The sequence below is a fragment of the Pteronotus mesoamericanus genome, unplaced genomic scaffold (genome assembly GCF_021234165.1).
Source record: "Pteronotus mesoamericanus isolate MK-2021 breed Mesoamerican mustached bat unplaced genomic scaffold, CSHL_Meso_final contig_238, whole genome shotgun sequence".
In the NCBI taxonomy this organism is placed as follows: domain Eukaryota; kingdom Metazoa; phylum Chordata; class Mammalia; order Chiroptera; family Mormoopidae; genus Pteronotus; species Pteronotus mesoamericanus.
In genome coordinates, this window is record NW_026555099.1 from 173169 (window position 1) to 245257 (window position 72089).

Consider the following 72089-nt stretch of genomic DNA (forward strand, 5'->3'; position numbering starts at 1 on the left):
ACCGGCATTTCTGAGTCTGTGTGCTGAGTCGCACTGTCCTCCTCACACAGCACAGAGCATCCTACATGAGAGTGATCAGCCCCATCCTCTCTCCCCTGGGAGGGTCTCTGTCCTCTTTGGGGACAGTGAGCCACTTGCCCCACCTTGAAAGTCTGGATACTGAGTTTCAGGTTTCAACCCCTTCTGTTATTTCCATCAATGTCCTGGACTGAGAAGGACTGAGTCTGCAGATAGAACAGCTCTCAGTGTGTCCCCCAGACTGAGGCAGAAGGCCAGGAGTGAGATGGAGCCCTGTTACAGGACTGGTGGGCAGTGCTGTGAGGGAGTCTCTGAATATGTGTCTCAGGTTAACATGCAGAAATCATATGGATCATGAGACCAACTAGACATGGAACTAACCCCCACTCACATTTTGCTGTTCATCCAGGTCCCCCATTACCTACCCCAACATCACCCTCTGTCTTCTATTCTCCAAATTCTCACTACATATATTCAAGATGAGAAGCTCCACGTGGTGAGGGCTCTTCTATCTCCTTTCCAACGCTGGTACATTTTGCTTTAAATACAGCCACACTCATCAAGTCCTATTCATTTTCTGTGTCAGTCCCTCCATGAGAATCCAAGGCCAGTTACACTCAGGTGACCCGAAGTTTGCCTCAGCCACACTCTGATCTGATGTGTCATGCACACATGTGATTTCAGGCCACACAGAATCTCCTGCAAGGCAGGCTTGTGTCAGGGGGAGATACAGCTGATGAGTGACCTCAGAACACCTGAAACAGCTCACACATGTGATGAGGACACCTCCAGGTGGCCCATGAGCTAAAGAACATCATGGTGGACAAAGCCATGGGAAGATGGGGTCAGACAGCAGTCAGAGAAGGGCTGGGTGGTCTGGTCACTGGCAATGTTGCCAATGTCCTTAGTGACCACAGCCCAGATGTAGAGGGAGATAGCTGTTAATTCTAAAATTGCAGGAACAAGGCTTGAAGCAGGAGTAAGAGAGGAATCCACAGCTTAAAACCACTTAGGAGGCACTTCATAAGGAACAAATGAAATTACCTAAGTATCCTTTCTAAAAAGTTTCCCAGAAGGCAAAGAGTGTGAATTAAGTGAGTATAAGGCTTACCACACACATATAAAAAAGTTGTATTCCCTCTCTTTTTACCATTCTCTTGAAGTATCAATAAAATTTATTGTACAATTACAGTGTCTAGCACACAAAAAAACTGCATATACTACATCCCCTAGATTTGTTCATTCTAGTGTTTGGTCTCATCAATCAACTCTAGCACAAACTCCTCATTGTATAACATGTTATGATGTCAAATTCAACTGGCATTCTCTTTCATCTCATTCTACAACTCGCCTTTCTTTTCTTCATCCTTACTGGTCACATTCACATTTTTGAAACATTTCTTGGATTTGGTTCTTTAGGAATCTCTATTTCACATTTCCATCATACTCTGGTATTTGTACCAAGCTCATGTGACACATGTGTCCATGGTCAGAATGGAGCATAGTTTATTATCCATCTGCCTCCTGCGGTATATATTGGTTGTTTCCAAGTTTTAGCAAATATGAATGAGTCTGCAGATTTCTGTGTGGACATAGTTGTTATTCTCCTTTGGTACATACCAAGGAGTATGACTGTTGGATCTTGTGGTGAGAGTATGTTCAGCTTTGTAAGAAACCACCAAGCTGTCAGCCAGCATGGCTGTGGCACTCTGCACTCCCATCCATGTTGACCGAGGGTACAAGTTGCTCAGTACCTACTGCACCCTAAGTCTTTTCATAAAGGAGATAACAGTATTTGCAGGGCTCCACCCTGTGTCCTGTTTGCCTCCTGTACCTGTTCCCAGCCAACACTGTAGTTTTAGTCATCATAGGTTTCAGTGAACCTTTGTCACCAAAAGTGACAAAGATTGCTACATCACTGCAAATGTGCTCTTCGAAATGCTTGGCTATTCCAGATTATTTGCATTTTCACAAAACTCTTAGAGGCAGATTGTTTATTTCAAGAACCTGATGGGCTTTGACTGGGATTGAATTGAAACCATAAATGTTATTTAGGAACAATTGACATCTTAACTACATTGAATTTTTTATCCACAATCACAGTGTATGGTCTATTTCTTCCTTTATTTGTATTTTCTGAGCAATGTTTATAACTTTGAGTGTATAGATCTTGTGCATCAATTTTAGATTTATCCTAAGGTGTTTTCTCCTTCATTTTATAATTGCAGTTTTTTTTTTCTTTCAAAATTGATTTTCCTGTTGCTTGGTGCTTGTATACTAATTACATTGAGTATATATTTCAGATTCTTTAAGGATTTCTATGTAAATAACTGCATAATTTCTGAATAGAACAGTGTGCCTTTTCCCAGAGTCCCCTGGGCACTTGTGAGGCAGGCTATGGTCATATGTGAGCACCACCATGACCCTCGCAGACGAGCTTGGGATGCAGTGCAGCTGAATCCCGATGATGACAAATCTTGTAGCACTACCTCCAGCCAGGACTCCTGTTCAGCATCCAAAGCTGCTCCGTGGGCCTGGCCACACCAGGGCAGGTCTTCAGTCTCACAGTGCATGGACTAGGAAGAGTCACTGCTTCTGCCGCAGTCTTTTTTAACCTCCTCTTCCACCCCACATCAGAATTACTCAGAACCATGTGCAGGATTAGGTTTTCAGGAGGAAGCTGGCTGGGCATTTGAGATCCTGAAGGGTGTGGTTTGCATCAACAAGGCACTCTTACCCCAGCAATGCCCTGTCACCCGCCAGCAATCCTGGGCCACCCTGTGGGCATGGAACTTGTAGCAAAGGAAACAGGGTCACTGGGGATGAGGAGAGCATGTGGGACAATGTCTCTTCCTACTGGGCCTCAGTCAGACATTAATGTGGGTCAGGAAAAACTTTCACGAAGGTTTGGATCAGGGCATTGGACCTTCCATTTCTAGACCCAGCTTTCTGCAATGCAGGTGGCACCTCTGTGTCCAGCCTCCTGGATTTCACTGCCCCCCCCACACATGGTGGGAAAGGTGGAGGTCACAGTCTGACCAGTCACCAGAGGTGACATGAGGGCCCACCTTCCCACCCACAGCCATTCCAGGCTCAGCTGGAAGCTCCCAGGTGGGGCTGATGGGCTGCTGTGTGAGCTTCCAGGCCATGCTGCTCCATTTCCTCCTGTGGGTTCCAATGGGGTTGGTTCAGGTTTGAGGCCTTGCTTACAGGAAGATGCCCCACAGCTGTTACCACAGAGGTTCTTTCAGGGGTGCACCAAGACCTGAAAGGGCCTGGCCTTGCCATGGACACATCTAGGGATGCTGCTCTGCTTTCTTCTCTGTGCTACCCTCAGCCAATGAACTGTAGCAGTCTTGGAGACTGCCGTCCCATGGTCCTCCTCTCGGTGGTACCCAGCATGGCCCAGGGCCAGACTGTGGACAGTGGTCCCATATCAATTAGTTGACCTGCAGGGACTCTTGGATTTGCTGAGAAGTGGTGACATGCCCTGCCCTAGCCATGGATACATCCGATTAGGGGACAGTCTGCATGTGCTCAATCCCAGTATGCTCAAGGACATACTGGCTGAGGATGTGTTTATCTGGGGGCTGCAGAAGAGACAAAGGTCCATACCATGCATGGAGTAGTGTCACCAAGCAAAAACTGTCCCTTAGGATTCCCTATGTGCAGGGGTCATGTGTTTTGAGTCACCCCTGTCTGCTGAGTAACAACTGTGGTCTTTCTAGGAGGAAGAGCTTCCATCCACCCACCTGGGCCACTGGGTGTTGAGTGGCTCCTGCCTCTCTCCCTGCAGAGTTTCTCCCTCACCTCCCTGTGCTCATCTTCAAGGCACCCACACTTCCAAGCAAAACACAAACCCAGGCCTCTTTCCTTTCCACAGGGGTGCCCCATGCAGAGGAGACTCACTTGCATCCCTGTTGCTTTCAGGCTCATCCAGTGGCCTGGGGCTGTGGGCCGGGTGATGTGTTTCTGACTCATAAGGACTTCCTATGGGATCCTAGGAACACAGGGACTGCTGCTGTCCTTGTTGTATAGAGGGGATGCTGGTGTATAACTGACCCTCAATGTTGGCTGATGTAATTACCTAATTAAATCCAGTAAATTAATATGAGCTTACATACTCTGGGATTGATGTAAGATCCACAATGCCCACAGCGAGGGGTCTAAGACTGAGCACACTTTTCTCTGCCTTCACCTTGGGTTCAGCTTGCTGAAGGACATGGTTCTGGAGGAATCTGTATGCAGAACCAGGTCTGTGCTTTAGTAGGGTATGTGCATCCATGGCCTCATATCAGTGAGTGATGCTCAGGAAATGCTAGGTGTGGCTTTCTGTTTGAATGCAACCACATACTGGGGGATGTAGAACCTGCTGAGTCTGGCTAATGCAGGGAAATGCCTGTCTCCTTCGTCCTTTTTGTTCCCAAGCTCAGTCTCCCATGGGGTCAGTGTCTGAGACACCTGAAGGCACAAAGCGGTATTCACAGAGATAAGGAGTCGTTAACCTGGTTACTTTATTTTTCTGTCTTCAGGTGTCCTATCCCAGATGAGCTGCATCAACCGTGCTCCAAGGAGGTGCAGCCCTGGTATTCCCTCTTTTCTCTGTCATCACAGAAGACAGTGTTCCCAGCAACAGTGCTGCTTGCAACTGGCTCAGGAAGCCCCCAGGGAGAGGGCTCCTGTGGCTGGGAAGGACATGCTACATGTCCAAGTGGTAAAGTGATTACATACATCTCTTAAAGGTTAGTCAGTCATCACCCCAGTCATATCCAGGGACCAGTTCTCCCTGCAGCTGACCTCTGTGAACACTGAGGACACAAGCATGAGTTACTGTGCTAGAGACAGAGTAAGAGAACAACAGTGTGGCCTCCCTCCAGGAAACACAAGGACTAGGCTGCAGGGAGAATCCTGGACACCAGGGGGCGGCATGACCCAGTGATCAGAGCACCCACCACAGAGGCAGGAGGACATGGAGGCTAATCCACATGTAGTCTCGGGTTCCCTCTTCATATGACACTTGCTCCTCATCTTTGTCAGAGCCACGATTGGAACACCAACAGAACAGACAAATCAGCAGCAAACAGTAGCTCCCAGGGCTCACCTTTAATCAGATGGCAGAGCAGTGGTCATTCTTGTTGGGGAAGAATGGCTCAATGATGAGGATTGTCATTGTCCCATCTCCCTGCACACATGGTACAGGTGGTTGTGACCTCTGTTCAAACCTGCAGGAGCTCCCACACTAGGTAGCTTCACATGTGCAGTCTGAGGATGCCCACACACCAGGGGATCAAATGGATCTCAGTTATGTCATGATTGAGGTCTCAAGACAGCCTAGTAGGCACCTGAGCAGGGGAGAACTGGATGCTGAGATCCAGGCCATACATCTCACTCAGGGTTTGTTGTGGTCAGAGGGTGAGGACCAGTGAGCATTTTAATGTTGGGTAGGGACTTGGGTAGATTGATTGTCCCACCAGAGGCAGAGAATTGATCACCTAGGCTTTTTTTTATCAGCATCTCCAGATGAGGACAGAAATGGGTAAAGAGGGTAAGATTTGAAACCTCCCAGACATTCAGCATCAAAATCTGTGTTCTGACTCCTAAGTCTACCAAACAAGTGCTATAGTAAAGGAAATGTAGTCATGTCCTGGGGTGCCCAGCAATCCAGGATTGTGAGCAAGCAGATAAAAGCCAACGGGGGATCACACAGGGGTTTTGGTGGGACAACTTGAGTGACAGTTTCCACTGTCTGAAGTGCTTCTCTTTGCACCAAAGTTGGTGGGTCAGCTGTCTCCTGCCAAGGATTGCAGCTTCTGGAAGATCTGAGTCCTGAATTAGATACCTTGCACTGGAGCCATTCTCAAATTTGTGGGGTTCACATTTGCTCTGTAAGCTGCAAGGTGTGAACCCAGGGGCTTCTCTGGAGTTTTCCTGTGACATCTGTTGTTTACACACATGCTAAGGTCTCATACATGAAATTCATTAGTCATTTCTCCTCCCTCATTCAGCATATGAACTCCCATTTGTAGATCATGAAGACACTACTGAAAATGAAGTGGGGGAAAGAGCATCTGTGTCTGCTGAGCAGGTGGAATACATGGGCCATGTGAAAGTTAATTTAGGGGTCTACTTCATAGGAAATATGTTTCTCTATATTATCTGGTGGTGTCTATGATGATATTAAACATCAGTGGACTGCGTGAATCAGAATGTCCTCCACAGTATGATGGGGGTGCTCTCTGACCATTGCTGGCCTGCAGGAGATTGATGGGAACCTCCTGCATAATGGATTTGGGACTGAAACATCCACATGAACTTTGCTCCTGCCTCCAGCACCCAGGGCAAGCCGGCCCCTCCAGCATCTCAGGGCTGATACTTTGGACTAGAATTGAACTTAACACACCTCTTTGACCCTCACATCAGCCTTTCTCCTCCATTTCCCCTGAACATCTTTTCTGTCACCGTGTTTTATTTCCTCAGAGCCACAGTGCAGGGGCAGGATGTGAATCTCTGTCCCAGGAACACCATGATGAGACAGGTATGACCTGGAGTTGGACCTGGCTGCCATGAGACTCAGGGACTCATCAGTTCTACCCCAGTCACACAGGCTGTTCCCACATCGGCATTTCTCTTCATCCCACTGCCTCCAGGATGGACAGAGGTCCAAGAGAGACAACCATGAACACATTATGAAAATTATTACTGTTTATTCTAACTCATCACAGCCTCTGGTCACAGGTGCTTCCTGTTAATTTCATGTGATCACATCTTGACTTCTTTCACTTGAGTTTCTTGTTCACCTTCCCTGTGCTGTGCCCCTCCTTTCTGACCAGGAAAACAGCAAAAATATCTGTATAAAGCAACTGAATTCCTATGAAAATGAGAGATGAAATAAGAAACTCAATAAGCAAGATGTTCCCCATCCTCATCTCAAAATGCCATTGTCCCTTAAAAGGAAGAAAAGGTGGAAAGATGAAAGGCAGGGTGAGCTTTGGAGACAAAACACCCTTAGAAATAGGCCACACTCAGCATCACAATGCCTGTGAGCTTCCATGTCCGTGAGAGACAGAGTGGTCATGAGCTTGGAGAGAGGGCACAGAAAGGGGTGGCCAGGATGGGGGCAGAAAGCAGAGAGTTATTAAATACTGACTGAGACAGTTTTGAAAAGTGAGAATGTCTGGATTTTGGTGGTAACAACTGTTGCATGACGGTGTGAATAAAGTTAACCTCACAGTGTCCATTGGAACTTGATTATCCTCGTGAATGTTAGTTACTGTATGTTTTACTGCAAATATCACACCAGCTCTATTGGAACCGTGAATGGTCAGGAGTGTTGGTGCCTCCTGACCATTCAGAGCTGGAATGGAGTCAACACTGCAGGCAGGGGCTGGTGTGGAAGATCTTTCTGTGGACTTTTGGGCAAGAATCTTAAAAGAGATGTGAGTGTCCCGTGGGTGTTTCCAGGAAAATGGAATCTGGGAAAAGAGACTAGATCAGGATTCCCGGGAGCAACACTGACAGAGCTAACAGAGTGTGAGGTGGATGTGTGGGGACAAAGAGAGTGGGAAGTAAGTCCTGAGAGGGTGCTGGTCATTACAAGGAAACTGCCCCTTTTAGGGAAATGTGATGCGGGTGGTGTGTTATTGTAGCCAGCACTCTGTGACGCATAGTGTCTACAGGATGATGGCTAGGCATGCATCACAGTCCAGGATTCTCACTGCACAATGGGCCATGCTGTTCATATTGGACTCTTCCTTCTTGGAAGAAACTATGTCTGCATGAACTTTCACTTTGCAGTGTCCTCTGAGCAGGTAAACAACAGTTCCTGCTGCTCTCACCTGGAATGTGAGTGAGAAAAATGACAAGACTTTCAACAGGGTCACTTACCTGGCTCTCATTATCTCTAAAGCTCCTTGAAAACTGGGATAAAGAGGCACCTAGGTGCTCCTCTGAAATGAGTCTCTCCTGTGCAGCCCCTGGTTTCACCTTCTGTAGTTACAGAATGAACTATTTCCACCAGGATACTGGGAGGGGCCTGGAATGGTTGACAGTCAAATTGTATGATGTAAGTCAGAAATATGCAAACTTTATGAAATACCAATTCACTATGTCCAGAGACAAAGCCAAGAACATGCTGTACCTGCAAATGAGCAGCTTGAGAGCCAAGGACATGGATGTCTATTACAGTGTGAAATATAATGAGGGGAAGTCTGGGTGAGCATTGACACAAACCTCCCTGTGGGTGACAAGGGCTGGGCTGCAGACAGAACCAAAGACGTGACTGGGCACTCAGGGCACACAATTTTTGATCTAAGCAAAAGATTTCTCTTTATCATAATCTTGGGCATTAAACAATATTAATTTGTTTTCATGGATGAATATTTGTTGTATTCATTTCCTGAAACGATGGAGATTTATGATTCATCAGATATCTGTGCATGTCTGTTCAAAGGATGCTTGCTTTATTCAGGTTTCAATTGGTCTAACGCGTTATATGAGAAGATCAACATAGAAGAAATATATTCGATGACTTAAATGAAGCAGTGGCACACCTACATGATGCATGCTTTATAAATCCAGCACAGACAAAAGGCCCTGGAGAAACGGGGACTTTATCAGTGCTCTGCTAGGTAGAGCAACCTATGACATTCACAAAATGGCAAAATCAATCAGATGCTCTTGTTTGCCACTGGAACTAAGCAAGAACTCAGTGCCTGCCTGGCTGCTGGATGTGGAAGACACAGAGTCCACAGGTGGAACATCACCACAGCTCCTCCAAGAACAACCCTACAGACCACATTTGAAAGGGAGTTGCAGCAATGGCAGCAGTTTTTGAGTTCTCACCTCTGATGCTTTTATCAGTGTGTTTAGCCACTAATATTCACACTCAGACATGACTGAATGTGTAACTTTTACTTGTACTGATGCAGACTGGAGTGTATGAGGTTGTGCTGTGATTTTAAAACAGAAATTGACTATTGTGGGTGTGCAGGAATGCCTGTTGGAGACTATTTGCTGACTCTTTTTTTTTTTTAATTTTTTTTAATTAATTTATTTACTTTTTAAATACATTTGTCTCTGCCTTCCCCCCCCTCTTTCCCTTGCCCCCTCCGACCTTCCCTCCCTCAGCTCTTCCCCTTTGGTTTTGTCCATGAGTCCTTGCTATATGTTCCTTGACTTTCCCCTTCCCTTCCCTTTCCCTGCCCCCCCCTTCGCTCTTGTCTCTGTTGATTTCTTTTCCTCTCAGTGTTGCTGGTCATATTTGCCTTGCATCTTTGCATTGTTGGTTAGGTTCCGCTTATAGGTTAGATCATATGGTATTTGTCTTTCGCCCCCTGGCTTATTTCGCTTAGCATGATGCTCTCCAGTTCCATCCATGCTGTTGCGAAGTTTAGTACTTCTTTTTTTCTTTCTGCTGCGTAGTATTCCATTGTGTATATGTACCATAATTTTTTTTGATCCAATCATCTACTGATGGGCATTTAGGTTGCTTCCAACACTTGGCTATTGTAAATTGTGCTGCTATGAACATTGGGGTGCATAGGTTCTTTTGTATTGGCATTTTGGTGTTCTCAGGGTATAGTCCCAGCAGGGGAATCGCTGGATCAAAAGGCAGTCCCATTTTCAGCTTTATGAGGAAATTCCACACTGCTTTCCATAGTGGCTGCACCAGTCTGCATCCCCACCAACAGTGGACTAGGGTTCCCTTTTCTCCACAGCCTCGCCAGCACCTGTTTGTGGATCTGTTTATGATGGCCATTCTGACCGGTGTGAGGTGGTACCTCATGGTGGTTTTGATCTGCATTTCTCTAATGGCTAGTGATGCAGAGCATCCTTTCAAATGCCTCTGGGCCCTCTGTCTCTCCTCCTTAGAAAAGCATCTGCCCAGGTCCTTTGCACATTTTTTGATTGGATCGTTTGTCTTCTTGGAGTCAAGTCGAGTGAGTTCTTTGTATATCTTGGAGATCAAACCTCTATCTGATGTATCATTAGCAAATATATTTTGCCAAATGGTTGGCTCCCTTTTCATTTTGCTGATATTTTCTTTAGCCATGCAGAAGCTTCTTATTTTGATGAGGTCCCACTTGCTTATTCTTTCCTTTATGTCCCTTGCTTTAGGAGACATATCAGTGAAAAAATTGCTGCGTGGGATATCTGAGAGTTTCCTGCCAATGTTCTCCTCTAGGACTTTGATGGTGTTGCGACTTATATTTAAGTCTTTTATCCATCTTGAGTTTATTTTTGTGTATGGTGTCAGCTGATGATCCAATTTCAATTTTTTTGCATGTAGCTATCCAGCTCTCCCAACACCATTTGTTGAAGAGGCTGTTATTGCTCCATTTTATGCTTCTGCCCCCTTTGTCAAATATTAGATGTCCATAGAGACCTGGGCTTATTTCTGGGCTTTCTATTCTGTTCCACTGGTCTATGGGTCTGTTCTTGTGCCAGTACCAGATTGTTTTGAGTATAGTGGCTTTGTAGTAGAGTTTGATGTCCGGTATTGTGATCCCTCCTACTTTGTGTTTCTTTCTCAAAATTGCTGCGGCTATTCGAGGTCGTTTATGGTTCCATATAAATTTTTGAAATGTCTGTTCTATTTCTGTGAAATACGTCATTGGTATCTTAATAGGGATTGCGTTGAATCTATAAATTGCTTTTGGTAGTATGGACATTTTAAGGATATTAATTCTTCCAATCCATGTGCACGGTATATGCTTCCATTTATTTGTGTCTTCCTTAATTTCTTTTTTCAATGTTGCATAGTTTTCTGCATACAGGTCTTTTGTGTCTTTGGTTAAATTTATCCCTAGGTACTTTATCTTTTTTCGTGCTATATCGAATGGTATATTTTTCCTGATTTCTTCTTCTTCTATTGCATTGCTGGTGTACAAAAACGCCTTTGATTTCTGAATGTTGACTTTGTATCCTGCTGTTTTGCCAAATTCACTTATTAGGTTGAGGAGTTTTTTGGTAGAGTCTACAGGGTTCTCTATGTACACTATCATGTCATCTGCAAACAATGATAGTTTTACTTCCTCCTTTCCTATTTGGATGCCTTTTATCTCTTTCTCTTGTCTGACCGCTGTGGCTAGGACTTCCAGTACGATGTTGAAAAGAAGCGGTGAGAGCGGACATCCTTGTCGTGTTCCCGATCTTAGTGGGAAAGCTTTCAGTTTTTGCCCGTTGAGTATGATATTGGCTATAGGTTTTTCATATATGGCCTTTATTACGTTGAGGAATGCCCCATTGATTCCCATTTTGCTGAGTGTTTTGATCATAAATGGGTGCTGTACCTTGTCAAATGCTTTTTCTGCATCTATCGAGATGATCATGTGGTTTTTGTCTTTTCTTTGATTTATGTGGTGTATAACGTTTACTGATTTGCGTATATTGAACCATCCCTGCATCCCTGGAATGAATCCCACTTGATCGTGATGGATAATCTTTTGAATGTATTGCTGGATGCGGTTTGCCAATATTTTGTTGAGGATTTTAGCATCTATGTTCATCAGCGAAATTGGCCTGTAGTTTTCTTTCTTTGTAGGGTCTTTATCTGGTTTTGGGATCAGGGTGATGCTGGCCTCATAGAAGGAGTCTGGCAGTCTTCCCTCCTCTTGGATTTTTTGGAATAGTCTGAGAAGGACAGGGGTTAGCTCTTCCTTAAATGTTTTGTAAAATTCTCCTGGGAAACCGTCTGGCCCTGGACTTTTGTGTGCTGGGAGTTTCTTGATGACTGCTTCAATTTCCCCAACTGTTATCGGTCTGTTCAAGCTTTCTGTTTCTTCCTCCTTCAGTGTTGGAAGATTATACTTTTCTAAAAATTTGTCCATTTCATCAAGATTTTCAAATTTCTTGGCATATAATTGTTCATAATAGTTTCTGATGATCATTTGTATTTCTGTGGTATCAGTTGTTATTTCTCCTCTTTCATTTCTGATATTATTAATTTGGGTCCTCTCCCTTTTTTTCTTGATGAGTCTGCTTAAAGTTTTGTCCACTTTATGAATCTTTTCAAAGAACCAGCTTCTGGATTGGGTGATCCTCTGAATTGTTCTTTTTGTCTCTATGTCATTCAGTTCTGCTCTAATCGTGACTATTTCCTTTCTTCTCCTTGCTCTGGGATTTATTTGTTGTTGTTTCTCCAGTTCTTCAAGTTGTAGTGTTAGGTCTTTTATTTGAAATGTTTCTATCTTTTTAAGGTAAGCCTGTATTGCTATGAACTTCCCTCTCAGGACCGCCTTTGCTGTGTCCCATAGGTTTTGGACAGTTGTCTGTTCATTTTCATTTGTTTCCAGAAATTTTTTGATTTCTTCTCTTATCTCATTATTGACCCATTCATTGTTTAATAGTGTCCTGTTCAGTCTCCATGAGTTTCCAAGCTTTTGAAGTTTCTCTTTGAGTTTGATTTCGAGTTTCAAGGCCTTGTGGTCTGAGAAAAAGTTTGGTATTATTTCAATTTTCCTGAATTTACTGAGGCTTGCTTTGTGTCCTATCATGTGGTCTATCTTTGAAAAACTGCCATGAGCATTTGAAAATAATGTGTATTTTTCTTCTTTGGGATGTAAGATTCTATATATGTCAGTTAAGTCTCTTTGATTCAGTGTTTCATTCAGCGCCACGATATGTTTATTAATGTTTTGTTTGGAAGATCTGTCCATTTTGGACAGTGGGGTGTTGACATCCCCTACTATCAGTGTGTTGCTATCTATATCTTTTTTGAAGTAATCCAACAATTTCCTTATAAACTTGGGGGCTCCTATATTGGGAGCATATAAGTTTACAATGTTGATGTTTTCTTGATAGATTCTTCCTTTAAGTATGATAAAGTGCCCCTCTGGGTCTCTCTTTATGGCCTTTGCTTTGAAATCGACTTTGTCTGATACAAGTATGGCAACACCAGCCTTTTTCTCATGTCCATTTGATTGGAATATTATTTTCCATCCCTTTACTTTCAATCTGTGTAGGTCTTTTGCTCTGAGGTGGGTCTCTTGTAGGCAGCATATGTGTGGGTCATGTTTTCTTATCCACTCAGCTACCCTGTGTCTTTTGATTGCGGCATTTAGTCCATTCACATTGAGAGATATTACTGAGAGAAACTTACTCATCTTTTCTCTTTGTACTTGTGTTCCTCTCTGTCTCATTCTTGTCCTTCATCTGCTTAAACCAGTCCCCTTAGCAGATCTTGGAGTGCTGGTTTGGTAGAGATGTATTCTTTTAGCTTTCTTTTGTCTGGGAAACTCCGTATTTCTCCTTCTATTTTAATGGAGAGCCTAGCTGGGTAGAGCAGCCTTGGCTGTAGGCCCTTGCTTTTCATGGCTTGGAATATTTGTTGCCATTCCCTTCTGGCTTGTAGTGTTTCTGTTGAGAAGTCAGCTCCTAGGCGTATCGGGGCCCCCTTGTATGTTACTTTCTCCTTCTCCCTTGCTGCCTTGAGGATTCTCTCTTTGTCTTTGACATTTGCCATTTTAATGATGATGTGTCTTGGAGTGGACCTCCTTGGGTCCTTCTTGAGTGGGGTCCTCTGTGCCTCCTGGATCCATGAGAGCCTTTCTCTCCTCAAATTAGGGAAATTTTCCATCATTACTTTTTCGAGGAGGTTCTCTATTCCTTGCTCCTCTTCTTCTCCTTCTGGGATCCCTATTATATGGATATTATTGCGTTTCAGGTTGTCCTGCATTTCCCTAAATGCTTCTTCATTCTTTTTGAGCCGTTTTTCCATTTCTTGCTCTTTCTGGGAGCTTTTTTCTACCTTATCCTCCATCTCACTGATTCGATCCTCAGCTTCATCCAGCCTGCTTTGGATTCCTTCTACTGTGTTCTTCAATTCAGAAATGGTATTCTTCATATCCTCTTGTGTCTTCTTGATAGTTTCTATGTCCTTTTCCAGGCTGATATAGTTTGCTGTAAGATCCTGATAGTTTCTCTGCAGTTTCTCATAGTTCTCTTTGAGCTGGCTGAGCTCATTGAGCTTCCTTAGAACCATTGTTTTAAATTCCATATCTGATAGTTCCCTTGCCTCTATTTCATTGAGCTCTCTCTGTGGGGAGTCCCTTTTTCCACTCATTTGGGGAGAACTTCTTTTTCTTCCCATTTTTGTGAGAGTCTGTTAAGTATTTTTGTCCTTTACTTTTCTTTCTGGGCTTGCCTCTGATGATGTCAGTTGTTGACCCTATAGGGCCTTGGGTTGTTTGTTTGAGCCTTTCAGGAGTCTAATGCCTGTGTCTGACTCCTGCTTGGAGCAGCTCTGTGACCCCTTCGGTCAGGGCTGGGCTATTTTTTGGGATCTCTCTGCGCTCTCACGAGAGCTCCTTGAGCGCGTTCCCAGAGTGGCAGGGTCCCCCACCTGCCTGGGCTCGCATGTGTTTGCCCCAGACCAGGGGGCTTATTCGCGACCTCCCGTGCTCATCTGACCTCCCTGGCACGCGAGCTTTGCGGCACTGGTCAGTTTAGAGTCTTCTATTGTGTGTTTTCCCCGCTTTTAGCTCTTTGGGTGCGTTGCTTGCCCTTGCCAAATGGGGACTACGGAAATGGGAGGAAATCAGCTCTCCGGTTAATCCTGTTTCTGCTCTCTCCTCCAGGGACTCTGGGCAGCTCTACTTATTTTGTGGGCTGCTCCACAATCGCGGCGGGTAGGTCAATTTATGCCTGCCCTTGCCCCTCTGTGCAATCCCTTGCAGGCCCTATGGGTGCCAGTCTGTGTGAGGCCTTGCCAGCAGGTGCAAGCGTTCGCCAGCCCGCGTGGGTCACACACACGCTCGCCAACCCTCGCCAGTCACTCGGCGCAAGTGTGCACGCCTGCTCTGGGTGTTTTGGGGGTGTCTATGTTTGCTTTTCGGCTTTTGGCTCTTTGGGGGTGTGGCCTCTTCCCGCGCAATGGAGACTTCGGCAAGGAGAAGGAGTCGGGACTCCCCGGTTCCTCCTCTCGTTCTTTCCCCAATGCCTCCATTTCTAGTCTCCCCTCAGGGGCCTCTGGGCAGTTCTGTGACCCCTTCGGCTGAGGATCCAACCCCTGTGCGGACTGCGTTTCAATCGCAGGCAGTCTGGTTCATGCGCGCCCCGCTTCTGCCTCTTTGGGGTCGCGCCTTTCCAGCCCACAATGGAGACTACCGAACGGGGAGGGAGTCGGGACTCCCCGGTTCCTCCTCCCGTTCTTTCCCCAATGCCACTGTCTCCAGTCTCTCCTCAAGGCTCTCCCAGCCAGTCTGCACTCAGCCCCGTAGCTCACACGCGTACAAGCTGTGTGCGGAGCGCACAAAAGGCAGGTTAATTGATTCCCTTATGCCTGAGCGAGATGGTAGCTGCAGAGTGGGAAGTGCGTTATCACCCGGGCTCCACCGGCCGCAGAGTCAGTTCTCTTCACAAAGTTTTCCTCACCAGTCTTTTCCCAGGCACCAGCCCACCCTGGTGCCGCCTGTACCCAGGGATCAAGGAGGGTGGCTGCCGCTGCAACTTTTGCGTTTGCCCTTTAAATGTCTTTTTGCATCCCCAGCCACTTGTCTCTGGCAGAGAGTGCCCCTAAGCTTTTTGGGGTTGCGTTTTGTCTGTATTTTCTCGGCTTTAGCTGCTGTAGTTTAGGGGTTCCTGTTTATGATTCAGACCCCGTTCTTCTCGGGGGGACGATAACTGGCCGTTTCAATGTCCCTCTGGTGCCAGTGCCCGTGCGCACCCAGCCCACCCTCTCGAGCCTCCACCGCAATTCTCACCCGTTGGGATGTGTGAGAGTCGAATCCACTGTCCGCGGCACCAAGGCTCCTCTCCCACTATCGCTCCACTGCTTTCCAGGTGATTACTCCATTATTTAGTTGCAATTCCAGTTTGGTTTTGGGAGGAGGTCAGCGTGACTCCCTTTCACTCCTCCGCCATCTTTTTCTCTCCTATTTGCTGACTCTTAATATCTGAAGAACATGAAATAATTTGGAACCTAAAATATACATAAAGTATTGGTCATAAACACAGGCACTTCCTTTAGGACAGCTGTGCCCAGAACAGCTTTGTATTTAAATGGAAATAATCTACACAGGAGCATGCCACCTGACAAATTCTAAGAGCTGGTGGTCATGTTCTTGATCAGAGAGTCTCTAATTCTCTGTTGCTGACCCTTGAGGACATCAAGTTCTGTTGGTTCTTGTTCTCACATGGCTACTGGTTCTTAAACATCACTCAAATGAACATTAACTTACTGCTTGGCTTACAGGTGACATTTTTATGTGGATATATAGGTTCTTGTCTTAGAGGCCACCACACTGTGAAAGCTGGAAAATCCTGGGGCACAAAGTAAGAAGGAAACAACTCAGGCAGCCAAATCATGGGCTCTTTTTCCTGATGAGCAGAAACAGCCCCAGTACTTGGGTGTGAGTGACACCTGGGTGTTGCCCAGTGCCCTTACCATAGGTCAGGAAGACAGCTGTGGAAACCTGGTTATTATAGAGATGGCCATATTGAGCCTGAGGATACAGAAATTGCTAGGGATGTAAAGGGCACAGGGAATAAGTCCTGTCAAGGCCCATTAGGAGAAACTCCCAGGACACAAGACCATCAGGTGGACTTCCTGTTGCCCTGTTGACAAAGACACATGAGACCCCATTGTGAAGGGACATGAGGAACTTTTTCAAGGCAGTGATGGGCTCAATGTCCATATATTCCCCTAGTACCCACTGAGGAGCCAAGTGTGGGCAAACACTGTCTTATCTGCCAGTCAGAGAAACCACTGTTGGCCATGGGATTAATGTCTTTGGGGAATGGCCCACATGATTCACCGTGCACTTATCAGGTCATGAAGAGTGGCCCAAGGTGTCTGTGAATGGGTCCTGATAGGAATGGGCACTCCTTTTCTTTTTTCTGCCTTTCACAGACCCCATGGGATGTGCTGTTTCTCAATGGCTGTGAAAGGAACTCAATGCAGATATCACATCATTAAGGACAGCTGCATTACATGTTCACATGTTGAGGGAGACACTTTTTATTCCATAGCATGTAGCAAAGAGAAGAAAGGCACCATATCCGATGGACTTACAGTGTTCCATACCATCTTCATAGTCTTAGTTTGAAGGGAATTGAAATGCTTTATTGAAACACATGTTGCATGCACACAAGGAGATAAAGACATGAAGGCTGCTTTACAGGATTTATGAGCATGTGCTCATACTCACCATGAAGGGTGCAAGGATGCTTCCAATTCAGAGACTCTGCCACTTACCTGAAGTTTGGGATGGAGGTGTGGATGAGAGTGCAGGTGTGACCACACAACTCTCAGCATATCATCTCATAGTATCTTCTCTTTTCCTTCAGAATACAGTGGGCCTTTTCCTGCAGGGGTATGAAACAGGTTTCCCCAAGCAGTTATGGTTCAGTGGAGTATGTATCTCAGCATTTATATTAGAATTCATCCCAGACTGCCAGTCTGGTGTGGTGCATTGTGCCTTCACCACATGCAGCACAGTAAGGTACACAGAAGAGCCCAGAGCAAGATTACTTAACAATATATTATTTTTGGAATAAGAATAAGATGAAAGGTGTTTTTCACAGGCTAGATAAGTAAAAGTGGGTGGAATCCTTCACGTTATATAAAGGTTTGTTCTTCATTTGCATGTTCTAGTGTCATGCAGCTGCTACACAGTGAACATGAGCTCTGTCCCCTTGTGCTCACACAAGTCACATTTGCTGTGCTCTCCTCAGCCTCAGGGCCATATTTCACCAAGACAGAGAAGAGGCTGCACTCAGTCAGGGCCGTGTGGTTGACTCTGGACTCATCCTGAACCAGAGACCATGGACAAGGTCAGGCCCATCTTGGGGTGGCTCAGCTGCTCTCCATTCCATGGTGCCCTTGTCTAGTGGTCATTCCATCCTGGCACTGGGGATCCCTATGGATGATGGGATTTCACAAAGTGAGCATGAAGCACAGGTCAGCAAGGTAAGCTTGACCTCAACCCAAGGTCCACAACATCTCTGAACACTGTGGTTCTATGACCTGCTTTGTGTTTTCATTGGAAACAAGAGACAGAGAGGATTAGCCTTTTAAACCAGTGAGAGTATGTCTGGAACTTATGGTGATGACTCAAAAAAGATGCAGATTCTGTATGAGGCTCTCTTCTAGGTCCTCTAGAAACCCAGCTGATCACTCCTTTTAGTATTTTCAGGTACAATTGAGGACACTGTATACGTTGGAGGAGATGTGGCAACACCCATAATGAACAAGATTAAGCAGTTTTACTGGAGGGATGTACACAGAGCAGGGGAACAGGGTATATGAGGTCTTGGAGGAGGCCAGTGTGAACTAGGCCTGACCCAGAAAGCACAAGCAGAGAAAATCAATTCAATAGTTTCAACACAAATTTTAAATAATTTCAGATTTGAACATTTCATTTTAGAAACTTTTTGAAAAGTACAACATGTAGGAGTATAATTAAAACATGTATTTTAAAAGAAGAAGAAACAGAAGATACCACAAATATTTTCTATACAATAGTAATGAGACTGCCAGAATTATGTAGTTTTCAACATCAATAATCAGGGTCTTTGTGCCTCCCTGTAATTTAGAGACATGTGCTCAGGTAAAAAGAATATGATAATAATTTAAAGCAAAAAAAATGAGAGTTCATAAAGGACTGGATGTTATATTGAGTTAAATTTACAGTAATGTTGACGTCTCACATTGTGTTACACTCAGGGAAGCTAAGGATGGAATAGGGCTTGAAAACGCATTGCTCAGCAATGTTGTCTTATGAGAAAGTCACAGTGTAATTTCACACCTAGAGTGTTCAGCCACCACAGTGACTTTAGGAGCTATGCTTTTACATGGCTGACAGTGAAGAAGGTTGTTTCACACAACTATCAATGCACATATGTGTGCGCCAATGAAGAGCTGTGACATCACAACACAAATGAGGTAGTACCCAAATAAGAAGGATATATGAGCCCTATTAACAACTCATTGGAACACTGTCGGATGGGTTGTCTGTTTTTGACCACAAAGCTGTGTAGACACATGACTGTACATGAAACAATGGTCATAGAATTTGACAATGGTGAATGTGTTTAATGTGATGCTCCAGATTTAGAACCATTGTGCAGAAAATGTTAATCCTGAATAGTATGACATAGCCCATACTATGCTTAATGGTGACTTGAAAGATCCATGCAACTGGAATAATAATGACTGGCCAATCCTCTGTGGCATTGATTCTTATGATTACACATCCAAGCACCCCATCTAGAGTCTCAGTCTGGATGTTTACCTGTCTGGTCTCTGCGGGACATCTGTCACCAGGAAGTTTGTACTGTGCACAGGTTCTCACTGTTTATGAACCAGTACTGCTACTCCTTTCCACAAACACAGGGCCACAGCCTTCTTCATCAAAATGTTAGGGTACTACAGGATATAGTCCCTGTGAGAGGAAGCTTCCTAGTGAACTTTGAGATGAAATATTAAGATAAAATATTGATGAATCATATTTGCTATTATTAAAATCCTTTGTCACACCTTGGTACTGATAAGGGAATGAAAGGAGAAGCCTATACTGCAGAGCCTATTTTCACAGGTCATGTCTGAAAAATATTGTATTCTGACTTTTAAGGAATTCTATGTCATGCAGGAGCCCAGGACCCTCTGATCACAGGGTCCAGCCCTCCTAGGAGGCCTGGAGATGGAGAGGATTCCTTTGAGGGTCATGGTGGTCTTCCCTCTGAGCAAAGCTTTGTACAGGCCCTACCGCACTCTGCTGCCTCTGGGCACATTGAACCTTCAGTAGCAGAATCTGACAACGTGGGCCAGTCATGACTCTGCCCACATAATCTATGCAATATTTGGAGGACGCTACTTCATAGAGAAATGTAGTGACTGATTGGTTTGTCCTCTTCTGCATATAAAATTATGCTTCTGTCTGATGGGATATGTGAGGGTTCTCTGCTGTATGCCCTGGTTCTTTAAGGGATAGTTAACACAGAAACACATGGGCACAAACACAAGTCTCACACAGCAAAGATGAAGGGGCTCCAGCCTGCCCACGCTTTGCAGTTACTCTTATAAAGGTGGTCATGTGTGTTTAAGGTAAAAAAAAACGGGGCCTTGGGAAACTGGCCACATATGTTTAGATCATAATTTATAACTAATTGGAAAGCAACATATTACTAAACATAAAATTATGATTGAAAACTCATGTCCTTCCTGGGAGGTGGTGAAGAGGTAGAAATGCCCATTCAGTTATCAGCATTCAAACATAAAATAAAATAGACTGACAACCTGTTCCACTTACCCCAAAAATTAGCAAAAAGGAGAAAAAAAAAGAGATAAAATCATTATGTGTGGATACCGACCATGGCTAGAGTGAATATGAATGATTATAAGTAAGCAAGTAACTATGAAGATGATGATTTTAGTTATGACATTTATGGTTGATGAAGATGATGATGAATATGAAGATGATGAAGATGGACTTAGAGAAAGGTCTTGATGCAGTAAAGTTTTGGCTCCTCACACAGGTACAACATAACCACGGTTCCTGCAGTCAGGGGTGTCCTCTCTTTCCTGTAGTCTTCATAAATGTCATCATTGAAGCCTCAATGAATCACGTAGCTTTGATGACTCACAGCAGTACCAGAGAAGCAATGAATTTCATGGAGTACAACTCCTGAACCCATGGACATGTGACCTTGTTACCAAATGCAACAGAAACACTGTAAAAATGTGGTTGTGATCATGAGGAATACAATCTCCACCCTTTTATAATGATGTGTTCTTTATTTCCTTTCTTTCTACCTGAAGAAACATAAAAATTAACATTTCTAACAAATATCCTTCCATAAATGTTTAGGTACCTCCTAAGAAAATATAATGTGTCTCTATCATGCTCTGTACTTCCTTCTGGGTCCTCACTTGAGATTCTTTAAATCAAGAGTACCCACCAGAGTGGCTACTCCTTGTACCAGAGCTTGATCTATGGCTGCTGTACCCTATCAGAATGGACAATGAAAGCTGACCAATTTCTGGGAAGTTTTTAGGGGAAAAAATGCCCAATAAAAAGATCAACTAAAATATCAATATATTAGATTTGATAAAATCAAATAAATTTGTAGCAAGATAGTTCCACTGAACCAAAAAAAGGACAAATGTGAACATGAAGAATATATTTCCAAATCATAAGTCTAAAGGAAGAAAATGTTTGTTATATGAAAAGAAAGTCATCTGTTGTCTTTGGGAGGCCACAGCCCTCTGACCACAGTGACTATCTCCATAAACAGGGGCAGTGTGGCTGGGAGTGAGGGTTTCCTGTCAGGGTTGAAGTTTTCTTTCTGGTAAGAAAATCTGTGCTAGGGACTCTCCTCCTTTCCCTCCATCTGAACCCCAACATCACTGACAACACTAGACTGAGAAAGCAGATCAGCTATCTTGCTGTCATAATCTTTCATGATATTAAAGATTCTGCATTGTACACTGGAATACATTCTCCTTTTATTTTCAATCATGTCCCCATGTTAAAATGTGACCATTACTCATGTGATATGTTTGGAGTCTCTGCAATCTGCCCTGGGGTTTGCATAAGGGAACAGTTTGCACAGAGAGCTGTGAACAGAATCACAGAACTCCCAACATCAAGAATAAAATATATGCAACCTGCCTGTGCATATCAGGAAGTTTCTATAATCAATATGACATAATAAATTAAGAGAGAAGATGTAAAAAATGACTATAATTCATTTTTTAATTACTTTACTAATATATATATTATTTATATAATATTATAACATAACATGTTGGAATTATGTATACAGCAGAACTTTGAGATCAGAAACTGTCTGAACCAGTGTTAATCCTTTTTAAATCTGTTCCAAAGATGCATGAGATTTTAAAAGTAACCTACTCATCTAGTCAAACATTGCATAGCCTATGTGTCTCATAAACCAATGGATCTCTCATCTCTGACTTACATTTTCATCAAGTTCCAAGGCAGAGAGGACCCGAAAGAGGTCCTGGAATAACCAGGCTGACTGATCTCAGTATCTATTTATACAGGAAAGGCCACATGCAAATTTCTCTCCCAGCTCCAGTGTAAAACCTCCCTGGGCCATGGGGGCTCACAGGTCTCCCCCCACACAGTGTGATTTCTCTGGGGAAGGCAGAGCTGTTCTGTAGAAGACTATGAGACTGCTGGGTCTCCTCCTGTTGCTGGGGACAGCCTCCCAGGGTGAGTGTCTCCAGTGTCAAGCATGGGTCTATGGTGTGGTGGTGACTGCATATGACTAACATGGACTGATTATCCCTGTCTCCAGGTGTCCTGTCTCAGGTGCAGCTGCAGGAATAGGGCCCAGGACTGGTGAAGCCCTCACAGACCCTCTCCCTCACCTGTACTGTCTCTGGGTTCTCTTTAACAAGCTATGATGTGCACTGGGCCCTCCAGGCTCCAGGGAAGAGGCTGTAGTGGGTTGGTGTAATATGGAGTGGTGGAAGTACAAACTACAACCCAGCGTTAAAATCACAACTCAGCATCACCAGGTATACGTCCAAGAGCCAAGTCTATTTGACACTGAACAGCCTGAGAGCAGATGACATGGCCATGTATTATTGTGTGAGAGACACTGTGAGGGGAAGTCAGTGTGAGCCTAGACACAAACCTCTTGCAGGGGACAGGAGGGCTGTGTTGCCAGAAGTGCTCAGGACATCGGGGGGAGCTCAAGTCCCACAGAAGAGAGACTCAACCACAGGGGCAGATGTGCGCCTAGGTGGGGAAGGAAGTGGATTCCGATTAGGAGTAGGTACTTCTTTTAGAAGCTCTCAGATGCATCCAGAACAATTCTTAACTCATCTCTGTGAGTCTAATTTCTCAGATTCTCACTGCAGAAAATAAATGAAGAAATTACCGTATGTGTTTGTGATGACATATCAGCAGTGAGACCTTCCCTTCTCCATGCCACTCTGTGTCCTGTTTCTTCTCCTTAACTAAGTGCATCACGGTTTCTTATCAAATTATACCTAACATGTGACCTTCAATTTTCTCTAGGAGTGTTTGCTCAAAGAAACATTTCTATGTACATATAAATATATATGTACATATATAAACTTCTTGATTTGTCTTAGAAGTTAGATACCACACAGATGTTCTTCTAGTTTTAAAATAAGCAAAAGACAGTGACTGGCTGGGCTCTCCCTCCATTTCTTTCTGTTCCCAGATGGGAAGCTACATTCTGTGAAGTGTAAGTGGTCCCTCACTCTCTGCAGGACCCTGAAGGACAAATATACCAACACCTGAAGCAAACTTCTCCACGCCCATGTGAATGCCCAATGTTACCACTAGGTCTGATGTTGTCTTGAGAAGTGCCTTCTCCTCCAGGTGCCTAGGTTGAGGGTCTCTCCCAGAGGAACTGGCCTCCAGGGCAGCTGACATAACACTGATTTCCCATCTCCTGCAATTTCCTTTTACCACAGGCAGGCCCCCAGCACCTCCATATGTTGATGGAAATGACAGCATCTCCATGGGAATACATCCGGAACTCTACCTGATGGATGATTTCCAGTCATTTTCCTGACAGAACTCTGAGGCAGGTTATTCAGCATCCAATTAAGACAAAGATAGCTTCACACCTCACTCAGTAAGGAGCTGAGTGCACAAAACTGGGTGCATGGCAGCTTTTATTACCATGGCCCACCTATCCTGGTGTGTGTACCCTGTCAAGCATATCAGGGTGAGGCTGTCAGGAACCCAGGGACAAAAGGTGCTGTCCCCAGGACAGGACTTACATCGCAGAGGTTTGTTGGGATGGGCAAAGCAGGTACTGTCTTCTGGTGGCACCTGCCTGGAGCTCAACTTCTGCAGCCAACAGCTGGGGGCTGAATGAGAAATCATGTCATTGACCCATCTGGAAAGATAGTCCTGTAATCAGGAGCAGGCATCATGAAATTTGTGCTCTTGAGAGCACTGTTTTGAATGAATTTGCTACAATAGGTCAGGAAACAGAGTGTATGTACCTTTGTTTAAGATGTCCAGCTGTTCCCACTCTTAGTATCTTTTCTGGAGAAAATGCTGTACATTGATGGTGTTCCAATAGGAACATCTCTGGTCATGGTAGGGCTTTGGAAACAATTTCTGCATTCTGACTAGGAATGAAGACCTAGTAGCTCCTCTGCCCTCATGCTGGAGTTGAAGCCCTGTTCAGTCTTTTGTGTTGTGGTGAGGATGCCAAGTAAGACCTACCCTTCATACAAATGAAAAACACATGCTACTTGCTAACCCCAGGTGCTCTGATGGACAGCTGACCTCTAGAACCTAACCAATCTGCATAGCAGGATGTTTCTTCCCTGGGAAGGCAGCTACACTGTGCCCCTCCCACCAGCTCTGGCAACCACCACACTGTCCTCTCCTTCTGCACCTGGACTGAGAGACCTGGTTTAACCAGGGCCACTTGGTGTTTGCTGCACCTGCACCACATCTCTCAGCATGATATCCTCCAGGTTTATTCATGCCTTGGATTACAGCAAGATTCCTTTTAATTATCATAATGATACTTTAAAAATAAAAAAAAACCCAACAATATGAGTGGCATCCAATGTTTATCTGATATCAAAAAAAATGGCTCATTGTTAACCATGGGTTCAGGCAGAAACACTAATATTGCTCTGTCTAGAGGTGAAGGCAAGGGGTATTTATGAGAAAGGGAGAAACGCGGGTGCAGGACTAGAGTGGAGAAAATTTTATCATTTCACACAAGCTAAGGTATTCTTTAGGTTCTTGTGAAGGTATGAATTCAAAAAGTTGCTAGTAATTTTCAATCTTGTATTCAGGATACATATTCTCTGTTAGCTGTGCAAACAGTTGTTGAAATACAGCATTAAGGGAACAGTATGAGGTGACTCTGTTGAGTCCAAACCTCTCAGAGGTTGGGCAAGAAGATGTGTCAGGTGGTTTGTCTGGAATGGCTTCCTGCACTGTATTTGAACAGGACTCCTCTCCTCTCACCTTCTCACAGGAAGAACTCTTCATATACGATGAGTTTGTAACAAATCTTTTAATGTACAACACATTGTGAGTCATTCAGGCTCAAGTCTACAGCAGAGCCTCAACCATGACTGTGACTAAAGGTGGGCACTTACAACCAAGGAACACAAGCTTCCCAAATTCTACCTCCCATGCCACAAGAACCATCCTGGTACCTGTGTCCATGGGTTTCCCTGACTCAGAGATCTCACATTTGTGGGGTCACAAAGTGATGGTCCTTCCTGATGACATAGTACACATATTCATGACATGCATTTACTGAAATGATAAAAATTTATTTGGTTAATCATGTATACTATGAATAGTTCCTTAGAAGGATCTTTACCTGATACACTTTTTAAGAGAGATTATGCATTATGACATCTACATGGAGGAGAATTATGTAGTGTCTGCAGTGACTTAGTAGCACATATAACTGACACATGCCTGAGAATCCCAGCACAGGTCTAACATATTGGTAAATGGGAACTTTCTCGGTGCTCTCCCAGGTAAGATCCACCTGTACTTTCCCCCAGACAGTGACTGCTGAATGGGATCCTCTCATCTGTTTCTGGAAGTGAGAAACACCTCAGTGGCTGATGAGCTGCTGAGTTTAAAGGACATCACAGTCCACATGGGAAATATCACCACAACCTCTCCTGACCAAACCAAGAGAAGACCACTTTGAAAGGGAGGCTGGGTTGTGAGCAGTGGTGTTTGTATTTTCACCTTTGACACTTTCATCAGTGCTGGAAGGTCCATGAGGATGCAGCAGAGGCACAGATACAGGAGGAGGTGGTAGGTCCTGCAGCAACTGACAGGTGCCATTATACACCACTGAGAAGTGGGCCTGTCTTCTTGTGGGATACACGGTCTGAGGTGCAAGATCAGGAGGTAGAAGGGAAGATAACCATCAAAATGGAGAATCAAGAAAGGATGTAAAACCAGGGTACCCCTTATAGAGCTGAACTTATTCATCTTTGAAATCACATGCAGGCCATGAATCCATGTGATAACACTGCCCTAGTGCTAGAAACAGGAGACAATGAAGACCTGGAGTTCATGACCTTGAAAAAATCTTGACTCTGCACATTGTGTGGGGTGTGTGTATTTGTGATTTATTAAACAGTGGAAGTGCACTGGGAATAGGGCCACATGCAGGGGTATTCAGCTTGGACCTTCCACCAGAGGAACCTGAGCACATCAGAGGATTCTCAACCCAAGACCTTCTGGATTCATAAGTGCAGTCTGTGTAAGTGCATCTGACACCTCCAGGGAAGGATCTTCTTTCTCATTCAAACAGCCTTGGTTTTGAGACTCCCTCCAGGGTCACTGGGGTTTAGTAAGGCTAATTCTCCATGTCTAGAGTTGTTAAAGCATGGGGTGCCCTTGAGTGACCATACTGAATTCAGGACTCAGCCTTTACACTGGGCCCAAACTGTGGAGATGTCCATGCCCTGCGACTCCAGAAAAAGAGCTCTCCACTGCAGGGAGCAAGCTGGGGAGCAGGGGGCACATGGGGCCCATGAGCTCTGGGCTCTTGCCCAGGGAGCAGGTGCAGAGGGTGCTGGGGAAGGATTTCCTGTGTGGGCCTCTGTCTTCCTTTTTCTTGTAAACATCTAAAATAAGAATTGGACAAGAGGTGACTTTTTACCATTCCATCACAGTATTTGCCAAGCTCATTAATACATGAGAACCATAGGTAATAAGTGTGTTTCTGTATCTTATTTATATCTGAATTGTAAGGAGCCGAACACAGGGATGGTTTTATTCACACACCAGGTGCAGCATTTTGGATTCACACTGATCCAATAATATGACATGTCGGTATCAAGGGCAGGCTTCTAAAGCTGGGCCTTGTGTCACTGAAAGGTGGCTTCAGGAAGAGGAGCATGTGCTATATGGGCTTGTTTTCAGTGAGAGGAGCTCTGTGTGCATGGAGCTCAGGGACCTGATAGGGGACAAATGCCATGCAGCATAGATTCCCACTGAGAGTCATACTGGTGTGCTCTATCTTCTTTAAAGTGGGGGTCAAGACTTCAGCTATGAACCTCTCTGCCTCAGGCATATGCAAATGAGAGGAGGTAGAGGAGATTAAACATGTGTCTGTCTGTGTCCTGAAAGAATCATCCACAATAACACATTCCCACATAGAAGTCCTGGTGGCACTGTCCCTCACCATGGACTGGAATTGGAGAGCCTTGTTCCTGCTGGCAGTGGTCACAAGTAGGGTCTCAATGCACCTGAGCAATGTGGGAACAGAAGACACCAGCATGCACTTCTGTGCATGTGATACTGAGACTGGAAGTCAGTGTGAGCCCAGACACAAACCTCAGTGCAGAAGGCATGAAGACTGGGCTAGTTGGGGGTATCAGAAGCCCAAGGTGTGGTCAGTACACCAGGAGGAACTCAGGATACCCAGTACTGTTCTGCACACCAGGTGGTGTCCAGAACCCTGACCACAGTGACCAACCCTGGGCACAGGCGTGGGCCTGGGTGAAGTAGGAAGGAGCTTTCTTTTGGGAGCAGGGATTTCTTCTCAAAACTATCAGTTGGATCCAGGGACACTTCTTCCATCTTGGTGGCATGATGTCCCACCTTCTCAGTTCAGGAAGCAGGGAAGAAGTGATATTTTCTGTTTGCAGAAGAGATTCCACTCTGTGCCTGGCAATGTTTCCTTCATCAGACTCCCATGACCTTTTTCTATTCCTTGACAATGATGCACTCTGAGTTCTGTTGTCATCCCTGTGGTTGAAAACAATTCCTGAAAAGAGGGACTTAGCCTATCCATGCCTATTTATGTTGTGCTCACTCTCTCTCCCCACAAAATGCACAAGTTTCCTCCTTCTGAAAAACATACCTCACCCCACAAATATTGTGATCAGGACCTCCATCCTGCAGGGTACTGATGTAACTGTCTCATGTCACTTTTTTGCTCCTCCTCTCCCTGTGTATGTGGAAACACCCTATAACTTGGCTTCCATATAGTCACAGTAATTTTACTGTTTTTTTCCTTTTGAAAGGGACACATGATTTTTTTGTGTGCCAACTGTGGAATTCAGGACAATCTTCACACATCCTGCAAGAAGCAGTATGAACACCACAGTAGAATCATGTGACTCTGAGACTGGGATGTGCAGTATCAAACTAATTCAGGACTTCCTTCTCCATCAAAGGGTTTCAAGCTTCACTGCAAGTGGTATTTGCATCTGGAGCATGCTGGATCCTAGGACCAATCATGGGGACCCCTGATTCTCTGGCTCTAATGTTCAATAGGCCCCATTCATGATCACAATGGTCAGAAAGGGCATATGTATAATCAAAAAAACCTTTATAAAGATACAGACATCTTTTTTACAGTTCAAATACATTTTGTGTTGAAGTGTTCAGCACATAACAAAATGTGCACAGAGTAAGTATATCTGTTATCATGAAAATCGATAAGCATTCATCAGGTTCTCTTAGTACTTGACCAGAACAAACACAGTCACAGTAAGTCAGCAAACAGTCACATACACACACAGTCACACACAACAAGACACATTGAAATGCACACAAATTTACACAATGGAACCGAAGGTCACACACAGCAACACATAAACAGCTACACACATTCACATAGCCATGCAATCATACACAGTCACACATGCTCTCACATACATGTACAGTCTCTAAGGCAGTCATACAATTAGATGCAGTCACATACAGATTATCCCAGTCAGTTATAGCACAGTCAAGGAGTCACAAATACAGCCACATATAGGATCAAGCAATCACACATACAGTCAAACAGAGTTGCACTGTCACACAGTTACATGCACACAGACACACACAGTCACATGCTTGTTATTTAAAAAGACATGTATTCACATGGGCTCTGATACAAAACTGTTCATTTCATTGCACATCATGTATTCTAAAAATTTTCAGGGTGTTTTGCACATGCTAATGCTGAATTCAAAAGATATATTGGGCAGAAGTTTCTCCAACTATATTTGTTACAACATGTATTTAATAGATGACCTTAACTAGCATTTGTTTTGTTTTTACCCCTTATGTTAGCAATCATTATAAATAAAATTATGTTCTCAGGTTTGATGCAATCCTGAGAATAAATAAGTAGATACATAATTGCAAAAATATAATATAAACAATTTTTCACTTACTGTCTCAATGCTTTCTGGATCCTATTCAAATAAGGTATATCAACTCATGTTTAATAACCAGGTAATACCAGAGCAAACATCACCACCAGCTCCTATGTAAAAATACAAATGTATAATTTCTTTATTTCCATAATCATATTTCAGAATATTGCATTTGCATTTTCATGCATACCACTGTGTTTCTTAATAAATTTTATACAGTTAGGAAAGTGTTCAACTATATAATTGTTACATAATAGGGGAAACATCAGTAAGAACAGTTCAGTAGATTTTACAGGTGGGAAATGAGGGAGAACCCCATGCTCTGCCCAGTTAACCCATGCCTCCCTCCCTCCCTGCTGCATTCTATTCTTTTCTTAGCAAAGGAGAGAAGGTAAATGAGGAAAGAAACAGATAATTCACCACAAGGCATTGCAAATGCAACGTGCTGGTTCTGTTTGAGGTTGGACTAACCTGTTACAGAACATGGCCAGGTCTCACAAATTAGGTGTAATGAGAACAACATAATTGTAAATCTAGTTTTATATATTATTGAAAGTGTTAATTGTGGTACAAAATAAATCACCTTAGCTATCTGAAGTACACACTTCAATAATATTAACTATATTCAAAATGACATAGACCAGGCTGCAGAACTTTCATCTTGCAAAGTCTGACACTTTATACACATAAATCAAATTCCCCTCCTCCCAGCTTTGGTACTTACCATTTTACCTTGTTTTCATACATTTTCCTACTCTAGATGGACAGATTGCAGAGTGGAATCATACAAGGTGGTCTTTTCATGACTGTCTTATTTCTCTCATAAATTCCTCAAGGTCCATCCAGACTGAAATTCTGAGAGGATTTCCCAGTTTTAAAAATGTTGTGAAATATTCCAGTATAGGTACATAGCACCTTTTGTTTATCCCTTCATCCATCATGGGATATATAGGTTGTTTCCACCTATTGTTTGTTCTGAATTTGCTACCATGGTCATGGACATCTAACCATCTCTCTGAGATTACTTTTGATATAGTCCCAGAAATCAAATAGCTCCACCATATGACCCTTCTGTTTTCAATTCTTGAAAAATCTCTGTACTATTCTCCTTAGTAGATACACAAGGGCTTCTATTATCCATATTCTTAAAACTCTTGTTATCTCTTTTCCTTTTGCTTTTAATATTGGCTTCCTAAAGGATGTAAGGTGATATCTCACTTTGGTTTTGACTTACATTACTCTATTACTCATGTTGACCATCTTTTCAGATGTGTGTTGGCAGGTCATAAATATTCAGCATGAAAATGTCAGTTACATAAGACAGAAGTGTTACCCACAGGATATCATTTATTGCATGGGCCCCTGTCCTTTCAAATGGCAGAGCACAAATTAACACAATGTCCATCTTTGATCAAAGATTGGATTTTATGGTAGAGAAGCATTGGCCAATAAGGAAGTCTGAAGCTCCCTCCACTTTATAAACAGGAGCAAGGAAGAAGATGAGAGGGGAGAAAGAGAAGGTGAGCCCCCTGCCTCAGGTGAAGCAGCTAAGAAATTCAAAAGGTATTGCAGCATGGAGCTCCTCCCCCAGAAGCGTGAGGTCTCACCATGCACTGGTCCCCCATTGACAGCAATGGCGATGAAAATAGGAACCCACTTAGCAACTTGTGCTGGGAATTTGTGAGGATAGTGTCAACCTGGGAGACTCTGAGTACAGCATCCCAGGGAGGGAGTGGCCCCAGTGTTACAAGACCAGGATCTGTGACTGACTGAGGGGCCATGAGGCAGTTACAGCTCAGAGGAGTGGTCTGCTTGGCATACCAGGTATGATTTTGACCAGCCCTCTATTCTCCAGAAGGACTGAGGGCAGAGAACCACTGAAAGTCAGCACTGTGTGGCTTGATAAAGAGAACCAGTGTTGCCCACCTTGTGCATTTAGGCAGCGCCCCACCCGCATTTGCTGAATTGTGAGTCAGCCGTCTTAGTCCTGCACTTGGCCAAGTCACTAAGGTACTGGTTATATTTTTGTCCCATGGCTCCTGCTAGGTAGCAGAGGGGTGAGGGGATCATTTGGCCCTTTGGATAGTGGGATTGGCTGGGAAGATGAAAGTATACAGTGTCCCTGTTTTGTTTTGTTTTTTTTGTGATCCTCTTCAGCCCAGTTGGGTGACCTGAAAATAGCAGCAGGCCACACAGAGCTGGCTTTCCACTGTCACCCATGTGGGCTTCCAACCTGGAATCAGATGGACATTTCTGGGCTCTGTGGCTGCATTAAGGGGAAGCACAGCTGGGTCCCTAGAGAGTTGAGCCCCTGCAGCAACAGGAAAGAGATGAGTGCCCTTGATAACAAAAGGGACAAATAAAGGTTATGTTGACCCTGGACCCAGCAGAGACTTTAGCAGCATGTGTCTGTGATGCTTCAAATTGAACCTGATTCACTTCAGCTGATGCAGGACTGTGTCATAGGTGATGCCCCAGCTTCCCCATTCTACTGAGGACTGAGTTCCCAAGTGTATAAAGCCCTGGAGTGTGGATACTAGATAAAGATATGTGTTCATGCTCCCCTTACAGAAAATGGGTCCTACAACTTGGCTGAGTGTGTCTCTCTCTCTGTGCCCTGGATTAGAATGAGGGGAGGATGAAGGACCTGTTCAGAAGGATCTGGCCCAGGTGCTCACTGTTACCAGATGAGGCCTCTTGGACATGTCCAACACTGTGACCACTTGGGGGCATCAGGGTCCCTGAACACAAGGACGATCAAAGGAGCAAAGGCAGTTGGAGGTGCGGTCTGGGTCCCTGTTTGATTTCCTTTTCCTGTAACAGTTTCTCTCAAGGAACCTCTCTGGGTTTCCGATTCTCTGCTCATCATTGACATCTCTGAGTTAGAAAGGTCTGTTGTAAAGGGAGAAAATATTCTCATGTGGACAAAAAGCAGAATCTTTTTTAGACACTCTTTTGTTCAATCCCAGTGAGTCATGAAACCTCAGACCCACAATGACTGAATCTGTGAGGGATGAAAAGCTCATGTAGGACAATGTCTACTCCTACTGGGCCTCAGTGAGACCTTAAAGTGAGTCAGGAGAAACCCTCATAACATTGTGTATGAGGACATTAGATTTTCAATTTCTAGACCTAGCTTTTGGCAATGCAGGTGACAGCTCTGTGCCGAGCTCCCTGGATATCATTGTCCCCTCATATATGGGGGAATGTCCGAGGTCACAGTATGACCACTCACCAGTGGTGACTTGAGGGGCCACCTTCTCTTCCACAGCCATCCTTGGCTCAGATGGAAGCCCCCATGTGGGGCTGTGGGGCTGCCATGAGGGCCTCCAGGCCATGATGTTCTGTCTCCTTCTGTAGATTCCAATGGGGCAGTTTAGGCTTGAGGCCTTGCCTGCAGGCAGAGAGGCCACAGGTGTTCCCATGGGGGCTCTGTTGGGAGTGCACCAGGGCCTGAAGTGGCCTGGCCCCACCGTGGGCACAGTTGGGGATGCTGCTCTGTCCTCCTCCATGTGCCACCCTCAGCCCACGGACTGGAGCAGCCAGTGAGACAGTCTAGGGCCCTTCTCACAGTGACACCCAGCTATGTGCAGGGACCAGCAGTGGCCAATGGTCCCACACTAGTTAGCTGACCTACAGGGGCTCTTGGTTTTGTTGAGAAGCAGTGATGTGCCCTGCCTCAGCCATGGATGCCTCCAATTGGCCACTGCTGCACAACATACATGTACTCAAGCCAAGAGGGTAAGATCAGAGGTCTGACATTCTGGCCTAGAATGTGTTTAGCTGGGGGCTGCACCAGAAAGAGCCAGAAGAGACACGCATCCATACCATGCATAGAGTACTGTCATCAAGCAGAAACTCTCCCCTAGGGCTCCCTGTGTCCAGGGGTCATGTGTTATGAGTCACTTTTCTATGCTGTGTAACACCTGGGGACTTTCAAAAAGGAAGAGCTTCCATTTACTCACCTGGGCCACTGAGTGTTGAGCGGCTCCCACCCCTCCCCCTGTAAAGACGTTCCTTAACCTTTCTGCACTCAGCTTCAAGGCGCTCTCATCTACAAGCAAAATAGAAACCCAGGCCTGTTTCCTTCCCACAGGGGGTACCCAATGCAAAGGAGACTCATTTGCACCCCTGTTGCTTTCAGACTCATCTTGCAGCCTGGGGCTGAGGGCTGGGTGATATCTGTCTGACTAATAAGCACCTGCCACGGGACCCCAGGAACAGGGGGACTGCTTCTGTTCTTGTTGTCTAGAGGGATGCTGTATCTGGCCATCAGTGCTGGCTGTTGTAATTATTTAATTAAATCCAATCAATTAATATGGACTTTCAGACTCTGGGATTGATGTAAGACCCACAATGCCCACAGCGATGAGCCTACCAATGAGCACGCTTGTGCCTACCCTCTCCTTGTGTCCAACTTCACCAAGGATATGGCTCTGAAGGAATCTGTATGAAGTGTTTGTATGGACATTGTGGTTTAGTGAGTTATGATCATTCTGGGCTTCACATCAGTGAGTGATGCTCAGGCAATGCCAGGAGTGGCTTCCTGTTTTAATGCAACCACACACTGGGGGCTGCAGAGCCTGCTGAGTCCAGCTAATCCAGGGAAATGCCGGTCTCTTTTCTTCTCTTCTTTCCTGTTCTGGGCTCCCATGAGATCAGTGTCTGGGAGACCTGAAGGTGCACAGCAGTATTCATAGAAACTTGGAGTAATTAATTTGGTGTTTTGTTTGTTTGCTTGTTTGTTTGTTTACTCTGGTGTCCTGCCCCAGATGAGCTGCAGGACTCCAGCTCTAAGGGGGTGCAGCCCTGGCAGACCTGCACCCTCCCCTGTGCCATCTCAGGGGATATTGTCCCCAGCAACAGTGATGCTTAGATCTGGCTCAGGCAGCACCCAGGGAGAGGGCTCTCATGACTGGGAGGGGCATGCTACAGGTTCAAATGGAAAAGTGCTTACATGCATCTTTTAAATGTTGGTCAGTGATTGCCCCAGACACTTCCAGGAACCAGTTCTCCTGGCAGCTGAGCTCCATAAGATCTGAGGGCACAGCAGTTTGTTACTGTACTAGAGACACAGTGAGGGGGCACTAGTATGAGTCAAGACAACAGCCTCCCTCCAGAAGGCAGGAGAGCTGGGCTGCAGGGGGCATCCTGGACACAAGAGGACAGCATGGTCTTGTTATCAGAGCAGGGGCAGGTGGCCATGAAGAGTAACCCATGGGTTACCATGTGGTCTTGGATTTCCCCTTCACATGACACTTGCTCCTTCATCTTCACCAGAATCAGGATTGGGACACCCGCAGAACAGACAACTCAGCAGCAAAAAGCAGCTCCCAGGGCTCACCTTTCATCAGCTGGCAGAGCAGTGGTCATACATGTTGGGGAAGAAAGGCCCAATGATGAGGTGGTCATTGTCCCATCACTCTGCATCCTGTACAGGTGGCTGTGGCTCCAGCGTAAACCGGGATGTGCTTCTGCCCTAAGCAGCTTCACATGAGGAGTCTGAGCATACCCACAAAACAGGGTATCCATGCAACTCCTATCACCTTGGCCCATCTGTCTTGGTGAATGGACCTTGCAGACATATCAGGGTGAGGCTGCCAGGGACCCACGGACCCAGGGGTGCTGTCCCCAGGGCAGGACTTACATCCCAAGAGTTAAGTAGGTTGGTAGAGTGAGTGTTGCCTTTCTGTGGCAACCATCTGGAGCTCAGCTTCAGCAGTCAGCTCTTGTTCCTCTGAATGAAGAACAGTGATGTCTTCCCCTCTAGAAAGATGGCTGTGTGACCAGGGGCTGGCAGCAGGGAGTCTGTGCTCTTGAGCGCACTGTCTTGAATATATTTGCTGCACTAGGACATGGAAGGGAGGGTGCGTGCCTCTGTTTAAGGTGTCTAGCTGTTCCCACTGTGACCATCTTTTCTGGAACAAGTGCTATTCATTGATAGTATTCCAATAGAACTGTCTCCAGTCACAGTAGAACTTTTAAAATAATTTCTGCATCCTGACTCTGAATGAAGACTATGCAGCACTTATGCACACACACTGGAAGTGATGCCCCGTTCCCTCTTTTTGTGTTGTGAGAATTCCAAGTAAGATCTGCCCTTGGAATAAACCAAAAGCACATGCTCACTGTCTGCTGCAGGTACATTGATGGGAAGCCCACCTCTGGAACCTAACCACCCTGTATCGCAGGATGTTTCTTCCCTGGGAAGGCAGCTCCAGCATGCCGCTCCCATCTGCTCTGCACAACCACTACCCTGCCCTCACATTCTTCACCCAGACTGTCGGAGAGACTTGACATAAGAAGGGACATTTGGTGTTTGCTCTGCTGTGCCTGCATCACGTCACTCAGCATGATAGGCTCAAGGTTCATTCATGCAGTGGCTTAGAGAAGGATGCCTTTTCATTTTTTTTTAATGATATTGTAAAAACAAAAAAAAACAATGTGAGTAGCAACAAAATTTTATCTGAAATCAAAATGAAGAGCATGGACTCAGGGAGAAGCCCTGATAGGGCTCTGACTAGAAGTGAATGTGGGGGGTGTTTGTGGGAAAGAGAGGGATGCAGGTACAGGATTAGAAGGGAGTAACTTCAATCATTGCACAAAAGAGAAGGTATCTTTTAGCTGCTTGTGGTGGTATGAATTCTAAAGACTGTCTGCAATTTTCATCCTGTATTCAGGATACATATTATCTGATAGCTGTGCAAACTATTGTTTGAAATGCAGTGTTAAGGATGCAGTTTACAGGTGACTGTGCTGATTTCAGCCCTATCAGAGGTTGGGAAAGAATATTTGCCAGGTGGTTTCTCTGGAGTGGCTGCCTGCACCATATTTCAACACATCCCCTCTCCTCTCACCTTCTCATAGTACGAAGTCTTCACATGTGGTGTGTCTGCCACAAATCCTTACATTTACAACACATCGCAAGTCATTCAGGCTCAGGTTCTATATCAGAACCTCAGCACTGTCTCTGCTGAAGGTGGACACTTACAGCCAAGGAACATCAGCGTTTCAAGTCCTTCCTCCAATGCTGCAAGAACCGTCCTGCTTCCTGTGTCCATGGGCTACACTGACTCAGAGATATCACTTTTGTGGAGTCACAAAGCACTGGTCCTTCCTGATGACATAGTGCATATATTTGTGATATATATTTACTGAAATGATAAAGATTTATTTGATTTTTCATATTACTATTAAGAGATCCTTAGAAAGGTGCATTACATGGTGCAGTTTCCAAATGTGATAATGCATTATGACAACATCTACATAGAGGAAAAATATGCAGTGCCAGCAGTGACTTAGTGGCACACATAACTGACACATGCCTGAGAATCCCAGTACAGGTCTACGTTTCTGTTTAAATGCAACCTTTCTCATTGTTCTCTGAGAAAAAATCCACCTGTGACCTTCCCCAGACAGTGAAAACCGAAACAGACCTCATTTGTTTCTGGAACTAAGGAAGACCTCAGTGGCTGCTGAGCTGCTGAGTTTCAATGAAATGAAGTCCACATGGGAAACATCACCACGGCTCCTCCATGACAAAACCTAAAGAAGATCATTTTTGAAAGAGAGCCTGGTAATGTGCAGTGGTGTTTGTATTTTCACCTGTGATGTCTTGGTCAGTGCTGGAAGGTCCTTGAGGGTGGATCTAGAGATGCAGATGCAGGGGGAGGTTTTGTTCCCTGCAGCCACTGAGAGGAGCAGTTGTGGGTCACTGAGCAGTGGGTAAGTCTCCACATGGGATGCAGGGTCTGAGGTCTACATGTCACGTGTGAGAAGGGGTGGTAAAAATCAAAATGAAGAATTAAGAAAGGGTGAAAAACCAGAAAACTCCTCACAGAGATGACTGTACTCACCTAGGAAGTCACTCTCAGGACATGTATCTCTGTGACAGCACTGCCCATATGGTAGGAACAGGGGAGAAAGGAGAACTGGAGTTCATTACCTAGGAAAAAAGAATCACTCAGTGTGTGTGAGTGTGAGTGTGAGTATGAGTGAGTGTGTGTGTGTGTGTGTGTGTGTGTGTGTGTGTGTGTGTGTGTGTGTTATTGAACAGCAGAAGTGCAGAGGGATTAGGGCCACATGCAGGGATACTCAGGTTAGAACTTCTACCAGAGGAACCTGAGCAAATCAGAGGCCGCTAAACCTGCCAAGAGCTATTGGGCTCAGAAGTGTTGGCTGTGTCAGTGCATCTGGAAGCACTAGGGAAGGGGACCACTGCTGGCTTATAGAGCCCTGGTTTTAGAGTTATGTGCAGAGTCAGCAGTATTTATGAAAGCCAGTTCTTTTTGTCTAGAGTTGTCAAAATACACAGCGTCCCTGAGAGACCTTAATAAAGTTAGGACATAATCTTTAATACTGGACTAGAGTTGTGAAGATATCCATGCCCTGCAATTCCAGACAAAACCCTCCCCTGCAGGTACCAGCATGGGGGGAACTCAGGAGTTTAGGGTGCCAGACAGCCATGCTTTTTTGTGATCCCTTTAGACTTGATTAGGGGGTGTTAAGGTGCAGCAACCCATGCACAACAGGATTTTTGGAACTGTGTCACCCAAACAGGCTTCTGTGCTGGAGTCAGGTGGACATGTTATGGACTCTGTTCATCCATTATGGGGAGGCTTATCTGGGTCCCCTGTGAATTTAGGAACCACAGCCCCATGGAAACAGAGAAAGTGCCCCCTCTCCTACAACATCACCCCTGAGACAATTTGAATCACCCCTTCCAGGTCATGGATACCACTGCTGAAGCCAGTTCTATGGGGGAAGAAGAGGGGCTCCTAGGGTAAGACTTAGCCAGACCTGAGCTCTGGGCTGGAGAGACCCCATCTGCTGGTTGACCGGAAGCATGGCCCCATCAGCTTGCACAGGCCTTGGCTAAGGCAGCTTCCAATGTTGGCTTGCAAAAGAAACTCTCAGGAGTCCCAAGAGTGGACACCAAGCAGTCAGCTTTGGATAACACCCAAGAAAGATCCATGCACTTCACAAAGAGCTTATCCAGAGGGTGAACACATCAGAGAGCAGTCTGCAGAGATGAGCCACATTTTATTTAAAAAATATTTTAAAATATTTTTTTATTATTTCATTTTACATTTTTCTCTTTTTAAATTTTTTTCTCTTATTCTCTCTTTCCTGGTCCTACTGTTTTTCCTCTTCCCTTTTTTATTCTTATTTTCCATTTTCTGTTTCTACTGTTTATTTTATTGTTTTTATAATTTATATATAAAATTTTATATCTCTATATATTCATATGTCTTTTCACTTCCTTCTTGTTTTTCATATTCTCTTTTGTTTCTTTGTCCTTCTGTGATTTTTTTTTCAATCCCATAATTTGTTTTCTTTTTTTAATGTTTAGAGTTTGGTCCTTAATGCTTTTATTCTTCTTTCATTGTGATTGCTATTGTTATTGTTGGTGGTGGTTTGTTGAATTTTTTAAAATTTTGATTTGTTTTCTTCTGTTAACATCTTACAGAGGTTGTATAAGGAAATGATTTTATGAAGCTGGTAACATTTCATTCTCTTTCCCTCAGTGGACAATGTAGCAGCTCCCAACAGTTACAGCATGGGAAGTCTGGCTGAGGTAGAGTCTACTTCTCTCTCTAATCACATCCAACAGGAGGAATAAAACTCACATCATTCAAGTGCTTTTTAAAGGTCAGGTGATCAAGGCCCACAGACTGTGCCTGACCTTGGTTTCAGTCTCCCCATATAACAAGCCTCACACAGAGACCTAGTACCCACATGTGGGGGACCACCCTGCCTGGTATTGGGGACTGTAGCCCTGCATGTGCAGGGGCTGACCTGTTGGTCTCAACTTGAAAACCAGGAATACTGACCGGCAGACATGAACCAATATATGGGCACAGTTGGCCCCCCAGGGAAATCAGGCATGAAGGAAAATAATGCATTATTTCCTTTGAAGCCTGTCCTGCTAAGAATGTCTTCTAGTTAATCAAGTTAATATACACTGGATGTTTAGGTTCCAAGCACAAGGTTGTCCTGACCACCTAGAATCATGTTGTCTAACAGACCCTGACTTAAGGAGACCCCAATGTCCTTGCAGTTGTTACTTCTGGACAATATCTATTCACCTTTGATCAACACTATGTGACATTGGTTGATGATGCATGTGTGCATTCTGAGTGCTCTCTTACCTGCTGAACTAAAAAAAAAAAAGTGCATGGGAGGGGAAAATGTTGGATCTAAGTCTGAACACAAGGCCAGCCACAGCAGTGACACTTACACTGGACCTTCTGACACTCCCATTATAATAACTATTTACATGAAGGTCTAAAATTTTCTCAGGCCCGTGATAGGAGAGAGAAAATAACAAGGACTATGTGGGTCAATGATAGTGCTCTTGGACCCCACAGAGACTGTATCATCACTTGTTTTTGAATGTTGTACATGACCCTTATTTAACTCAGCTGATGTAGAAATATATGACAGGTGATGCACAAGCTTCTTCATTGTATTGAGGACTTAGTCCACAGGTGCACACAGTCCCAGAATGTACCACACACCAACACACATTCATGTTATTATAGAAAAGTGGTGTTACAAAATCACTAAGCATGTTTCACTCTGCCCTGGATTAGAGACAGGAGAGTAGCAGGGGACAGCGGAGAGGGTACAGACTTAGAATCTAGGCCCACTGTTACCAGATGTGGCCCCATGGACATGACCAAGGCTGTGGTCACTAGGAAGCACATGAGGTCCGTGAACACAAGGACCATCCAAGGAGCAGGAACAGATGTACATTTAGGGTGTGTCCTGTCTGGATTCCTCTTCATAAATAGTTTCTCTCAGGGAACCTCTCTGAATTCATGATTCTTTATTCACCCCTGAAGTCCCTGAGTTAGAAAAGTCTTTGTAATGTAGAAAATATTCTTATATGGAGTAAAGTCACAGTCTTCTTCAGACTTACTTGTGCTCAATTCCAATGAATCATCAGACCTTTCGTCCCAGATGCCTAAATCTACCCACAGGCTCTGCTGGGCTCAACAGTCAGCCTTATCTGACACAGTTCAGTGTCCAAGCCAACCAACAGCAGACCAGGTGCTTGCAGGGCAGCAGGCACCAGAGACCTATGAACCCAATTCTGGAGACAAAGTTCACCAGTGACGATGGTCAGTGGCTTGGCATCATGCTGTGGAAAGGAGCTTAGTCCCAAACCTACTGCTCTAGGACTGGAGCCCAGCCCATGATTCCCAGATGTCCCTAGTCCCTCCTCAGGGCAGAACACAGATGGCTAACCATGGACTTTGGCCTTAGCTGGGTTTCCTTTGTGTTATTTTAAGAGGAAATTTATGGAGAGTAAGAGATACTGTGGATGTGGGTGGATATGTCTGAGAGGTACAGTGGAAGGGTTATTATTTTCTAACCAGGATGTCCAGGGTGAGGTACAGCTTGTATTTGCTAGTGTCCAGTGCCAGGTGCAGGTGATAGAGTCTTGAGGAGGATTGGTGCAGCCTGGGAGGGTGTGAGACTCTCCAGCAGCCTCTGGATTCACCTTCAATAGCTCCTGGATGTGCTGGGTCCTCTAGACTCCTGAGATAGGCTTGGAGTGGGTTTCAGACATTAATGTAGATAAAAGTATCACATATTGTGCCCCTCTGTGAAGGCCCAAATTTACCATCTGCTGTGTCAATGCCAGGAGCATGCTAAAACTGCACATGAACAGCACGTGAGCTGAGGAAATGGTTGTGCACGATTATGCAAGAGGCAGAGTGAGGACAAGTCAACCTACAGCCAGACACAAACCTCAGAACAGGTGGAGCCATGACCACTACGGGGTACATGGGATCCTGAAAACAAAGACCTTCCCTGGAGAAGATGCACTTGGAAGTTTGGGCTGGTTTCTTGTGCAGTTTTTCTGCTTGTAACAATCTTTCACAGGCAACATGTCTGCATTCCCGATTTTGTACTCACTTATGAAATGTAGGAGTTAGAAAATTCTGTTGTAACAGAATAATCCCCAAGTGTAGAAAAGATGCTGTCTCTTTCAGAAAATATAGTGTTCAAATCCAATGAAACATTAATATCTTCAGACTTAGGTCAACTCAGATTAACCTGAGGTTCTGCTGGACCCAGCAGTGCAGCCCAGGTACACACAGCTCAGTGTCTAAGCCAGCCAGCAGCAGAACATGTGCACGTTGGACAACTAGCACCAGAGGCATTTGAATCCAACAGCAGAGGAGAAAGCCCCTATGTAGTGACAGTCACTGCCTTGGCATCATGCTCACACACCTAGAGTAGTTTTCATGACTCTGCCTTTAATGACTCAGAGGCAGAAGGATGCATGACAGCTTGGTGCGGGTTTCCAGGCTGATGACAAGCCCACATACCAAGGGAATTTGGAGTGATCACTGTGCACAGAGTTGAAATCTCTGGGAGAAACAGGAGAAGCTCTTCAGCAAGTCAGACATGCTTTGGCAGAGCCAGGAAATGATATTGGCTTAGGACTTTTATTTTGTTGAAGTGTTGTCAGAGGGTATATGAGTTACAGGGACCTTTGTGGTTTCACTCTCCCAATGACATCTAAAAGCAGATCCAGGCTTTCTTATCTTATCAGGATTTCTGTGTGGTGCAGATGGAGAAGAGACAGAGATGCCATATCAGTGGTCAGTTATCAAATAAAATAAACATTTCTGACTATCTATTCCACATAAGGACCAGAAACTGAGCAAAAGGGTGCAAAAAATAAGGCAAAATCATTATGCGTGCATAACAGCTATGACTAGAGAATATAAGAATGATCATAAGCAAGTAATGATGAAGATGATGATGATGTTAATGATGATCTTTATGATGATGATGATTATGGTGATGAAATGAAAACAGTGGTGTTCGTGTTGATGATGATGATGGTTAGGTGGTGATGAAGGTGAAGATTAGGATGAAAAAGATGGACTGAGAGAGAGGTCTTGGTTCAGTGAAGCTATGGCTCCTCATACATACACACTATCATCATGCCTCCTGCTCTGAGAAATGTCTTCCCTTCCTTGTGAGTGTTGCAAAATTTCACAAATAAATTATTCAACTTTGATAATTCATGGGGGTCCCAGAGTTGTCATGAGCTTAACTGTGTCCAACTACTAAACCACTGAACATCTGGCTTTGTTACAAAATGTAGCAGAAACACTGTGAAAATGTGATTGACAGGCACAAGGAATCCCCTTTCCACCCTTTTCTAATGACATCTTCCTTATGTCCCCTGATCTCTACAGGGAGAATTTCAAGTATTTCTGTTTTTGAGAAATTCCTGTCATTAACTACTTAGGTACTTTCTAAGATAATATACTCTGTATCTATCATCCCCTGTACTTACTTCTGGGTCCTCTATACCCATATTTCAGTAACACTCTATTAATGAAAATCAAGCATAACTGTGTCATGTGGCACAAAAGTAGTCCACCAGCCTCCCTTTACTGGTTGCAATGTCAGGCTCAGATTTGTGGATATTTTTCCAGCAGCCCTCCCCTTCTGGAAACAGATTCTCTTCTAGTCCCGATGTCTGGTGTAACCAATCAGCATAGGAAATGGAATATGAACACTTCTAGGAGAGTTTTTAATGTAGAAATCCCTCAATAAAATGTGTACTAAAGTGGTAACATTTTAGATTTTAATAATAAATGAATTTCTCCCAACAAAGCTCCATTAAGGCAATTAAAAGACAAATATGAACATATTTTGAAATCTTTAGTCCAACAGGAGAAAAATGTTTATTATACATTAAGAATGTCCTATGTTGCCTGTGGGAGCCCAGCACCCCCTGACCTCACTGACCATCACCAGAAACAGGGTAAAAAAAGGATGGAAGTGAGTATTCCCTGTTAGAGTTGAAGTTTCCTTTCTTGTGAGAAAATCAATGTCAGAAATTCTCTTGATTTTCCTCCCTCTGAAACTCAACACCTCTGATAACAAGACTGAGAATAAAAGTCAGTCATTCTGCTGCCATGATCCTTCACCATATTAAATGCTCTTAATTGTACACTGGGGTACTTTATTCTTTTATTTTCAATCTTGTCTTCATGTGAAAAGGGTACCAATACCGAAAGGATAATTTTGGAGTCTCTGTAGTGTGCCCTGGGTTTACATAAGGGAATAGTTTGCCCAAGGAGTTCAAAGCCAAAGAACAGAACTTGCAACATGAAGAATAAAACAATATGCAGCCTGCCCGTGCATAGTGGAGAGTTTCTAAGATCAAAGGGACATCATAAATTAAGAAACAAAATATTGAGAATGACTATCTCTCATTTTTGAATTTATTTTTTTTACCAATGCAGACATTATTTGTATGAAATTATTACACAAAATTTTGGAAATTATGGATATGCTAGTTTTGGCTCAGAAATGGTATGAAACAGTGGTAATCCATTTGAAACCTGCTTGAAAGATGCATGAGATTTAAAAACTCACCTATTCATCTAGTCCAACATTGCATAGCTCATGTATCTCATGAACTGAAGTTTTCTTATCTCTGACTTATATGTTCAGTGAGTTTGAGGGGAGGGAGAGGTTGACAGAGGTCTCAGAAGAACCAGGGTGCCTGACCTCAGTCCCTCTTTACTTATACAGGAAAGGCTTTCCCACATGCAAATTTCCCCACCTACTCCTGGTCAAATAATCCCCTGGGCTGTGTGGGGCTCAAAGGCCTCCCACTACATGGTCCTTGGGGAAGGCAGAGCTGTGCTCTAGAAGAAGATGACACTGCTGGGTCTCTTCCTGTGCTTGGTAACAGCACTGCATGGTGAGTGTCTCAGATGTCAGGCATGAGTTTGTGGGATGGTGGTGACTGCATGTGACTGACATAAACTGCTTCTCCTTGTCCTCAGGAGTCCTGTCCCAGGTGCAGCTTCAGGAATCTGGCCCAGGACTGGCGAAGCCCTTACAGACCCTCTCCCTCACCTGCACAGTCTCTGGATTCTCTTTAATGAGCTATGCTGTTGGCTGGTCCCGCCAGGCTCCAGGGAAGGGGCTGGAGTGGATTGGTGCTATATGGAGGGATGGAAGCACAAGCTACAACCCAGCACTGAAATCCCAACTCAGCATCACCAGGGACACCTCTAAGAGCCAAGTCTATTTGACACTGAACAACCTGAGAGCAGATGACACGGCCGTGTATTACTGTACAGGAGGCACAGTGAGTGGAAGTCATTGTGAGCCTAGACAGAAACCTCCTGCAGGAGACAGGAGAGCTGGGTTGAAGGAAGTGCTTAGGACACAAGAGGGCACTCAGATCTCACAGAGAGGAGGCTAAACCCAAAAGACAAGTGTGTACTTGGGTGGGAAAGGAAAGGGCTTCCCCTTGCAAGAAGGCATTTTCTTTCAGAGCACTGACATGTATCCAGGGACACTTCTTCCCTCTTCTCTGTAAATCTAATTTATCAGATTTTCACTGCAGAAAATAAATGATAAAGTGACAATGTCCATTTGCTAATACAGTATCAGCACTGAATTTTCTCCATCAAGTCATTTTATACTGTGTTATTATTTTTTTTATTTTTAAAGGTTATTTATTTACTTTTATAGAGGAGAAAGAAAGGAGAAAGAGGGAGAGAAAATTCAATGTGTGGCTGCATTTGTGCTGCCCCTGCTGCAGACCAGGACTGCTACCCAGGCATGTGCTTTATGGGGAATCGAACCAGCAACACTTTGGCTTTCCGGCCAGCACTCAATTCACTGAGGCACCACAACTAGGGCCTGTTATTTTCTTGTAACTTAGTGCATCATAGTTTCTCATCAAATTATACTTACTGTGTGACCTTCAGTTCCCACTAGGAGTGTTTGCTGTGGAAGAACAATTTATATATAGAACAATCTTCTTTATGTGTTAAAAGATACAAACCCCACAGAAGTTCTTTTAGTTTTGAACTAAGCAAATGAGGGAACACCCATAAATCCAATTCTACTCAGAAGTGAAAATAACAACCATCAGTACAGACATCAATGCTGGTGGATCTCTGCAATCAGTCATTATGGAAGGAGTCAGCTTCAGACACAATAAATGTTTATGACCTTGCCACCTTGATGTTCACATAGCCACCTTGATGGCAGTGTCTAGCTGACCTGTCTCTATCTTTCTCCCTGTCTCTAGGTAGGAATCTACACTTCTTGAAGTCTGACATTTCTTTCATTCTCAGCTGTGTCCTGAGTGACAGATGGCAGCACACTTGGGCAGAAACACCTCGAGGCTGCTGTGAATGCATGCTGTCCACAACCAGGTCTGATGTTGTCCTGACAGCATCTGTCTTCCCCAGGTGCCTCAGTTTAGTGTCTTTCCCTCAGGCACAGGACTCCCTGGGCAGCTGACACACCACTGATACCCCATTTTCTGCAAGTGCTTTTAACCACAGCCAGACCACCAGCACCTCCACACGCTGCTGGTAATGATATCATTTCCATGGGAATAGATCTGGAACTTGACCTGATAGATGATTTCTTGCCTTTTTCCTGAAAAAAGTCTGGGGCAAGTTATTCAGCAGCCACTGAGGGAAAAGGTGGCTTCATCATGCACACAGTAATGAGCTGAGTATACACCCCTGAGTGCATTGGCAACTCCCCTTCACTAGCCTGCCTGCCTGTACAGGCAGGGGTACCCTGCCAGGCAGATCAGGGTGAGGTAGCCAGGGTCTCAGGGTCCCAGGGATGCTTTCCTGGGGACAGGACTTATATCCTAGTAGTGGGGCTGGTTTGGATGAAGTGAGTCTTGTCTTTTCATGGCACCAGCCTGGAGCTCAACTTCTGCAAACGACAGGTTGGTACTGAATGAGGGACAATGACATCTTCTCCTCTGGAAATAGAGACTTGTGACCAGGAACTGGCATCACAGAGTCTGTGCTCTTGAACACACTGTCTTGAATGGTATTTCTGCACTAGGACAGGGAAAGGAGGGTGTGTGCCTTCAATTCTGTTGCCTAGCTCTTCCCACAGAAAGTTTGTTTTCTGAAGTAAACACTTCTTCGATGGTGCCCAATATGACCATCTCCAGACACAGTAGGGCAATTAAAATAATTTCTGCATTCTGACTCTTAATAAAGACCTTGTAGCTCTTAGGCCATGACAATGGAGTTGAAGTCCCATTTGTCCTTTTGTGTTGTGAGAATTCCAAATAAAATCAGCCCTTGGAACAAACCAAAAGTACATGCTGTTTTTAACCCCAGGTGCAGCAATGGGCAGCTGCCCTCTGAAACCTATCCATCCTGCATAGAAGGGTGCTTCTTCCCTGAAAATCAGCTCAACCGTGTCCCTCCTATGAGCTCTGTACAACCACCTCATTGTCTTCTCCTTCTTTGCCTGGACTCTATGTGGGTCTTGAGTTAATAGGTATATTTGGTGTTTGCTCAGCTGTTCTTCTGTTACTACACTTAATATGATATTCTCGAGATTGATCCAGGCAGTGTCTTAGAGTAGGATCCCTCTTAATTATTGTAATGATACTGTAAAAATAAAAAAAGTAATATGTGCACCAACCAATGTTTATCTGAGATCAAAATGAAAAGCTATTGGGAAGTATTAGTTCAGGCAGAAACCCTGATAGTGGTTTGAGTAAAGGGAAGGCAAGTGGTGTTTTTGGAAAAGAGAGGGATGCAGATACAGGACTAGAGGGGAGAAACTTCAATCATTGCTGACAAGATAAGTTAGTCTTTAGCTCTATATGGTAGTGTGAATTGTAAGGATTGTCTGCAATTTTCAATCCTGTATTCAGGATACATATTTCCTGTTAGCTGTGCAAACAGTTGTCTGAAATGCAGTGTCAGTGGTCCAGTGCAAAGGTGATTGTGTGGAGTCCAAACCCATCAGAATTCTGACAATGAAATGAGCCAGGTATGTCTTTTTCTGGAATGGCTGCCTTCACAGTATTAGAACAGGGCTCTTCAAGTCTCACCTTCTCACACTAAGAACCCTTCATTTGTGAAGTGTGCACCACATAACCTTGTATGCACAACACATTGTGACTCATTCCAGGCTCAAGTTCTCCAGGAGACCCCAAGCCCTGAGTCTGTCTCATGATGGAAATTCTCAGCCAGGGAACACTTGGTTCCTGAGTTCTTCCTCTTGCACTGCCATGTTCCATCCTGCTACCTCGATCTGTGAGCTGCACTGACTCAGAGGTCTAACCATAGTGGGGTCACAAATTGCTGGTTATTCCTGATGGCTTATTGCACCTGTTTATGACATACAATTACTGTAATGATAGATTATTTTGCTTTATCATGTTACTGTTAACAGTTCCTTAGAAAGGATGCTCAGTTAATGCAGTTCCCAATTGTGTAAGACATGATGATAACATCAACCTAGAGGTTACATTTGCAGTGGCTGAAATGAGATGGTAGCTCACATAACTGACACATGTTTGAGAAATCCAGCACAGGTGGAAAGTCCTGTGGAAATGGGCATGTTCTCAGCACTCTTCTAGGTAAGACCCACCTGTTACTTTCTCCAGACAGTGAAAAGTGGGACAGATGCACTTTTCAGTCCCTGGAACTAAGCTGGAACTCAGTGCCTGCCAGGAAGCTGGATTGGGAGGACACAAAGCCCACATGGGGGACATCAGCACAGCTCCTTCATGCCTGAGTCTAGAAAAGTCCACCTTTGACAGGGAGCCTGAGTAACGGCCAGTGGTATCTGAGTTCTCAACTGTGACACCTTGATCAGTGCAGGAACATCTATGAGGGTTGACCTAGAGACCCAGATGCAGGAAGATGCTGTGGTTCCTGCAGCCACTGACAGGGGCTGCTGTGGGTCCCTGAGCAGTGAACATGTCACCCCGTGGGATGCAGCTGTCTGAGTTGTACAACAGTGGTCAGAAGGAAAAATAGCCATCAGGATGGCTCAGCAAAATGAATGAAAAAGCAGGGTGTCCCTCACAGGGCTGACCCCACTCACCTAGGAACTCTCATCCAGACCTAGAATCCAAGAGTGGGCACTGCCTGTCTGCTAGGAACAGGGTAGAAGGAAAACCTGGAGTCCATTGCCTTGAAAATCATCACAGTGCTAGTTTATGTGTGCTTTGTTGATAAGTAGTAGTGTAGTGTTATGAGGGTGACATGCAGGTATCCTCAGATGAAACCTGCAAGCAGAGGAACCTGAGGGATGTAGAGGCCCCCAAAATACCCAAGAGGTTCTGGAATCAGTGGTATTGGCTGTATCAGTGCATCTGACAGCTCCAGGGAAAGCTCCTTGGTGGCATCAAAGTCACCTGACTTGGGGGCTTTGTGCACAGCCACTGCTGTTTAGTAAGGCCAGTTCTCTCTGCCCAGAGATGTAGAAGCATATGGGGTCCCTGAGGGGGTATTCTCATGTCAGGGCACAACCATTAATTCTGAACTGGAGATGCTGAAAAGTCTAAGACCTGTGAGGCCAGAAAGGACCCTCCTCTACAGATAGTGGGCTGGGCTGCAGTGGACGTGCAGGGCCTACATGTTGAGAGGAAACCCAGGCTTTCTTTTCAGGTTTTCCATGTTGGTCAGATTGAGGAATGGCAGGAATGAGTCATCGGTTGTAACCTGGAAAATAAAAAATAAAATAATGTCTGACTACCTATTCCACTCATCAAACATTAAAAATGAAAACTGAGGAAACAATCAAATAAAGACTCATTATGTGTGGTGAACATCCATGTCTATAGAAAATTCTCCACAACATGTAATAGGTCACCTGATGTCAATGGTCAAGTCACTTTCTTGTTCCCCTGGAGTCTCATGTCCATTGCCTCCCTCTAATTCAGACACTTTACAACATTAGGACCCACCCACTTTATCCTGGATATTTTTTGCATCCTATGATCTCTTAATTAATAAAACATGACAAAGTCTCATTGCCACATAGAATTCACAGGTACCGGACATAGTTCAGACAATCACAGGTAACCTCACTGGCCATAGGTATTATGATCCACAATTATTTGACTAATTACTCCAATTTATTTTCTTCTTTAAATTTAGCCATTCCTGTCAATGAAGAAACACCCTCTATAAACAGCATAATCTGGTTGTTGGAAACACACAGATTCCCCCACAAAGACCCCTTTTGAGGCAGTCATTGAATTGGTATCATGCTCACAACACCAAGCATAGGAGACAACACAGCATGTTAGAGGGACCCACAGCAGATTAGTGTGGATGTTCATGCTGAGGAAAATGCATGAAGGGGACATGTATTGTTAATTATGTACATAGTTAAAAATCTGGGAGGAAAAAGAAAGGCTCATCATCAAGTCAGATGTGCTTTGATAGAACCAGGAATGGAGGTGGTGAAGGAAGGGAATTCTGCTCACAAGGGCTTGTGTGGTTTCAGTCTCCCATTGACATCTAATCAGGAGACCCAGCTTTTTTTATTTGATTTCCCATTTGGGGCAGATTGAGGAGAGGCAAAAATGCCCCACTGTTTGCCAGCACTCAAACATAAGTTAAAAGAGCCTGACTATCTATTTTTGTTATCAATGATAAGGAGAAAAAAAGAGATAACGATTCACTATGAGTGGATAACAGCCAGGTGTACAGAAAATGAGAAGAATGATTATAAGTAAAGAAATGCTGACAATAGACATGAACAGGTTCTTCGTTCAACCTGTTGAGTGGAATGTTTGTTATCCAATGCCATCGACTCTTTGGATGCCTGGGGTCAATCGACACATAGATTTTGTGGTTTCAAAGTGTCAATGACTCTACAGAGGCAGTGCCTGTTTCGTTTTCAAATATAGGATTGTTGCATGTGGATAACAATAATATATACAAAACAATAAAAATAAGTATAAGTTATGAAAAGCAAATGATGATCACTATGATTATGATGACGACGATGACAAAAATGGCAATGAACTGAGACAGAGCTCTTGAAGCAAAAAAAACCCTATGGATTCTCATACAGACACACCATCCCTAGGGCTTCACCAGGCAGGGGTGTCCCCTGTTTTCTATAAGTGTTCAGAGCTTTTATAAATGGAGTCCCAATGAATTATGACTTTTTGGTGATTCATGGTGTCACTAGATGAATAATGGCATAAAATATGTCTAATAACTAATTTTTGGACGTGTTACACTATTTCCAAATATAAAAAAGGGTTTGTGAAAATGTAAATATGGGTAAAAGAGAAATCCCTTTTCTGCCTACTCTCAATGCCATGGATCCTATTTCCCTTGATTTCTACCTGCAAAATCTTTACAATTTCTATTTTTGAAGAATGCCTGAACATAGCTATTTTTAGATAATATAATGTACCTCTAACAGAGCCTGTACTCCCTTCTTTGTCCTAATTTAAAAAGTCTTCAATCCCTTATTTTTAGTAACACTCTGTTCATGGAAAAAGCATCATGTTTCTTCCATGTGATTCAAAATAAGTCTAACATCCACCCCCTAACCTGTTCCAAAGTCCCTTCCAGAGTAGTGGGTAATTATTCAGGCAGAACTCCACTGCTGGCACAAACACCTATTCTTGAACCTATGGCTGCTGTAACCAATCAGCATGGACACCTATTACAATTAAAAATTGGGCAAAGGACCTTAACAGACACTTCTCCAAGGAGGACATGCAGAGGACCCAGAGACATATGAAAAGAAGTGCAGTGTCACCAGCCATCAGAGAGGTGCAGATTAAAACCACAATGAGATACCACCTCACACCAGTCAGACTGGCCATCATAAACACATCAACAAACAACAAGTACTGGTGAGGTTGTGCAGAAGATGGAAACCTAGTCCACTCTTGGTGGGAAAGCAGACTGATGCAGCCACTGTGGAAAACATTATAGAATTTTCTCAGACAACTAAAAGTGGAACTGCCTTTTCACCCAGCAATTTCACTGCTGGGATTATAACCTAAGAACCCTGAAGCACCAATTCAGAAGAACCTAAGTACCCCAATGTTCAAAGCAGCACAATTTACAATTGTCAAGTACTAGAAACAGACTAAGTGTCCATCAGTAAATGAGTGGAGCAAAGGAACTATGGTACATTTACACAATGGAATCTTATGCAGCAGAAAGAAAATTGGAATTCTTACCCTTCCCAACAGCATGGTTGAAACTGGAGAGCATTATGCTAAGTGAAATAAGCCAGGCAGTGAAAGACAAATACCATAGATCTCATCTATAAGTGGAAATTAAGCAACAAAACAAACAAGTGAGCAAAATATAACCATAGATATGGAAATAAAGAACAAATTGACAATAACCTGAGGGGATGTGTGAGGGGGATAATGAAGAAAAGAAGGGGAAAGGTCATCAAGGAACAGGTATAAGGGACCCATGGAGAAAGACAACAAAATGGAAGATTGAATGTTGAGGGTGTGGTGGGTAGGTTAAGAGATAGCAATGAGGGGAATTAGGACACTATAACTGAGAAACAGTAAAAAATAAAAAGTAAAAAAAAAACAAAATGTGAGAACAGTATAAAATTAAAGAAAGGTATAATGGAGGTTGGTCATTTTCTGGGGAGTTTTTTAAACAATCAACAGATAATTCATTACAAATATTCATAACTTAGACTTTGTTAAAATTAAATAAATTTGTCCCAGCAAAGATCCACTAAGCACTTAAGAAGATATAATTAAAATCACATCTCTGATGGAAGGCTGTATTTAGTATACACTAAGGAAATTATATGTTGTGTTGGACAGCCCAGCAGCCTCTACCACAGTGACCATCACCAGGAACAGAGCCAAGGAAGGCTGGGAGTCAGGGTTTCCTGTCCAGTTGAAAGAACCCATTCCTGTGATCAAATCTATGTTAGAAATTCCCCTTATTTCCATCTTTCTGAATCCCAACTTCACTGACAATACTAGGCTGAGAAAACAGGTCAGGTAATCAGCTGTCATAATCTTAGATATATGAAGAATTTTGTGTTGTACACATACATAATCACCATTTGCATTTGCAGTTTTTTCTTCTGTATTTAAGAATGTGATTAGTTTAGAGTCTCTGCAATATTTGCAGATGGGAAGGGTTTGCACAGGGAGCTTAGACAAAAATCACATTTCCAACATCAACAATCAAGAATGCCCCAACTGTCTATGCTTCAGAGGTAGTTTCCCAGATCACAAAGATGCATGAATGAAGAAAAACATCTCTTTGAAAATGAATCTGTTTATATTTTTTCTACCCCAGAGTAGACATTATGATAAACATATGTGGATATTATGGATATACTAGAGTTTTGAGATTCAGGAGGTATCTGAAAAATGATAATAAACATTTCCAACCTGTTAAAAGATGCAAGAGATTTTAAAAGCTGTCACTGGCTCACCTAGTCAATAATTTCTTCTTATGCCCAGAATGGTTAAGTTGTCCTTTGAACAAATTCCAATGGGTCTCATAAACCAGGAAATCTCCTATCTCCAGCATACATTCTGGACTTGAAGGGGTGCTTAGTACCCTGAAGCCAGAACACCCAGCCCAGGAGCAAGTGCATACATATGTTGATCCTTGGGCTACTATGTCGTCTGGGGTTTCCACTTCATCAGACAATTGCTTGAGCATCTTCTTCAGAGTCAGGATTGGAATTCTGACAGAAGAGACCTCTCAATAACAAAGGGAAGCTCTCTGGCCCAGTAGTGTTGGTAATTTACCAAACCCACTGAACACAGAATTAATGGCTGCAACCCCTGTCAAACCATGTCGGCCAAAGAAGCTACACTCGTGGAATCTGATGCCCACACACAAAGGCACCAGGTGGAGGTCAACTCTGGCATAAATGAGGTCTCAGAAGGGCTTGGAAGGCCTCTCCAGAGGTGGTGAAGTGGCTTCCAAGAGCTGGGCAAGGAGTTTATCTCAGAGTTCATTGTGGCCAGAGAGTGAAGGCCAGGGAAGGTTCTTGTGTTGGGATGGGACCTGGGTGGATTGACTGTCCTACTAGGCAAAAGGAGTGATCCTCCAGGCTTTCTTATCATCATGCACAGATGAGGGAACAAGTGGATGAAGAAGGATGAGATTTAAACTCCCAGATGTCCAGCATGAAGACCTGTTCTACTGAGGCTGAATTGTTCTAACGAGGAAAAGAGAAATTGACAGCCATTGAAGAGCACAAGAATCTGTGATTATGAGCAAGCAATTAAGAACAGGCTAGAGGTTAGACAAAGTTCTTGGAAAATTTTGAGTGGCAGTTTCCACTATATGCAATATTCTCATTGCACCAAAGGTGGTAGGTCAGCTGCTTACTTCCTAGGATTGCACTTTTGGATTTCACAGGGTCTGAGTTAGACATCCTGCACTGGAGCCCTTATAAAAGGTCTGGAATTCACATTTCCTCTGTAAGCTGTAACTCAAAGACTACCTGGAGCTTAACTATTATTTTGTCGTTAACATACATGATGACTTCTTAACTGCGAGGCTCAAAATCCTTTTCCTCTGGTACCTCATTCAGTATACAAATCCCAGTGTAGTGATTTCATAAAAGATAAAACCACTTAGCAATTTGGATTCCCTCCACCTGTAAGCTGCACCCATCATGAGTCACCAATCCCTTTCCCAGGACATCAGCCTCCAGACACCCTTCTCCCAGGGTGTCAGGTGAACAGAGGGATGGCAGGTTCCAAAATGACTCCTTATGACCAGGAAGCAGGTCCCATCATCCATGCACATCTCAGAATGTCTGCTGTCCCTGAGTCACTGTCTATGTATTTCTGGGAGAAGGTGAGTCCAGGGTCTCAGCACCCCATGTGGTATAGGAACCTGGGGGGCTTCTTGAGTGTCTCACCTGTAGGAAGGGGTACACTGCCCTGGAGGAGGTGGGATGAAAGAAGGACACAGTGGATCTAATCCTTGTCTCACCTGGGGAACCTTGGATGACCTCTGAGAAGCAGATATTAACCTGCATGGCCTGATCCCTGGATCTGGACTGAGGCAAAGGCTGCACCTGCCCTGCTACCTGCAGGAGCTGGGGCCTCAACCAGGGCAAAAAACATACTGTTCTTTGCAATTATTTTTACATATCATTTTATAAGAAATTATGATTATCCAATCTGTAACCATGAATCTACGTAATGAGTTTCCTTGTACTCGTGAAGATGTTTGTATATAATGTTAATCCATTTTATTAATGAATTGAACAACCCAATATATTAAAACAGTGTGAACCTCCCGTCCAGTCCAGCTTTCCTTTTACACATAGAAAGAGGGCTGTCCATTGACATGACTCAACGGTGTCTCAATACCCCCGCTTCTCTTGCTTCAGAACTACACCACCAACTCCAAGAGAAGAAATGTGCCAGGGACCCAGAAGAACGTGGGGCTGTGACCTCAGCTACTCCCCACTGATAACAACAGAGGGTCCCACATGCAAATTTCTCTACTAGATCAAGGTTAAATTCTTCCCTTGGGATGTGGGTGCTGACATCTCTCTCCTCAAACAGGACAGAGGTATCTGGGGAAGGCAGAGCTGTGATCTAGAAGAAGATGACACTGCTGGGTCTCCTCCTGTGCTTGGTGACAGCTCCCTACGGTAAGTGTCTAAATGTCAGACAGGTGTCTGTGGGATGATGGTGACTGGATATGACTGGCAGGGACTAATGTTCCTTGTCCCCAGGTGTTCTGTCCCAGGTGCAGCTTCAGGAGTCAGACCCAGGACTGGTAAAGCCCTCACAGACACTCTCCCTAACTTGTGCTGTCACCTGTTACTCCATCACCAGTAGTGGTTACTGCTGGAACTGGATCCGCCAGCCCCCAGGGAAGGGGCTGGAATGGATTAGGTACATATGTTATGATGGAGGCACTTACTACAGCCCATCCCACAAGAGCCGCACCTCCAACTCCAGAGACACATCCAAGAATCAGTTCTCCCTGCAGCCGAGCTCTGTGAGCAATAAGGACTTGGTCGTGTATTACTGTGCAGGAGACACAGTGAGGGCAATTCATTGTAAGCCCAGACAGAAACCTCCTGTTCGGAGACAGGAGGGCTGGGGACATGGTGGGCTCAGGGCACCAGGGGTGCTCAAGACAACAGCAGAGACAGTGGAAAACTACACTGAGGCTGCTCCACAGACTCTGACAAGGGACCCTTTTTCTGGCTATCTTGTTCCTGCATCAGTACCTGCTCCTGCTCCTAAAAAGACACCCACCTTGTCCATCCTGGCAATGCCATTGGGGCCCCATATCATGCACTTTGAGAATGGGGACCTGTGGCTGTATGCCAGAGAGACCCCCATACATGTCAGGTCAATGCTAGGTACACTGACTGGAAAAGTGTACCCTGGGTCTGTCCCTCTCCAGGGCAATCCAGGACCTTCTCACCACAGACTCTGCAAATTCCAGGTGCTGGGAGATCAAGAAAACACAAAGGTGGGCAGTTTTCTGTCTTCATATGAACCATCTTTTCTTTTGCTCTGTTATCAAAGTTTGTCAGTCACTTGGTTTGGGTTAGTGTGTGGATCCTGCCCACATGGTAGGAACAGGGGAGAAGGGAGAACTGAGTTTATTATCATGAACATCACCACTGTGTGTGTGTGTGTGTGTGTGTGTGTGTGTGTGTGTATGATATTTATTGAACAGGATAAATGTAGTGGAATTAGGGCCACATGGAAGGGTACTCAGATGGGACCTGCAAGCAGAAGAATCTGAGGACCTCAGAGATCCCAAGAACCCCTGAGACCTTCTGGACATAGGGATGTTGGCTAGGTCAGTGACTATGGAAATTCTAGCACAGGGGTTCCCTTGTGGCTTTAAAGTGCTCTGGGTTGGAGCTCTCTGTAGAATCACTGGGGCTCAGTATGGCTAGTTCCCTTTATCTTGAGATGTATAAACACATTGTGTCCCTAAGGCAACATCTTGAAGTCAGGGCTTAGATTTTAAACCTTCACTAGAACCACTGAGAGGGAGGCCCATGCTCTGTGAGTCCAGACAGGACCCTCCACTGCCAGGTTTGGGCCCATGTTCTCAGGCTGCTTATTCTGGTGCAGGCAGAGAGGGTGGTGATGAGGGATTTCCTCTGAGTGCTTGGCTCTTCCTCTTTTTATAAAAAAAAACACACTCAAATATAGGTTGGGCGTGAGATGAGTGTAAATATCCTATTCTATCTGAGCATTTACCAAAATCGATAAGACAAGAGAAACACAGTCAGTGGGGATATTTATTGGGCTTCTTTATATATGAATGTTAAGGAGCTGGAGAGAGGAATGGTTTTTTCAGTTTATTCAGTGCTGCATTTTGAAGACACACTGACCACAGGGATAAAACCTACAGCAATTAAAGCCAATAACTGGTCCATGGGTCTCTGTGTTACTCAAAGGTGAGTTCTCAATGAGGAGCATGTCCTGTTGGGGCTTGTTCCTCAGTGGGAGAAGCTATGTCTGCACAGAGCTCAGGGACCAGGCAGGGGACTAATACTACATAACACTGATTAAACTTAGACTCTGAGTCTCCCAGTGAGCATGGTTTCTGTGTCTTCTACTCTCTCTCAGGTGAAGTCAAATAGCCAGCTATGAAGTCCTCTGTGTCATCACTGTGCAAATGAGAAGAGATAGACTAGGTTTAATATGGGTCTCTCTGTGCCCTGAGAGCATCATCCACAGCCATACCCACCCTTCCCTCCAGAAGTCCTCATGGCACAGCCCTCCAGCATGGGCTGGAACTGGAGAGCCCTCTTCTTTGTGGTAGTGGCTATAGGCAAGGGGATACCCAGTCCCAGAGGAAGAGACCATAGACACTCATTGGGTATTTCAACCCACTTCTGCCTCTCTCACACAGGTGTCCATTCCCATGTGCAAATGGTGCAGCCTGGGGTTAAGATGAGGAAGCCTCAATGAGGTTCTCCTGCAAAGATTCTGGATATACCTTCACCACCTACAATATGAATGGGGTGCAGCAGGCCCAGGAGCAGGTCTGAAATATATGGGTTAGATCAACACAAACACTGGGAAACCCGCTGTTGCCCAGATCTTCTCAGAATGATTGTCTTTCTCCAAGGACACTTCTGTTAACACTGCCTAGCTGCAGATGAAGGACCTGATGTCCTAGGATGTGACTGTATATTACTGTGCAAGAGTCTGAGTGTGATGATCCACATTCTCAGTGTGTCACAAACCTTGAGAAGCAGAACAGCTGGACTGTGCTGATAAGATGACATGGTGATGAGCCTCCTGACTTTCTCACTCACAGTTATGGTTCTGAGACCAGGACATATTGAGCTGCAGGTGCCAAATCAGAAATTAAGGGAAAAGTTTCAAAAGACCAGCTGCACTGCAAGGGAGAGGCTGGAAAGGGACTTCTGAAAGGAGGGCTTCTGATAAACCACTTAATCTGGTTTATGCAAGGGGTACATTGGGAGCCTCCTTGTTCTCTAGAAGGGTGTTCATAGAAGTGTCATTTGGGAACCTTGGATAGGGTCAAGTGTGAGAGTTTGAACTGTAGTGACTTTCCACCAAGTTGTATGAAATCCCCTATTTCTGAAAAATGGCAGTGTGTAGTTAAAGTAAAAACATGAATGTCAAGGAAGACTTTCTATGCCCTTGTCTCTGGATAATCATCACAGAGACGACATCCTGGATGCACAGTTGAGAGTTGACAAAGTTCCAGATTCCAGCAAAGTCTATGACATCACAGCGTTCTATCAATCCTCTCTCAGAGGGAGATCCTGAGAAGTCTCCTCACCTGAGACTACAGCTTTGTAAGTTTCCCTGTACCTAGGCAATATTGGTCATCACACAGCAGGCAGGGTGGGGACACCCTTGACAATGGGAGACCACATACAGCCTGTTCTACATTCCTAAGACAATGGAATCTATTACCACACACCACTAGACTATTTCTACACATTTATTCCTACACAATCTGCAGGTTGGAGCATGAAAACCCTTCTCTGGACTGAGGTCAAGGTGGTGGAAGAATCAACCTTTCTCTAGAAGCTCTAGGGAAGTTGTGTGGACAGAAAACAAGGGTTCTTCCAAGTTTATATGTATAATTCCTCATTCCCCAAAGAGGCTAATATTAAAATGGGGATTTGGGGGATTCTTAGGTCATGAGAGCCCCAAGAAAGTGGTTACTGTTTTTCTCAATAAGTTCAGAAAGCTCGCTGATGATATTGGGTGCCACCACATGAGGACCCAACAAGAAGCTATCTGATATGAACCAGGAAGGGAGGCCTCACCAGAAGGCACAATGGTGATATAACCAAAGGCATGTCTGGCTGCCGGAAATTTCAAAAGCTAAAGCACAGAAGTCAGGAATTGCTGTAAGTGAGAGTCATTTTATTCAGGTGCTGGCAACCATTAATATCTCAATTAAGGATGGATTTTTTAATGAAATATAGTAACAAAAAGAAATGAGGTAATGAGGATAGGCTGTGGACATGCAGGTAGTGCCCTTCCTGGTCCCAATTCAGAACTTTGCTGCCATAGTTCTGGAATTAGTTGGTGCCAACACAATTTTTACTGTTGGTCCACCTGTGCCACCTAAAACTGTGGTGATTTCAAGGTGGTTTCTTGTATAAGCAGGATGGGAACTGAGGGCACATGCAATATGCTTTAAGAAAAACTGTGTGTATCATTTTTTTAAAAGTTAGTACTATTTCTGATTCCATTCCAAAGTAATTCTCAGCAATTTAAAATGTTTATTTCATGTTTCAATTTTCTGATGTCAATTCTTCCCCAACATGTATAGAGCTATTGATGCATCGTGAACCTTCTGGGGGAATGAAACACCTGAGCCAGTAGGGAAAACAAAACAAAACAAAACAAAACAAAACAAAACAAAACAAAACAAAAAACCTTGTGAGTTAAAAGCAGGTATATTTTTAGAAGTGTCTGTCTAGCAGATTCTATTTTTCTGGCTTGGGAAAAGAAAGTCATAAAGGGCTACACAATAATAAAGACAAGCATTATAAAGCACAGAATGTTAAATCTAAATTTAAAATTCCTTCTCTATGGACCTCAGCCCCTGTAATGTCCATGACAATGGTCTCATAAACTAATCCTGAGTTCCCTCAAAGAGAAGGGTGTGATGGTCCAATGTTTGTTCACACCAGGTAGATTGCTCCCTGATTTAGGTGATGCATGCTTCCATCCTAGCTGAGGCGTCAATGTAACATCAACAGGAGGAGTAAGTGGTCATGTAAACTCCTCCTTATTCTTAGTATATAGTCTAAGGCAATTTGATTATCTAAGACAATTCTAGTTAGAGAGTCCAGAGATTTCTGAATATTAGAAAGTGAGGTGTCTGATTTATTGGCTATTGTGGTTAAAGTCTTGAAGAGATTCTGAAGTACATGCTGATGTGCAGCTGCTCCCCACCAGGGTAATAGAGTCCATCTAAAGAAATATTCATCATCTGGTGTTTCTCTGGGGAGATCTCAGGCCATTTGTGTGCATGTTGATTGATCACTCTGTAGTTACATTTGCCCAAACCATTTTAGTTACTTGTTTGTAGATCTCAGGAAGGAGCAGTTCTCCTCTCTGTTCCCCTGAACAGGATCCAAATATGTGGCATTGGAGTACATGTTCCAGTGGGACCTGAGGGAAAGCAATTTTCTTCTAGGAGAGAAAGTTTCTTAAGTTGGCAATTTACAGAACAAGACCAGTTCCAGCAGACTGATGGAGCATCATGCAAATAGAGAAAGTGGTGTGATAACTTTAAATCTCTTTCATTGGCATTTTAATGGCTTGAAGTATACTTGTTGCTGCATTTGTCTCATTACCCTATGAAAAGACTGTTGTTTTTTTTTTAAATTTTTTTTGTCACTTTGGTGTTAGATACAGAGTACATGGGTCTCAAGTGTATCTTGGCTCCTGTGGAGAAATAAGGATGAACTTTGAGGTATCTACAGAAATCTCTGGGCCCTCACATCCATTGTCCAAGTAACCATCCTGTTATGTGCCTCTTTTGACTCATTTTTCTTCACATACATGCTGCTAGGCACCTGATATCTCTGTCTTGGAGACCATGGGTACCTGCCCTTTCCTTCTTGCTCAGATTTTGTCCAACTGCCTACACTATTTCCTGCTCAAGAACTTTTGCTCTGCTAATGACACACCATGTTCACACATATGGATTAATAATGGGTGGCAGTAACAGATCCGCTGAAGCACAGAAACTTGCTAATGGGATCAACATCATTGTGGCTACACCAGGCCATCTTCTGGACCATATGCAGAATACTCCAGGATTTATGTATAAAAACTTACAGTGTCTGGTTATTGATGAAGCTGATCGTATCTTGGATGTTGGGTTTGAAGAGGAATTAAAGCAAATTATTAAACTTCTGCCAACACACAGACAGATCATGCTCTTTTCTTTCTTTCTTTTTTTTTTTAAAATATATGTCTGGTTTATTAAAAAGCATGTATTTTCTGATACTCCAAAGCATTACTCCTATGCCACTTACTCAAGAATATTCACTAATTCTATATTCTTTTTTTCATTGATTTTTTATTTATTTTATTTTTATCTTTATTTTTTTTTAAATTTATTTACTTTTTAAATACATTTGTCTCTGCCTCCCCCCCAACCTCTTTCCCTTGTCCCCTCCCACCTTCCCTCCCTCAGCTCTTTTCTGCCACACAAACTCGAAAAGTTGAAGACTTGGTGAGGATTTCTCTGAAAAAGGAGCCTTTGTATGTTGGTGTTGATGATAAAGCTAATGCAGCAGTGGATGGTCTTGAGCAGGGATATGTTTTTTGTCCTTCTGAAAAGAGATTCCTCCTGCTCTTTATGTTCCTTAAGAAGAACTGGAAGAAAAATATTTGCTTTTTTATTTGGGGTTATAAAACTAATGGTCTTCTTTTCATCTTGTATGTCTGTGAAATACCACTACTAGTTGCTAAACTACATCAATTTGCCTGTATTAGCCATCCATGGAAGGCAGAAGCAAAATAAGCATACAACCACATTCTTCCAGTTTTGCAATGCAGATATGGGGATATTGTTGTGCACAGACATGGCAGCTAGAGGGCTGGATATTCCTGAAGTCGACTGGATTGTTCAGTATGACCCTCCAGATGACCCCAAGGAATACATTCATGGTGTGGGAAGAACAGCCAGAGGCCTAAATGGAAGGGGACATGCCTTGCTCATTTCGCACCCCGAAGAACTTGGTTTCCTTCATTTCTTGAAACAGTCCAAGGTTCCATTAAGTGAATTTGAGTTTTCCTGGTCCAAAATTTCTAACATTCAGTCTCAGCTTGAAAAATTGATTGAAAAGAACTACATTCTTCATAAGTCAGCCCAGGAAGCATATAAATCATACATTTGAGCATATGATTCCCATTCTCTGAAACAGATCTTTAATGTTAGTAACTTAAACTTGCCTCAAGTTGCTTTGTCATTTGGTTTCAAGGTGCCTCCTTTTGTTGATCTGAACGTGAACAGCAATGACGGCAAACTTAAAAAGAGAGGAGGTGGTGGTGGATTCAGCTACCAGAAAATGAAGAAAGCCGAGAAGTCCAAAATCTTCAAACACATCAGCAAGAAATCTTCCGACAGCAGGCAGTTCTCTCACTGATGACACACCTTCCTTTCATCTTCAAGAGCTTGTTCTCAAGTGAAATGTTCGTTCTTGCTCTAACAAAGAAATATTTTACTTTAGGATTTGGACTGATCAAACAAGTATAAATTGACTTGGGTTGCGAGCACTGAGCATTGGTATTTCCAGCAAGTCTTTTTTTTATTTGGGGTTATAAAACAGTCTAATTTTTCTTGATTTCCCAAGGACAAAGCAAGGGACCTTTTTGGTCTTTGTTGTGATTATAGTTTTTTTCCTTTCATTTGTCATTGTTTTTCATCCTCTTTGTAAGTTTTCTTCCTGGTAGCTGAAGGTTTCTGCAGCATGGGTTGCTAACTAACCTGCTGTAAAAAGCGGATGACCTACTATACTGGGAAGGAGGTGACAGTGGTGGGGACAGTGCAGGAAAATGTCTCAGTTTATTTTTTTTTTGTTTTTGTTGTTTCTTGTACCTCAGTGGTAGTTCCTGACCCCTCCTGAAAATGCTGTCATGTAAAAAGGCAAAGAGCTTTTGGAAATACCTAAGAAGCACCTTCAGTTAAAGGTGGCATCAACTTTTATATATACCAGATTTAAAATAATGAACCTTTGTCAATTTTATTGTTTTAAGAGCAAGAAATATGAGTTGTTATGATTTGAATAAAATTCCCTAGCAGTTCTATTTGGAATGGGGGGGAGATCTCAGACTTCTGAGCCTTATTTACACCAGTGTAGGTGCAATACCTATTCCGCATGTGGTAATTTAGCAAAGTCCTTTAAAAAAAAATAGGGTCCTCATTCAGATCTGTTTTAGGTGGTTTGGATTTTTGTGAGCCCTTTCAACTCTACAGAGCATTTTGGGGGTTGGGGGGAGAAATAGCCTCTTTCCAATCTATGAAATGCAAATTTACAGTGAAATTGAAAATGAACAGAGGTCAGAAAGAGCAGGGTTTTAGTCACATGTGGGTTTTTTTTGTTGTAGGAGCTCTTGATTTATGTTTTATGTTTTAGTTCTAGTGTGTCTCATAACTACAAAATGGTTATTACATTTTGTAGCAATTTAAAACCAAAGTTGATAGCATCATTTTGCTATTGTGCCAGTTAATATTTATAGATTATTGTTAAATGTAAGTGCACTGAGAACATCAAACATAGAGAAAACAGTCTGATAAATAGCATTCCAGAAGAGAAAAAAAGGAATGATATTTTTGCAACTGGGTTCAATCACTGTCTTTGTAGGTAGACCTGTCCTGAGTTTCAGACTTTGGTTGTTAGACTCCTGACATTTTATAACTGTTTCTTTATCCATAACTTGTTTTTATTTTCTGTTTCAGAAATAATCATGTTTCAGAAAATACATAAAAGCAAAGGGAAAAAATGTTTAATCATTGAACAGAAGACTAAAATATTTTGATATATAACCTTCCAGTGTTTTATATATGTACTTTTAAATTTTTTATCAGAAGTGAAATCCTCTATCCACTATTTGTGACCAGTTTGTTTCATAACATGTTATTTTCCTGTGTTATTAAAAAAAAAAGAGAATTTTTGCTCTGAATCCTTCTAGGGAAAACTGGTTCTGGGTGATTTCTGCAACTGCTGTCTACTGAAGGGGGTTGTCATTTTCCTTCAGAGCCAAGAGAGTCTTGCTCTCAATAAGAAGGTAGATGAGGCCTGGGCACAGATAAGGGTGGTGATGGTGGTAATGGTGCCTGAGGGTCATACTCCATGAGTAGGAGCAGGGCTTCTAACATGGAGGAGGCAAATTTTGTTACTAATTTCAATATTATTGAAAAAGCCAGAAATATTTAGGATACATTTCTGTTGGAAAAAAAGAAACAAATTGAAGATAATTCACTGAACTAGAGTTTAATGCCCATAATTGTTCAGTACAGTAGCTATTGAAACTTATTTTCTCTACATTGAATCACTCATTTTAAATAAAAAGCTAAATTAAGAATAATTCATATTAGCTGGTGTGGCTCAGTGGATTGAATGCCAGCCTGTGAACCAAAGGATCACCAGTTTGATTCGTAGTCTAAGGCACATACCTGGGTTGCAGGCCAGATCCCTGGTGTAAAGCAAGTGAGACACAACCACCCATTGATGTTTTCCTCCCTATCTTTCTCACTGTCTTTTCCTGTCTAAAAATAAATAAATAAAACCTTTGAAAAACTTATTAACCCTTTTTTAGATGTGTTGGAAATTCTTTCCTACTCTATATCATGTCTTTTAACTTTTTAATATGTACATTATTATATAGCCCTAAATGTTTAATGTAGTCATATTGTTGATAGTTTATAGCTCTATGGTTTGAATATTTTATTTCTGGATAAGGAAAATATTATTTTGTATTTTCTTCTATAACTCCTTAGATGTTACATACTGATTTTTAACTCCCCTGGATTTTTTTTTAATGTGTGAAATAGAGCCCGCTACTTCTTTTTAATTTCAAGTAATAGTGGCCCAAGCACTGTATTTGTTGAATAAGCCTATCTTCCCCATTGACTTGAAACATCATCTTAATCCTTTATTACATTGTCATACAGATACATATTTATTTATTTCTATATTGATCATTTTATTTCATTGATCTACTTGATTATTTCTGTGCTGGTGTCATGTTGCTTTCATTGCTGAACTTTATAATGAATTTAAATGTTTTAATATATTATAATAGATTTGACATTTAAATAAATAAATAAAATCAATCTGCATTAAAAAAAGAGAGAGAAATAAGGAACTCCTATCTTTTGTGACAACATGGATGGAACTGGAGAATATTATGCTAAGTGAAATAAGCCCATTCGTGAAAGACAAATACCATATGATCTCCCCTATGAGTAAAATGTATTCAACAAAATAAACTCATAAACAAAATAAACCACAAGCATGGAAACATGGAGCAGACTGAAAGTGATGAGAGTGGATGAGGAAGGACAATGGTGAAAAATAAAAGGAAGAGACTGGACAAAGAACATTTATGAATGACCCATGGACCTGGAAAACAGACTGGGAATTGACTGTGGAAGAGTGGCAGGGTGGGATGGGAAGAGGAGGGGAAAGGCGGTGAAATTGAGACAACTGTAATAGAATAAACATGATTTAAAAATGCAAAAGAAAATAAAGCAATAATCAGTAAATAATCATACCAGCGAAAGGAAAAAAAATAAAAAAGAGCTTCCACAGGTGAACAAGTTTATGGAAGTTACATATTCAGGTCCCAAGAAGGGGCATCTATTTAAGTGTAATGAATGGATGAAGAAAAATAATGCTCTTAATATCAATTATGATTTTATTTTCTGTTATGTCATATTCATAATTGTCATCAAGGTTTACCATAATGAAATATCAATACTATTAACATACTAACTCAATGATCTTTAAATATGTTTTCTAAGCAGAACTAGTCATGTCTGAGTTTCTTCAATGTTTCCAATGTTTGAACCTGACTTTGCCACAGAGTCTAGAGAATAAAAACGAAAATGAGGCAATGAGGCTGCTGCACATTCAACACCAGAGTCCATGGGAAGAATATGATCTCAGAGCACTGTCTGCTTCTCTGTGGATTTTACATTTCTGTCTCTCAGTTATGCACAAATATGCTCTACTTCCTCCAACAGTGGTTCCACATGCCCTCGGGCCACACCCTATTCTGTGTTTATATTCTGATCAATTTGTAGTAGAAATAGTGTCAGATGGGATTTCCTGTCTCCTGGACACTAACCTCCTCTGGTCATGAAGGTTCAATTTCCTGGGTGAAGTAATTACTGGTGACTTTCAAAGGCACCTCTCATTTTTAATTTCCCTGTATTTCTGACAGGTTACACTCCTAAGTCATGTGCTCATCTCCTGGAACAGTTGGGTCACTGGGGAGGGCACAGGACCAAATATAGGAATTTCTTTATTTTTCATAGTATTTTTCTCCCAAAGAGAAGACATTATTTTTATTTGCATCAGAGAGAAAAGAAGAGAGAGAAAGAAAGAGACATATTAGTTGCCTCTCATTCATACCCAGAGAGGGGATCATGCACTCCTAGGCCTGGAATTAAACCTGCAAGCTTCAATATCAGGATCACAGTCCAACCTACTAAGCCAAACTGTCCAGGGCTGAGGAGGAGTTCTTAACACACATGAGGCTTTGGGCAAGTCTGTCCATTGTCACCAACTGGCCTAATTCTCCCTAAGTTTGAGCTCTTATACACTGAGCTCCATGGGCCTGTGGCCTTGCTCAATCTTCCCCACTCTCCCCACCATGACCAGCAACAACAGAGAGATTAAATAAGTATGTGCACAGTCATGTGTCTCAACCTCATCCTCTAAACTTTCTCAAAAGCATCCCTCCATCAAAGACTACTCTGTTCCTTGCATTTGTGGGATTCAATGGTTCTTAAATTTCATAAGACATGCCTGTATTGTGTGGAGGAAGTGTGTGCTTTTAAATGTTAATGTGAAATATTTTTTTATTAATGTCATGTTACATTGTAAAATACTGTTTTTAAATGATTTTATTTTATTTTTAGAAGGGAAGGAGGGAGAAAGAGAAAGGGAAACATCATTTGGGGTGCCTCTTGCATGCCCCCAATGAGAACTGGGTCACAAACCAGGCATGTGTCCTTCCTGGAAATCAGACTTTGGTTTCATTGTGAGCCACACCAACCAGCACCAAAAAAATATTTTGTTGGGGACTCTTTAGATACTGAGGGATACTGGTCTCCTGCCACACAAGCCTGTTGTGAGGACAGTGTCTGGCATTCAAAAGGCCCAGATTTTCTGAAAGACACAGGGGAGAAGAAGTACAACCACATGTGGGCTCCCTCAGACGTTCAGAGACACTAACATCCACACGACCTCTTTTCAAATGGAATGTCATGGAAGAATGACAGCATTGGCATTGCACAGTGTGCTCTCCAGGGTGGCACTGGTGTCACTGGGCAGAGAGTGGACCACAGTCTCATTCCACCACTCACAACCATGGCCTGGGGAGCAGACTGGCTTAGTTGGGAGGAACCCACCATAACCTTGAACCCGATATTTTAGAGAAGGAGCAGCCCCCCAGAGACTGAGGACATCCCCAGTCCTCAGGAGTAGGACTGTGGAGACCTGTAAGCAAGTGACCCCAAGGGAACCTGTGGCTAATTGTCCCTAATTACTAGACAGACAGCCGCAGGTCCAGACCACCTGCTGGCCAGTTCACATCTCCAGGTGAGTGTCTTGGGCCCAGGGAGGGCTCTGGAAAAGCTTACAAGCCTGCAGATGCACCATCATGCCGTTTTCATGACATATTTTTGAGAGCTGGTGGGAAAACATCCATGTTTCTTGTACCCCCGTGATGCATAGCAGGGCCTCTGTGCACAAAGAGAAATGTGAATCTGCTTTGTACCTGGTTTGGTGATATTTCACAGACATTTCTTTATGTCACCTGTATTTGCAAGGGGGATGGCCCTAAGTGGCTTACTTTTCAGCAACTGTCCCTTCAGTGACTGCAATGGTCTTGACAGTTCACACATTGGTTGTCACTGTGAGGAGGACAAGTAAGAAGGCACGAATGGGCCCAAACACCACACTAATGTCCACAACAGATAATTACATACATCACTGACCACAGTCTTGGAGAGGCCTGGTGTCATCATTCTCACCAGCACCTGTGTGGATGCACCGCAGAAAGTCCAGACTACTTAACAATGGAAGTTCCCTTTATCATTGCACATACCCCTGAGGTGGCATTTGGAAGGGTGATAGTTGTAGTTCATGGCAGCCATAGAACCACTCTGTGTGCTGTTGACACAGAACTTCCCACCACTACAGGGGGTACAAAGTCTCATATGACCAACATCAGTTGTATCTGCTCCAAGGTGAAAGTCTACCCCCAAACACAAGGACCTCTCTATCAGTTACTGTTGGAATCCAACATGTCCCCGTTGCTGAGGCAGGTGCCTGATGTTGGCATGCTGGAGGCATCCACATTTAATATTAATTTCAGCATGCATGAGATTTTGCAGAATATATTAATTTTACACTGTCCATATCAGTATCCCTTTGTGTTTATGATGGAACAGGCATCTGGACTGTTCATTACACCATCACCAGACTTTCTTGCTGTGCACACTGAAGCCAGTACAATTCCCATGACATCAATAGCCATCTTCTGTACACAGGATTCTGTCCTGCAGAGAAAAAATTTCAGGGCATGTGAAAGTTGGCCTGAGGCAGTACTATGGAAGGGCACATATGTACTGAATTGTGTAGTAGAGCATCCCTGGGGTGGATAGGAGCACTTTGTGCAATGCCTGCCTGACCAGAAGTGCTTACATGTGTAAAGCTGCAGTCAATTCTGCAGCATGGGTTTCTGTCACACTGCTCTTTGACACCCATCACAGTGTTTCCACATCAAGCAAATATCAGGCTTGTATTTGAATACTCAGATCCACTCTGGCAGCTGCAGCTGCAGTGTTTTCCACCATAATTATCTATGTCTTCTGCCTGCACCCTGGAAATGTTACTAGAGACATCTGTCAACACAGGGTAACTGTTCAGGATGCAAGTAATCCCTCTCTGTCAAACACAATTTCTACATCACAGAAGAGATGAAAATTCTTCCTGATAAGTAAGCGTGCTCTAATTGATTGCAGTAAATAAGACCTTGACAGACCACCCAGCATGTGGAAGCCAATTTTTTTTGCATGCACTATACAGTGCTAGAGTAAGACCAAGTTCATGCAGTCCTTTTCTAATCATAACTGAGCTTGGGTGTGGCTGAAGGGAGTATAAATGTTAGACTATTATCATAAAATGGACTCACTGACATCACATGGTCCATGGTGGTTGGATCTCTCCCATTATAAATGATTATGATACTGATATAGTACCTTAGATTAATACCTTGATACATGGGATAAATTACACTACTTGGACTTACCAAAAACTGAACACTTTTTGACAAACTGTTGTATTGAGTATACACTGAATTGGAACTCATAAAGCATCGTCTCATGTTTCCTAAATTGTCTGTATAGAGCTCACTGCTGAGCCTGAAGGTTGCACTACCTTTCACTGGAGTGAAGAGGGGGCACCTCTCATCTTTGTGCCCCAGTGTATACATAGGTCTTGTGGCATTGGTGTCTGTCACTATTTAAGAAACTACATGCTTAAACCTTTGGGAGGAGCAGGTTGTGCTTCATAGGCAAGGTCTCTAGTTTCATCATACATTTCAGACTCCCACAGCACATGTCCACAGTGACTGAGGGGAGAGAACATCTTCTAAAAGTCAAGATAGTAACATTGAGTGTGACCAAGGTGTAATCCATATGCAAGACTCTCTGGTCATCCTAAATCGTCATCGCCAGATGCCAGGGCCAAAACAGTTTTCATCTCTGCATGTGGGCAATGTGTCTCTGGCCCACAGACTAAGGCTGTAGGAGAGCCAGCCTGCCATATGAAAGCCTTTGTCATGGTGAAGCTCCTTCCTGAATAACCACTTCAGAGGAGATACAGCACCATGAGAGGATCTTGAGAATGCTGGGCTGATGCCAGAATCACCCAGGCCCAAGGAACAAGAGGGGCATCCTCAGGGTGACTGAGCCCTCTACAAGCCTCATATCCCTGCTTGGGGACAACTGTCAGTTGGAATGGAGAAAGGGAGGATTCTTAGAGAAGCCAGATCCAAAATATCTGCTGTGGCCACTGGCTACCAAGGAGATACTGATAGAAAACCTACCCTGGGTGGGTCAGCTGAGGGCACTCGGTAAAAAGACAGGGTGTGGCAGAGGGTGGGGCTGGACAGGAATTCAGGTGGGAAGTCAGCTTGAACACGGACAGAAGCCTCCCTGAATGAAAGAACTGTAGGGGGCACTCAGAACACAAAGTGTAATACAGGACACTAGGGTTTTTTTTCAGGACACCAGGGGCATCAATGTTACTATGTGGAGGGGCCCAGCTGAGAAGATGGTTCTTAGGGGGTGCTGAAGGGCTTCCTTTAGGGGTCAATGATTTCATCCCATTTTAATGTACCCTGGGACAATGCCTGCTTTGTTGTTCATGTTCTGTACTCTCTTTACATTCTCTGCTACAAAACAGTAGGAAGAAACTAGGCAGCAGCTATGTTTCCTTGTTCATCTGGGCCCTCATTGTCACCCTATCCCTGTATGGTCTGCTGCTCCAGGCTGACAAGTGAAACATGTTAGCCATTCTCACTGTCCCTGACTGAGGATGATCCCCCCACCGCTCTGAATTCATGTGCTGAGTCACACTCTCTCTTTCACACTGTGCAGAGCACCCCACATGAGAATAATCAGACCTACATTCTCTGTCCCAAGAGGATACTTGTTCTCTTCGGGGGCAGTGAGTCACTTGCCTCTTTCCCAATGGCTGCATATTGAGGTTCAATTTTCAATCCCTTCTGTTATTCCAACCAGTGTCCTGGACAGAGAAGCACTGAGTCTCAGGACAAAGCAGCTTTCAGTGTGTTCTCAAGAGGGAGGCAGGATGTCAACACAGAGATGGAGCCCTGTCCCAGGGCTGCTGGGCAGTGTTCTGAGTGGGTCTCTGAACAAAATCCTAGGGGAGAGTCCTACAACATGTCTTGGCTTCATTCAGCAGATAAACTCATCATGGTAGATCGTGAAGACATTATTGAGGATGAAGTAGGGAAAAGGACATCTGTGTCCATTGAGCGGGTGGGACACATGGGCCATGTGATAATTAATTTAGAGGTCCACCTGATAGAAAATATGTTCCTCCATGTAGTCTGGTGGTTTTCATGATGATATTTGACATCAATGGACTGTGTCAGTAAGATTACCTTCCACAATCTGCGTGGGTGAGGGGGCTGCCTGACCATAGCTGGCTGGCTGGGGATTGATGTGACCTTCCTGCAAAATGGAATTGGGACTAGAGCTCCCATATGAGCTTTGGTCCTGCCTCCAGCACCCATGGCCCAAGGGCCCCTCCAGCATCTCAGGGCTGATTCCATGGACTGGAATTGAACTTGACACTCCTCTGTGACCCTCACATCACACTTTCATCTCCATTTCCCCTGAACTTCCTCTCTGTCACCATCTTTTATTCCCTCAGAGCCACAGTGCAGATGTCAGATGTGTGTCCCTGTTCCAGGAACTGCATAATGAGACAGGTGTGACCTGGAAGTGGGCCTGGTCCCCATGATACATGGACTCATCAGCCCTACCCCAGTCACACAGGCTGTATTTCCACATCCACCTTTCACCTCACTCCACTGCTTGCAGGATGGACAGGAGTCCATGAGAGGGGGCCACTCACACATTATGGAAATTATTACTGTTTGTCCTAACTCAGCACAGCCTCTGGTCACCACTGCTACCTGGTCATTTTAGGTGATCACATCTTGACTCTTTTCACCTGAGTTTGTTGCCTGCCTTCCCTGTGCTGTGCCCCCTCCTTTCTGATCAGGAAAACAGCAAAAACACCTGTATACAAACAACTATATTCCTATGAAAGTGAGAGGTGGAATAAGAAACTCAATAAACAAGATGTTCCTCATTCTCACCACAAAATGCCATTCTCCCTTAAAAGGAAAAAAAAAAAAAGTGGACAGATGCAAGATGTGGCTGAGCCTTGGAGACACAACCCCCTTAGAAATAGGCCACTCTCAGCATCATAATGGCTGTGGGCTTCCATGTCTGTGAGAGACAGAGTGGTCAAGGGCTTGCAGACAGAATGCAGAGAGAGGTGGCCAGGGTAGGGGCAGAAAGCACTGAGTTATTAAATACTGACTGAGTCATTTTGAAAAAGTGAGAATTTCTGGATTTTGACTGTAACAGCATTTGTGAAATTGGTGTAAATGTACTTAATGTCACTGATTCCATTTAAATTTGATTAGCATGGTGAATGTTAGTTACTCTATGTTTTACTGCAAATGCCACACCAGCAATATTGAGAACTGTGCATGTGTTTTCAGGAGAGGTTGTCCTTCCTGACTCTGCAGGGTCAGAAGGAGTCAGGACTGCAGGCAGGGGCTGGTGTGGAAGGTCATTCTGAGGAGCTCACTTTTGGACAAGAACCTCAGAAGAGGTGTGAGTGTCCCATGGGTGTTTCCAGGAAAATGCAATCTGGGAAAAGGGAGAAACTGGATCAGAATTCTGGGGCACAGCAGTGCCTGAGCTTAGAACAGTGAGGTGGATGTGAGTGGACTAAGGTAGTGGATGAGTCACATCCTGATAGGTTGTGGGCCATTACAAGGAACCATTGTCTCTTTTAGGGAAATGTGATGTGGGTGGTGTGTCATTGGACCCAGCATTCTCAGACTCATGGTGTCAACAGGATGATGGGCTTGCATGTGCCATGGTTCATGATGCTCACCACTAAATGTACCATGCCGTTCAGATTGGACCTTTTCTTCCTGGGAGAACCTATGTCCCCAAGAACTTTAACTTTGCAGTGTCCTCTGAGCAGGTAATCAATTGCTTGGAATGAGAATGAGAAAAATGAGAAGACCATCAACAAGGACAATTACTTGGCTCTCATTATGTCTAAAGTTCTTTGAAAACTGGTACACAGAGACACTCAGGTTCTCACCTGAAAG

General features: G+C 43.8%; 1 pseudogene and 1 gene segment (V, D, J or C); both read left to right on the plus strand.

Moving 5' to 3' along the window:
* Positions 1–43831: 43831 nt before the first annotated feature.
* Positions 43832–54361, plus strand: LOC129069702 (Ig heavy chain V region PJ14-like). The segment is given in 3 exon segments: positions 43832–43877; positions 43963–44270; positions 54299–54361. Coding segments are annotated over 3 exon segments (417 nt in total).
* A 5715-nt stretch (positions 54362–60076) lies between these two features.
* On the plus strand, positions 60077–61662 carry LOC129069701 (ATP-dependent RNA helicase DDX18-like; annotated as a pseudogene).
* Positions 61663–72089: the final 10427 nt, after the last annotated feature.